We start from the raw sequence: 65,612 nt of genomic DNA on the forward strand, positions 1-65,612 counted from the left end.
AACATGCATTGCGTCACGTGTCTAACGTCAGAAAACTTATACGTCACATAGAAAGAAATTTTGTCGTTCAATATTTATACAAAACAATTTCATAATTTCACATTTGGAATGTTGGCATACAGGTTTAAAAATCACAGTTATGTTAGAATTAGTTTCAGAAATAGACCTAGATTTAAAATTGTACAGAAGTTGTTTAGAATTTCTAAGAATCCACTACTCGATTAAAATAATTTTGTAGTTTGTCGTTCAACGTATTTTCTAATTTATAATAGAACTATAACATAATGACATACTATAGAACAATAACATAATGACATACTATAGAACAATAACATAATGACATACTATAGAACAATAACATAATGACATACTATAGAACAATAACATAATGACATCTTTTAAAGTACAGAGTCACGTTATAAGAAATAAAGAAACACAAAAAGTTGCAAATAAAAAACACACCAGCAAAAATGAAAGATAATACAAACACATTGACGTGATGTATTCAGTACCGAGCCACGTCAAATGGATATCACAGAAAACAATCCAAACAGTAAAAGTAATATTAATAATAGAACAAAGACAAATGAAAGAACAATATAACACGTTGTTAAGATGATAAACAACGTCAGTACGCAGAATCTATTAGTATACATCAAGACCATCATGTATTATTTGTGAAGTTGATACGGAATATTTATCAACAAGGTATTGGTACCTTCCGATGAACTTTTTTAGAAAAAGAACGAGACGTTCTTTGACATACCCCTGGTTCATCAACTTTCTGCTCAGACACTGGTGACGTTTTACAAAGTCTGAGTAGGAGATGCAAGCTCTTGAATATTGAATAAGTAGGGAAATGTATATCCCATATGCAGGTGAACTTGGTATATTGCTACTAAGGTGACGGAAATTTATAATTTCAAAATTTAAATCGTCTCGTTTGTCATAGATTCTCGTACTAAGATGACGGTGTATGTCCAATTCGATGTATAAGTCTAAAATGAGGCGGAGGAAGACGTGTCTGTTGTTTCTTTAATTTCTAGTTCTTAGTGATATATTAATGGTACCCAATCAGAAACGTTCGGATTGTTTACGGAAAGAACATCCTCAATATATCTGAAAGTAAAATTAAATAATCTGGCTTCCTTGGTTGTCTTGTTTTTGACAAGTGTCTGAAGGAACTCCGATTCATCTCACAAAAAGAAGAGGTCGGCAAGGAGAGGCGCATATTTCGTTCCCATATGAATGCAAACAATTTGTTGAAACGTCAGTGACGGTCATGAAGTAGCTAATCATTTTATAGTATGTATGGGCTATACAACTGTTTACACATTCAAAAAGGTGTGATATATGTTTCCAAGTCCCTATTTAAATAAAATACCGAACAATATTTCTTTTTAATTCTAAACATTTAGAAAATCATGATAACATTATTTTTTAATTTTCAAAGTTACTCTCATTCCCATATTTCGTATCATTCCTAGTTCCTGGAGATTTAAACATAGTTCGTGTTTTTTCATTTCCAAATTTCTTGAAGATTGTCCCCCTTTCCATTCCAATTTTAAGATATACTCGTATGTAGCTGTTTACATTAGAACTATTAATCCTTTTTCATACATGTATGCACAAAAAGAAATACCATAAGATGTTAAAACGTTCCCGTGATTAATTCATCACTATATTTTCATAATATGCTATTTGTAGACAGTTTTTAGTGTCAATATCAATCAAACACTATGCAGTAACGATTATCTTCTTATTCTTTATTTATCGAAATTACGATTATCTTTTTTGGAGTTACAATTATCATCCCGAATTTTCGACGGCAATTTTCTAAGCGCTTAGACAATTATAGTGCACCGTTACGATTCAAATATGATGTAATGATATAGAAAAACCTTGAAGTTGAGTAACTATTGACAATAACATGCTACATTTGAGAAAAAAGAAATGAAAAGATTTTACCTATTTCTGCCGTCGCCATATTGGGATCGTCGTAATTCCAGTTACGGTTACCAGTTTAACACCAGTGTATTATACAGCAGGTCATGTGCAGTTATTTATGACTGACAAACATTTTCACCTTGACATAAATACTGATGACATATCAGGTTTCAAACAGGCATAAAATTGCTAAATTGTAAGATATCTGCATAAAGTAACATCGATTCTTCAATGGTTTTTCCCTATTTGTCAATTTCTAATGACAGTTAAATATATTTTATTTTGTTTCAAGCATGTTGAATTGTAAGCATAACTCCATTTGAACACAAATATCGCTTTTACTCACCATTTTCAAGTCTGTGTGCGTATACGGATTTATAACCACGACAAAAATTTGCAATCTTTGGACCAGCATAGGCAAGCAAGTTTTCATTGGTCATGTTTGTTTTGCTTAGTCTGTATACATGCTTTGTTAACTTCGTTGCAAATATTTGGCTAAAATACAAATTTATGTAACATAGCTCATGTTTAGATATTTCTTTCATATTTGTAAATACGTGTATTAACATTGAGAGAGCTCTTGAAAACTAACATATAAACAGGAAAACTATGCAAATTTTATCACAAAACATGATTAACCCGCCTCATTTTTTCGCCTGTCCCTAGTCAGGAGCCTCTTACCTTTTTTAGTTGTTTTTCTTAATTTAAGTTTATTAATATATTTTTGGTATAGCGTCCAATTCCAATGACCTACTATACAATTTGTTTAGGGGCTATCTGAAGCCTCATTGAATTTATCGCTCTTTTGAAGACCCATTGGTAGATATAGCTTTCGGTTTTTTTCGGTTTTTTTGTCAGGTTGTTGTCTCATTGATACATTCACCATTTCCATTCTCAATTTCATGTCCATTTGTCTTTATGTAAATATGAGTTTTGTGTCTTTCATTAAACACTTGCAGTTTTGGCAAACGAGTTGCGTTTACTAGGCTTCTTGAGCAAACTATTATAAACCTCTGCCATATTCCTTTTGTTAAAAGATTATTATTTATATTACCTTGTCATATTATAAAGTCGGGCACTTATTTCAGCAAGATTCTCTGTCATTAGAGTAACATAGCAAATTCCTTCGTCTACTTTCTTTAAGGCTAGTCTGTTCTGAATACAGTTAGAAAAAGAAATACCTTGATTTTAAATATTTTCATCCAATTGTGTAAAATAAAATGAAAAGAAAAATGAAAAATGAAAAGAAACACATTACATCCACTGTTTGATTTTGCACTTTTTAAGCGTATTGTTTGTATTCAAGAGATCCAATTGGTGAAGTTTTAATCATCACTTCTTAAATATTACGGACGCCATCATGATTTGGTTGACCGTTATGGAATATTCGTTATACAGATGATATCGGAGTTCCTTATGTCGTAACAACAACCCCCTTCCCTTTTCACGAATGTGACCTATCGAATTAGACTATTACCTGGCTTTGTAACAACATAAGCAGCACGACGGGTGCCACATGTGGAGTAGGGTCTGCTTACCCTTCCAGAGCACCTGAAATCACACCTAGTTTTTTGTGGGGTCTGTGTTGTTTTTGTACCCCTATTTGTGATATTTTGTTCAAGCATCATTGTCAATATAATGGAAATTGATGCGACTATCGTACAAGTGAGAGGTTTAGTGATGTAAAAGCAGGTTCAATCCATCATTTTCTACATTTTAGAATGCCTGTACTAAGTCAGGAATATGACAGTTGTTGTCCATTCGTTTAATGTGTTTTATGATTTGTTATAAAATTTGATTAAGGACTTTCTGTTTTGCATTTCCCTTGGAGTTCAGTATTTTTTTGTTATTTTACTCTTTGCAATTCATTTTGAGATGAAAAGACTGCAAATTTTAAGGAAATCACTTGCAAAATATGCAATTACAACTAATACGTGTACACTCCAGATGCTCACATTTTACATAAACTTTGCCAAGATGAGGTTCTATAAACGTGCGGATGTTATAACTGGAATTTAGAAGAAATAATTACATGTAAAAATTGAGCATCCATATTTATTATGTTGTTATATATTAAAATTAATGATGTCATGATTAACTAATTATGGACATCGGATAGACTGTACAAGATATTTTGTGAAATGTACATATTGTCTTGTTTAAATAAAAAGTAGCATTGAAGCTATATTATTGGTTTAAACTTTCACTTTAAAAATATGTCGATGAAAAGAACATAATTATTGGTAAGAGTAATATTAGACTTGTTTTCTTCTGTAAACTATTCAGTATTGTATATTTATCAAATTTGTTTTATGTGTATCAAATATTGCAGTAAATTCATAAAGCTTACTTGTATATTTGTCAAAACTAGATATATATTTCTCAAATTTAGTCGATACATTTGTATATTTATTCTTGATTTATTTTATATCTATTTTATATTTATCTTATATCTATTTCATATTTATCTCATATCTATTATATATTTATTTCCTATTTATTTTATATGTATTTCATATTTATTTAATTTTTATTTAATGTTTATTTTATTTTTATTTAAAATTTATTTCATTTTTATTTCATATTTACTCAATCTTTCTGTTGTATTCATAACATTAGTTTTTATTTTTGTAATTCGGTTTTGATATATTTGTTTAGTTTTCAAATATAATTTTTACTAGAATGTAGAACGAAATGCTACAGTTTTATGTGTATACATACCATATTGAAATCATGAAGATTTATGGTCCTTGACCAGTTTGGTCCAAGATGGTTCACCTCACCGATATTGACAAGAAATGTTTTCCTTTCAATGTCAAGAACTAAATCTTCATTCACTGGTTTACCGTCCACTTTAATAATAACTCTAAAGTTCTTGAAATAAAAATGAAAGTTTGTTTTAGTGATATTTGACGTTACCTAGCATTTATATATCTCTCTCTATTCACTGGTGTTAAACTGGTCATCGTAATTGCAGTTAAGATACAACTGGCATATAAGGATCGTAATGGTGCTATCTGGATAAATTTATCGGTTTTTAAGAGACAAATTGGCAGCGCGTCATCCCTACAATGGCTTCCATTTCTACGGTTGTAAACATGAACTGGTGTAATGCCTAATGGGGACATAGTTTTGTCGAAGTAGAATCCTGACGGTTAAATAATGTGTGAACATGGAAAATGTTTGCCTTTCTTTGTGTTCATGATGAACATTTACTGTAAATTATGACTTGTAAAATATAAATACTATATCTACAAAGCATACAGTATATTAGTAAATTATTTACTATTTCATTTTCTAGGCACACTATCAAACATTCAAACACGAATTATATATAGAGAAAGTTAGGATCATCACTAACAAGTTACTAGGATCATCACTAACAAGTTAATATGATCATGGCCAAGTTACGACCTTCTTATAATCACGTTACGGCTATCATAACAAACAAAATTCTTGGAGTTACAATGATATTCCGTAAATTTTCAATGGCTTTTTTTTCGGTAACAAGGTCACATATGATATTAAGAACACATACATTCAACAATACCGTACACATCAACCTAGCGGCTGAGTAGTTCTGTAAAAAACGCTTGTACACGGAGAAATTACAAAAAGACGATGTTTTTCCTATTTTGGGCTCCGCCATGTTGGTATCACCGTAACTGCAATTATGGTCATCAGTTTAACACCAGTTGCTATTGGGTTTTGTCCTGTGGTGCAATCGGAAAGAAATAGTATTTCCAATTACGCTTGAATTATACTAAAATTTTACCTTAACGACAAAGTGTATACTAGATAGAGTATGTACTATCAAAACAAATATTTTGTTACCGACTTTATTGCCAAATTAAAAACAATATGGAACTATAAACAAATGTCACACCAGTGGGCTTTTATCCACTATTATCATCAAAAATTGCTTGTTCCAAGTCAGGAATGTGGCAGTTGTTTTTGGACTATACTCGTTAATTTGTAACGTTTCCATTTTTACATAGTCTTTGATAAAAACAGGCTTTGTAAACATACATTGGTAACGTTTTTCCTTACATTTCTTTCGTAGAATAGGCTATACATGTATAAGCATACTATATATGACAATAACTTTCTTGCTACCTGTGTCTGACAATCACTTTCTTGCTACCTGTGTCTGACAATAACTCAAAGACTAAATATACCAATTTTCATGACACTTTGGTGGTTTTTTTTATTTCTATCAATTTTCGATTTTTATACATTTTGTATTTAACGTTTTAGAAGTATTGCATTTTATTCGTAAAAAAGAAGACGATTTTTTTCAGTTTTCGGACAATAACTCAAAAACGATTTAGTAGTTTTTATGACACTTTGGTGACTGGTTTATGTACACTAAGTCTTAAATGTAATCATTATAACACGGTACTTATACCTTTGGGTATTGTCTATATTGGTACAACCATTGATTTTGTTTGCAATTAAATGCCGCATACCTAATAATATCTAAGACAGGATTTACAAAATAGAGAATAATTAGTCACAGAAATAAAGAATATAAACAAATATGATGCTACAATATTACAGAATAATAGACAACAACTTATAGAAATTAAACCTTCCTAATCCACATCCGCATGCATTACTATACAGGTATGATCACATACAGTTCTATATCTCCTGTTGATACTTAAAACTTTTGCATTGTAAAGGTCAATCCTTTTTCAGATTTTTTTATTAAATCTTAAAAGTAAATGAATTTTGTAAGAAGTTTTTATAAATATATATATCATCATCATGACAAGAGGATATAGTATTTCAATTCTAAATATGCATATATTAATGTAATTCCATTTATAACGTGAAGACAGTTGTTGTTGGTGGCTGTTTGTCTTGTTTGTTTCTCATTTATTATTTCAATTATATGTTAATCGGTCTGATTTACATGGGTTTTTGTCTGAATCGATTGTCGGACCGTTTATTGCTACAATCTATTGATTTTGCTCATTGTAAGAGATCACACGATGAACACCAGTTGCTTACATTCACATCAGTTGTTATTTAGTGAACAGTTATACCTATAGGTATTTGGTTTCAGTTATGTTCAAATTACGTATGTAATGTATTTCGGATATAACTGTATTGTATTTAAAGCTCGGACGTCATTAATTGGTGATTTGATTGTCACAAATGAATTTTACTGGCGACGCGTTAGCAGAGCCAGTAAACGGGTATTTGCGACCTTCAAATCACTAATTGATGCCGTTGGAGCTTAAAATGCAATATTGTTATCTCCCTACTAATGAAACTGACAGAAAACAACCTCAAATCATATATTTAGAATCTGCTATCTGTCGTCTGCGCCTGCGCGTACATTTCCATAGCATCAATTGTCAATTGATGCCATGAAAATTTATGACGTTAAATAAAATTGAACGTTACAAGCGATGTTGCATTAGAATTATTTATATACTAGAAAACAGTAATATACTGAACTCCGTAATATGAGTGATTCAAAGATAGATTACATAAAAATATATGTCTACACATAATGTATCATATTAGACCATCACGTTTCAGTTCATATGCATCATCGATTTTTAAATATTTTTTGACTTTTGGACGTTCCTTGTGAAGGTGAATTTATGAACGCTTCGGAGGCTAGATAACGTATTAACTGTTTTCATCTTTTAATTAAGTAACATTTTTCACAGTGTAGAAAATAAAACGGAAATCAATTAAGGTGCAAAAGACAGAAAATCTTTTAGTTTCGTTATTTATCGCCTTGGTCTAATATCTGATTCATAATACAATTGATGTATTCATTTTGGGACCGCTTGCATTTTAAAAGGTCCTGTATTTCATGAACTTTTTTTTTTATTTTTTGATGTTGCATTGTCAAAATAAAGGAACCAATACTATGATAAAAAGAAAATCCGTGTAACACACTTGTCTGAAGCTGGGGTCACACATTCACGATTTTTACTGCCGTCCTTGACAGGACCATTCCCGATTAAAATTTATCAAAAGTCTGATCAAGATCCTATGAATCGTGGATGTAAATTCAAACTTTAAAAATTTAATCACGACAACAATCAGATATTGTTCAGGAAGCGCCGATATTCAACCGTTTCCAAGCGAATTTATCCCGATAATCCCGTTCTAAATCCGCTTCTAATCCGATTTTTATCTTTCGCCAGGTAAAATTCGACCGAGTCTGTCACGACTGCGTCCCGATTCTACCGAATGTAATCCGACAGAGATCAGATAGTGACAAGACAGTGAACCGACGCTGACGGAAGTTATCCGTTCGAACAAATTTCTCCAGATCATTCCCGTTCCACAGGACACCGTCCCGAATACACAGAACATTGTTAGGAATTCGATCCGATACAGCAGAATCTGTCACGACATAGGCACGATTGTAATACGACTAGACAAAATCGGCTGAGTTTCCCCGAATGTTACGGGACGCACCTAACTGTCGGGGTGCTTTGCCGAACTATTCGGACCCTTCCCGACCAGTAGGAATCTGTTACGAACTTAAACGACTGCGTTCAGACAATAATAGGACATTCCAGATAATTGAGGATACTAATCCGACTTTTTAACTTTTCGTGTCGTATCGCTGTCTGATCTCAAACGGGAGTAATAATCGGCAATGTGTGAACCCCGCATTAGCCGTTTGAATTAGTTTAATAACATTCCGACTGTTTAAATCCCAATATATCTGTTAGAACATTTACCTCTGGAGAACAGGACACACTTGCAATCATCAAAATGAATAAAATCATTTTAATCTGTGAAATATAATAAAATAAAATATTTATAATGTGCTTAATTCAAATTCATTTCCAATTTTTAAATTCATGACAAGACAGGGAAAAACATCACCTTCATTCAATTATATTGAACTTTCCGCTTATGATAATTAAAGAATAGAGCATTGAACGATTAAATCAAAAACAGAATTATTATTTCGTATTGAAGGACAGTCGACTAACAGTAGATTTAACATTGGAAACAAGGGTAATTATAATTTCTGTTTATATTTCTGTTTGTAATTTTTTCTATATAAACTATTCCACTGTATTTTCTAACCCTACACAAATAATGAGGTGTGGTTTGAGGTCCAGTAAGACCCCTTTCCACCCATGTCCAAATGTTTTGAAAACAAAATATCAACAATTGTAGCCCAATGCCCTGCATTAACTCCACCAGTAGTGGGATCGTCCAGTTAAAAAAGGGCCCAAATGACTAGACTAACTAAAGTGTAAAACAACTCAAACAGGGAAATCGGTCTAATCTATACAACAAATGAAAACAGAAAACACCTATAAACCACGTCAACAGACATCAACAACTAAGCAGCATGCTCCTGACTGAGAACAGGTGCATAAAAGTGTACAGGGCTTAAACGTTGTAACAGGTACCAACCTTTACACTAACCCGAGACATTAGTGTTAGATGACAACAAAAAAAGACACACTATAAAATGAAATTGACCAAAAAGACATTTGAACAAAACAAGTAAACATACACTTAAAGAATAAGTTTGATATTTGACATAATATAAACGCATATTGAAAAATAGATTTCTATATAACATATAAGTTATAGGTAGTTATAAAATAAAATGTAAAAAGATTGTCAGACAGACAACTCTAACATGAGACATAAATGGCGTGAAATAAAACAACATTCACAGGTAAATCGAAGCGTAATAATTTTGTTGTTAGGAGTACGGAATAAACATTTTTTTACAAAATTAATAAATTTGTTGTTAAGAGTACGACTAAAAGTGAGTTGTCGTCATACTAAATCAAAGGTGATACATATTACAAATGTCGAGACGAGATATAACACAAAATATGCATATACATATTGAATTACAGAAATGTATTACAAATTGCGTAAATAGGTCAATCTAACACGAAAGTACTATTTAGTAGTACTTACAGTTACGGAAAGCTAAAACCAATTAATAATAAGAAATCTTACACCAGAGGCTAACATCAATAAAACCGCTTCTAAAGCTGAGGTCACATATTCACGATTTTTTCTGCCGTCATTCCCAATAATAATTTGTTAAAAGTCTGATCAAGATCTTGTAAATCGGGGCTGAAAATTTAAACTTTTACTAAAATTTGTAATGCAGGGTTCACACATTACCGATCATTGCTCCTGTTTGAGATCAGACGGCGATACGACACGAAAAGTGAAAAAGTCGGATTACTATCCTCAATTTTTCTGGAATGTCCTATCATTGTCTGAACGCAGTCGTTTAAGTTCGTAACAGATTCCTACGGGTCGGGAAGGGTCCGAATAGTTCGGCGAAGCATCCCGACAGGTGCGTCCCGTAACATTCGGGGAAACTCAGCCGATTTTGTCTAGTCGGATTACAATCATGCCTATGGCGTGACAGATTCTGCTGTATCGGATTAAATTCCTAACAATGTTCTGTGTATTCTAGACGTTGTCCTGGGGAACGGGCCTGATCTGGAGACATTTTTCATTGCTGTTTTTCTACCGATTGAGTCCGGATTGCATCCAGATCTTGTCGATTGTGAACCGTTTTTGCCGAAACCGTTCCAAAACGGTCCCGTTATTAATTCGAAATTCGTCAATGATAATCACGTCAGAGTCTCGAAAATTACAGAATACAATACGACTGAGACCAGACAACCGTTTGCAATTCGATAGAGCGGACGGTGATAGGATTACGTTCCGACATTACCTGATCATCCCGAGTATGCCGACAGTTTTCGAACGGATAACTTCCGTCAGCGTCGGTTCACTGTCTATTTACTGTCTGATCTCTGTCGGATTACATTCGGTAGAATCGGAACGCAGTCGTGACAGACTTGGTCGAATTTTACCAGGCGAAAGATAAAAATCGGATTAGAAGCGGATTGAGAACGTGATTATCGGGGTAAATTCGCTTGGAAACGGCTGAATATCGACACTTCCTGAACAATATCTGATTGTTGTCGTGATTAAAAAATTTTTTTTACAAATTTAAATACAAGTTTGAATTTTCATCCACGATTCACAGGATCTTGAAAAGACTTTTGACAAATTTGAATCGGGAATGGTCCTGTGAAGGACGGCAGTAAAAATCGTCAATGTGTGACCCCAGCTTTAAAACATTTATTTAATCACGACAACAATCAGCAGAATCTGTTACGACATAGGCACGATTGTAATCCGACTAGACTAAATCGGCTGAGTTTCCCCGAATGTTATGGGACGCACCTGTCAGGATGGTTTGCCAAACTATTCGGACCCTTCCCGACTCGTAAGAATCTGTTACGAACTTAAACGACTGCGTTCAGACAATGAAAGGACATTCCAGATAATTGAGGATAGTAACCCGACTTTTTCACTTTTCGTGTCGTATCGCTGTCTGATCTCAAACGGGAGCAATAATCGGCAATGTGTGAACCTCGAGGTGCTTGGCCGACCTCTCCGATCCGTAGGAATCTGTTATGAACGTATACTACAGCGTTCAGACAATAATAGGACATTCCAGAATATTAAGGATAAATGTAGTAATCCGACTTTTTAGATTTTCGTGTCTTAGAGGGTATTATCTCAAACAGGAGCAATAATAGGCACTGTGTAAACGCCGCATTTGGGATTTAGTGTTTTAACGGCATGGACAATCAAAGACAACATACATTGTGCATATATGTCCGTGGCTATAATTTGCATAATTCATTATACGATCTGTAACTCTTTTTTATAATACATGTTTGGTTACAACGCTATTCAATTATTTGTTCGACCTCCACTGATAAGTTTAATGAGTCTGTCTTACAAAATTATAAAATATGTATTCCATGTTATATTGGTATATTTCATTTGTTTTGACAAACACTTAGTCGTGGCCACTGCTAGTCGGCGTATAGTCTCTGAGTGTATTATCATCCCCAAATGTATATCATTCAAAACTGAATTAATTGACAATCACTGGATTACAGGCTTCTGACTTTGGACAGGCAAATACATAATGTGGCGAGGTTGAAATATTTGCTGACGCCTAACCCTCCTCTTTTCCTGGGACAATGATGTAATAAAGGCCCTGTAACTTTGACGGGTTTTTTTTTCTTCCTTTTAATCAAAGATCAAAACTATGAAACGTTTACGAGTCAACGGGCGTTAATTTCTAAATTGGTCCATAGTCAATTTTAATCGAAGTATTTGCATGCTTTGATTTTGTACAATTGCATAAAATTATGAACTGCATGGAAATCTACAATCAAAATGTGTCATTCAAAAAATAAAAATACCAAAGCCTTGGATACTGGTGGATTGTTCAACAGCAGCACTACCGATCCAGTGGTGATAAAAATAAAATTGTATGATGTATGATCAATGCACAACACACGTTTCTTGCACACTCTTGGACGGGCATTCGGAAACCAGGAATGTCATATGGAAGAGCCTGTCAACTTAAAGGTATAAACAGAACAGCCAACACCGTCAATTTCAACTTTGTTTTGTGGTAGTGCAAAGAGAAAATATAATATAATATATCAGCAAACTGTCTTGAAATTAGATTAACTAAATGTCATACATACAGTTAGCTTTGAATGTTCAAATGTTGAGACAAATATATACTTATATGCATAAGTTGATCAATGGAAAACATTGACAAGTAATTATAAACCGAAAATCCAATAATGTAAATTTGAATTTTAAAAACAAATCTTACCCTATAGAACTGACAGTTTGCTAACAAACAAAAAAAAGGACACACTGCGATTTTATATTGAACACTTATCTGATCCTTGAACTTAAGTCATTTAAGAAGTTCAGAGTTTTGACCTATTTACCTTATCGTGCATTATTTATAAATCAAGTACCACAATAATGCTGGCATGATCACGTTTTCAGTTAGTGAACTTGGTTGAAAATAATTGTGATTTTTGTTTATGTCTTATGGACGTATTTTGCCATTCACTGACAATGTATTTGACAAGTTAGGAAAATAATTCATTTCCAGTTGAGATCAAAAGGACATTTATAATCATGAGGCGAAGAGAAACTAACAACAATGAACACCATGGCAAAAGCTCAAAACGGCGAAAAGATGAAATGATGAAAAGATGAACAACAGTCCACAAAACACTACATAGAAAACAGTGGCAACATATACTCCCCAACTAATTGGTTTGTAATCGTAGGCACTCTCGGAGGGTATGCATATCCTTAAAACTTTTGATGGAATGACTTCAGCTATACTATTGATCAAATTTAAGGAAATGAAGCACAAATTTCTAAATACTCTTATTACAGATACCTAGTAATTGCAACTGCAAAAACAATATCGCGTAGTACAGAGCACATGATGTTTGGTTTTTTTTAATTGTTACATGGATGGAAATATTGTAGCTCATTGGTATCTTTTTTTTAAGTTCTGATTCCTTTCCTTTAACATTTTAGTTACATGGCTGGTTCTGATTTGAAAATTTTGATTGCTAAAAATATGTTTCAAATTCCATTATTTTTCAATTGTAACAATTTTATACAGAAGTTCACTATATAGATTCCTGATTTGTAAATATTTCGGTTATCATTTTTGTATTTTTATTAAATAACCTTGGAGTTCAAGGAATATCTATTATGAGAGTACATGTAATTCATTGATAAGGCTTACATGCTTGAGATATACGTTATTTGTTTCATTTTTCCTATGATTCCATTAGTATTATTGTTATTATTAAATTTGTGATATTAAATTTTAACGTAACATTATTGTTGTCAATAAACAAATCAAGCCTCTAGTTGATTATAAATTAAGAAGATATGATAGGATTGTCAACGAGACAACAATCCATCAAACACCAAATGACGTAGATTGAACCATAAACAGTAGAGTAAGCTACTATACAAGGTCTCCAAAGGACAAAAGGTAGAATAATTCCGATTGGGTGTTTTAGAGAATTTATTCATTGAAATAGAGTCAAGAAGTCGGAATCTACGTAGGCCGTTCTGTATTTGTTTTATGCAAAGCTGTTATAATTTGGTCAATAAACTTGCTGTAGAATTGCTAGTAAAGGGCTTTATTCGCTTATATAAATATATCAAAGGTAGTTCATAAAAAATCCTTATCTACTACAGAAGGACAACGTTTCACATAGGGAGCTATTTTTGCAGGAACAAAACAATAAAAGAGACTGCGATTTATCAAACAGTTATAATAAAAGCAAAAGCAACAAAACCATCTGCCATATGATTTTAAGAGCATCTGAATTTTATAAGACAATTTTTAATCCTTTTGAAACCAAAAACTAAAATCACAAAAATACTAGTACTCAACTCCGAGAAAAATAAAAATCAAATGATAATACACTTCAAACGAACGGACAACAACTGTCATATTCCAGACATAGACAATCGTGTCTCTATATTGTTTCTGATTTGTTCTTAGGGACACGCTTTGTACAGGAGCTTCTTATGACAATGAAAAGAAGCTAGCATTTATGTTATTCTTTAACCTCACGTTCCGCCCCATAGAGAATGTTATCTCTATAGATAAACCCATCATAGATACCAGGATTGAAATTTTGAATTTGATCCAAACGCGCGTTTTGTCTGCAAAAGACTCAACAATGACGATCAAATAAAAAAAAAACACTCTCTCTCTCTCTCTCTCTCTCTCTCTCTCTCTCTCTCTCTCTCCATCAGATAATCAAGACTTCAAAAAATAAAATTAACATAGAGATCTAATGGGAAACTTTTTTAATTATAGATCCAAAATTATGAAATAAATAGTCAGAGTTCGTATATATCATATATTAACATACATGGAGGAAAAAAATATTAATTGAATTTTTAAGAATTATTTTCTGCAAATATATAGAAGTCAAATGGACAATATGTATTATACATATAGTTTGAAAAGATTTAGCTGACCAATAACAAAGCCATTATCTGCGACAATAAAGGATTACTTTTAGGCAGGACAATAACTGTTGTTAACAGATTGAATCATAAGAGGTATAAGACGAATATTCCTCCAAATATAACAAGATGTTCTAGGTCAATTGTGTGGCATGTTTAAAAATGCTTCATCAACGTCATTATACTCTATTTTTATCATATTGAAATTGTTCACCAACAAATTGCGATGTGTAAGATGAAAGAACAGAGAAGGGAAGGGAAAATAAGTTATAATGTTTTTAATTGTATGGTTCTGATTACTTTAAGAAATTCCCACAGTAAGCTGCACTCAATAAGGTGTTTTAATAACAAACAAAAAAGTTGATAATATCCATTGATCCATTGGGTCCATTTCCTGTGGCTGAGGTAACGGTATAATTGTTTAATGAAATACTTTTGTTCACTTTTTAGTGGAATATAATGCAAACTGAATGATCTTCATCCACATTGAGGGTGTGAAACTATTTACAATTATAAGGTGAATGTCCAAACTTATTTTTAAAATCATATAGGAAAGAAAACAGCTGTACGAATATTATAGCCATATATCAGAAAGAGAGCAAAAAGTATATCATCATGATTTAACAATTAAAGTAATGGAAAATCCGACGTAAAAATTAGATAGAAATGAACCCGAAATAAGGATGAATATTCCGATACAAAGAACCAAATTCAACCGTTCACATATACAAATGAAAAAGAATAAATTCGGAGCAAGGAAACCTAACCCAATGAACAACCATGCTGTAAATGGTTAGACAAATTGTATAACATTTGTCATTGCTCTTTGTTGATCGCGTACGGTGACTTATAGTTGATAACTTTTATGTCATTTCGTCTCTGATGGAAAATCTTATTGGCAATCACACCATATCGTCTTATTTTTGTATATACGCATTACAACCGACAATTTTATTAACTTGTCTTCTTTGTGTAATTAGGTAATTTTTTATTGGACTTGAAAATCACTGGTGGTAAGCGGATGAGTTACGACCATCCGAAGATGTGAGACAACTCTAGGGATACATTTTTCTTTTCCGATTTTCGTGCAGTAAAAAAATGTTTCAGTAAAACCGCTTGTCTCATACATACTAATCGTCAGTGCGTTGATATTGAAACAAAATTTGATACATAAAAACATTCCAATTTTCGTAAAATCATCATTCAATAATTCGAGCATGATGGTCGTAACTAAAAAAACAAAAATGTTCAGGATGGTTGTAACTTAAAATTGTGATGGTCGTAACTCTTTATTAAATAGGACCTAATAAGACAAGTCAATAGTTTTAAACGTGTCTTTTGTTATATGAATATATTATATGATATATTTGTGAAGTTGATTTCACTAAATGATAAAAACTAAAAGAGGTGAAGAGAGGGATACCTGTAAAGTGCGAAAGGAATGAAAATTGGAACGAATCAAAAAAAAACAATGCAAAATGAAATAACCAGTCACTGTTACTTAAAATATAATGTATAAAATCATCCAAGAGGCAACTGATTATAAGCTGTTAAGTTTAATAACAATATAAATTCTCAAAAGTGGAGAATTCATTTTAACACACAGCTCTGGTTATGATCATTCTTAGTTACGAATTAAGAAAAGGCGATTTTAACAAATTTGACATCACATGAAATAAAGTATCCTGATTTATTTTCTTAATATTTTGCATGTATTGAAAAGATAAACTTTTTAAAAACTAGTATGTACCTACTAGTAGGAATTAAACAGAAAAATCTACAATTTAAAATTGATACTTTAAGTCGAAAGAGCATAAGTAAGGAGTCAAAATATCGGATCGTTATCGAGACAAGACAATATCCGCGAATTCGCAGGTCCGTAATCGAATTAAACAACATACATCTTATTCTTAGCCTGGATTTTGAGAAGTCGTATTGTCATTTGGTATATAGTCAAGCTGGTTATTAGGTGCAAATTCGAAGTTCTGGTATAATCATTATCCGTGGTTTTAGAAAATTCTGAATACGCCTATTGGTACCATGCTATCCGTTATAAATCTTTGTCTTTCTTATGGAAAATACCATGAACCCTGGACCACACGTTTTTTCATTCCCAATTCATAAAGGGAATGATGCATCCGATCTTAATAACTATCGAGGAATTACAATTACTGATTCATTGGGGAAGCCATTTTAAAAAGATACTTGATACACGTCTTTGTAAATCCTTAGATAAATATCATATCATTGATGAGAGCCAAATTGGATTTACCAAAAAACAAACAAAAAAAAACGACCATCTGACCATATGTTCATTCTAAAAACTATTATGAATAAGTATTGTAATACAAAAGAAGGTAGAATGTTTGCCTGCTTTGTTGATTTCCAGAAGGCTTTTGATACTGTCATTCTCCCAGGGATAAAACTTAAGCTATTGAATATAGTTAGAGAGTATGATACGAGATCTCTTTAGAACTAAAGTTGGACCAAAACAGGGCGACAATTTGAGTCCAAATTTGTTTAAAATTTTTATAAATGAACTTCCTGATTGTGTTAAAAGTTCCCCTGATCAAGCTGTTGTTTATTCACGACCAGCCTATTCTTTACTATACATATGCTGATGATCTTGCCATTTTTTCAACTTCAGCAAAAGGACTTTAAAGTAAACTTGATGGATTAAGATCGGTGTTTGAAAATTAATCCCAATAAAACCAAGCCATAGTATTTAACAAGACAGGCAGACATATCAAACATGATTTTTATTTTAATAACAGTCGTTAAAAGCCTACTATAAGCTACGCAAGGACTTTCTGTCACTGAATCCAAGTTTACCCCTCCGGGTGCGGGAATTTCTCGCTACATTGAAGACCTGTTGGTGACTTTCTGCTGTTGTTTTTTTTCTATGGTCGGGTTGTTGTCTCTTTGGCACATTCCCCATTTCCATTCTCAATTTTATTAAAAAAACAGCCTTCATGTTTTTGAGCATACAATAAAACCTATTCTCTTATATAGTACTAAAATTTTGGGATATTTCAACCCTTTCGAAAAAAAAAATATGACTACAACTGTAGATCAGGCTTATCCTACGATTCTTTCAGAAATACTACGCATTGAATTTTGTAAACATTTACTTGGTGTTACCAAAAGAGAAACACATTTTGCCAATCTTTCTTAACTCGGTAGATTCACTCTGTATTTTGTCATTGCAAAGTCTATGATCAGATACTGGCACAGGCTTGACAATTTTGGGATCATCTTTCCCCTACTAGAGGAGGCATATTTAGAGTCAAAATTACTACACGAGTTAAAACAATTCCTTCACAGTATGGATCCTTAAACTTTATTCTAAAGAATATTAAAGGGGTCAGCAATTTACATTGTTTACTATATGCTGATGATAGTGTATTTTTTTTTTAATTTCAGCAAAAGGACTTCAGCAAACAGTATTCATACATGATAGCTTGTAGCCAGGATAATATTTAAAAGATAGATCTGTATGCTTCAACTCAGCGTGCTGGTCTTTTAAATCTGAGTACATTCATACAATATAAACATATAACATAAATATTATTTTCAACCTGCATAGGTATGTGATAGTTGCCACAGTACATTTAGTTCTACCTTGTAATATTATCTTAGCTACAAGGCTGGCTATAAACTACTAATATTTGATCTTACTCTTGAATTCAAAGCGTGTATAATTGTAAAATATATACCTGCATATATGTATGTAATATTTGCCGCAGTACATTTAGTTCTACCTAGTAATATTATCCTGGCTACAAGCCTGTCTACAAACTACTGATATTTGATCTTAAACGCGTGTAGCATTGTAAAATATCTCAACCTTATTCATACTTTCTAGGTTAACACAATGTTCATTGCGACACCATGGATTAAGTGCAGTTTTTATAAACCATTGGCTTTCAAATATTCGGCTTTTGGTGAATCATGATTAATGAAAATCCACAAATGCCTGGTGTTTTTATCGTGTTGTCTTTATTTTTTATCGATTGCATGACGATCTTGCGGTATATCATTGATAATTGTTCTAAGTACTGGTTCAGAATAAAAATTGTACTTTTTCTATTAACACCTAAAATATATTTGCAGAATTTAATATGAAGTTTTTCACAAAGTATCCTTGAGTAAATTGTATCCACCGATATGTTTTCTTTTTTTAAACGTGCAGTAAAGGGATTGAAATATCCCCAAATTTCACACCCGTATAAAAGTATAGGCTTTATTGTATGGTCAAAAACATGAATTGCATTTTTAACAGTAGGATTATGCACTAAAAAAGTTTAAAGTATGCTTTTAAGGCTTTTGGTATAAATCATTCTGAGCATATGAAAAAGAACATGATGCATTAAATTGGATACCCAAATATTTATAATTAGATACACACTCCAGCTCATCTTTGTTGAAAATAAATTTTTGAGAGATATGTCTGCCTGCCTTGTTGAATATCAACACTTTAGTTTTCTTAGTATTTATATTCAAGCACCAATCATTGCAAAAATCATGAAGATTATTTAATTTTTCTTGTAGTCCTTCTGCTGAGTTAGATAAAATTACAATGTCATCAGCATACATAAGGCAATGAATGAGTTTGCCATCCAGCATAATTGGATCTCTGGTTTGTGTAAAATAATCTGTAAGGCTATTTATAAATATTTTAAACAAGTTAGGACTCAAGTTATCTCCTTGTTTAACACCAAGCTTTGTTTGAAAGAATTACGTTATTTTATCATGTATTTTTATACAAGATCTAGTTTCAAGATACATATTCTTTATAACGCTATAAAACCTTGAACTAACCCCAATCTCTAACAGCTTAAATCTAATTCCTGTATGTATTACTTTATCAAAAGCTTTATGAAAATCAACAAAGCAAGCAAACACTCTACCATCCTTAATATTACAGTATTTATCAAACATACATTTTAAAACAAACATATGGTCAGATGTTCTTGCCTTTCTTGTGAAACCTATTTGACAATCATTAATTACATTATTTTCTTCTAAAAAACTATCCAACCTTATATTGAGTATACTGTTAAAAAGCTTACCAATTGCATTAGTGATGGTTAGTCCTCTATAATTATTTATGTCAGTGACTTCACCTGACTTATGTAATACTGTGATATAACCTTCGGTCCAATTTCTTGGGTATAAACCATGAGATAGACAAGAATTAAATATTTTCGAAAGAGACGATAGTAAAACATTTTGACTGTGTTTAATCATATTGTTTGAAATGTTATCCAACCCTGGTGATTTGTTACAACGTAGTTTAGAAATGGCAAAAGAAATTTCTTTCTCTGTTATAATTTTATCAAGATTATTAAAACAAACATTTTTTTCAAGATTATCTAGCTTTTTTTCCAACTTAGCCACTCTTTCTTTGAATGAATCATGTAATTGATATAATCCATTGAAATGTGAAACCCACGCAGATGGTGCCACAGCAGAACTATGATCCTTATTATCATTATTTTTTAAATCATTAATTAACTTCCAATATGCTTTCGGATTATCATCATGTAGATTCTGTAATTGCTCAACAAGTGATTTTTTTATATTCTTTATACTTAAATTTTCTAAGTTTAGAATATTGCTTATTCAGCTTATAATAGTGACCTCTCACTATTGGGTCATAAGGAAATTTTGAATATATTTTACCGTAACTTATTAATTTGTTTCGGAGATGGCACAAATCTCCATCAAACCATTTTTTTGTCTTTATTTTCTTATTTCTTAGTTTATTTCTTTTTAAAGAATTAGTAGCAGCAGACAAGAAAATATGAGATAATTCTGCTGCAGCCTCATCGACAGAGGATTGAGACTTTTTGATTATAATTTATTAAATGTATCAATTTGTGTTTGTTTATCTGGTAATAATAAAGCTGTCTGAAAGTTTGTAGGTGATTCATCTGACCATATAAAGTTTGGAGATTTATCAAACATATTAATATTACAATCATTATCATCAACAGTAAATTTACTTGACATTTCCCATTCCAGTATACAATGACAATCTGAAATAGTAGGCATGAAGTTGTGAACATAAAAATATAAAATTTGATCCAGAATACTCTCCGACACCATCAAATAGTCAACCACACTACTGCCGTTTGGCGTATAACATGTGTACTTCCCAAAACATCCCCTAGGACTCGACCATTTAGTATCCTTAACTGGTTTAGAATACAGAGATCTAGTAGACTCTTTCCCCTTGAATCAATTGTTGTATCACTGCTTTGTCTTTATAAGATTTGCTTATCAATTGGGTAGTTATTAAAAAGAGGTAAATAAGATTGATCGTCATTTAAATTATAATCAGGGGAAGTGGCAATTCTTGCATTTAAATCACCACACAGTAAAACATTACCCATTTTCATATATTTTGCAGTTTCCTGTTCTAAACATTCAATAATGTCCCGGTCGAGTCCCTGAGTATATGATGACATTGGGGGTGGGTTATACACTACACACATATACAAGTCTTTTTGAAAACCGAAAAAATCCTTTTCTAACTTTATCCACATAATGTCAGTATAAGTGTTTTTGAGAATGTTTACATAAGGTTTGGTATTTTTTTTTTAACTAAGACTGCCAACCCACCAAAAATCTGTGGTTTGCCATAGTTTTAGGTCTACATACATAATAACAATTGAAAGGACCTATTCTATGAATATTGGACTCATATCCGATGTGTGTTTCAGCAAAACAAGCTAAATCATATTTATCAATTTTGTTTAAAAAAAAAAGGGGATCATCTGTTTTGTTACCTTCCTTGTTCATAAGGCCCCCTAAATTAAGAAATAAAATTGAGAATGGAAATGGGGAATGTGTCAAAGAGACAACAACCCGACCAAATAAAAAACAACAGCAGAGGGTCACCAACAGGTCTTCAATGTAGCGAGAAATTCCCGCACCCGGAGGCGTCCTTCAGCTGGCCCCTAAACAAATATATACTAGTCCAGTGATAATGAACGCCATACTAATTTCCAAATTGTACACAAGAAACTAAAATTAAAATAATAATAAGAAAGCACATTTTCAATCATGTGACTGTTCTTGGTGACATAGTACCTTCCATTCTTGTATTATTTTAAATATCAAAGAAATTTAAAAAAAAAAAAAAACACAAAAAAAAACACAAAAAAAAACACAAACAAAATGAAAAAGAATTATTTAAAATACTTTCCAAGTATCTAAATATTTTATAAACAATATGATAAAAGATTTAAGAAATATGCAAAATGATAAACCTTTTTATAAGGTGCCAATTAAAGATCAGAGTTAAATGGCCGTCAAGTAAAATCAGTTGTTTTTGTCCTTGAATTTTGATTTTGATTTCTTTTTTTTTTTGTTTTCTTTCTTTTTATAAACTTAGTTAAAAGTGTACCAAAGTTCCCTTATGTGCAATTTACACATTCAATTGAAATAAAGGGAATAAAATTAAGGCAATCCTTGCGTTATTTGATATCCACTATGTTAGTTACAAACTAAGTTGAATTTATATATGACTTTTAACTATTCAAAAAATAATGAACAATATTAAAAGTTTTCAATGTAATATTTGTTCATTTATGACATCCTGAATTTTATATGGAAAAAAAATAGAACATGCAAGTTCTACTGCATATACATGTATTTATAATAAAAAGAAAATTATGTTATATGAATATGAACATTATATATGCGTAGAATAAAATCGACATTATTATTATTGTACAAAGTTACTCTGTATCGCCACGGCCACGGCCACGCCCTCTACCTCTTCCTCTTCTGTTGCGAGATTGGCTTCTAGGTCTACGAGTCGGTGGAAGCGGAATGTTGAGGATTTGGTGCACTGCTTGCTTAATATTAGAAGCAAGATATTACACACCCTTATCGTTTAGGTGATACAAGTCATTTTGCAGTAATTCATCATTTGCCTGACCCTCATAATACATGTTGTTATGTTCAATGAGTTGGACTTTTGGACCCCTTACAAATATAGATTTATTTCGTCTTCAAGCCATTGTTCAACTACTAAATTGTCTATTCTTCTTACCAGCACACTTAGTACAATTAAAAACCTGATAATAAATTGTTCAAATAAGGCCTTCGAAAATAGTGGAATAAATTACTTTTGGAGTGTCAAAGAAATCAAAATCAAAAGTCAAGGACAAAAACAACTGATTTTACTTGACCGCCATTTAACTCTGATCTTTAATTGGCACCTTGTAAAAAGGTTTATCATTTTGCATATTTCTTAAATCTTTTATCATATTGTTTATAAAATATTTAGATACTTGGAAAGTATTTTAAATAATTCTTTTTCATTTTGTTTGTGGTTTTTTTGTTTTTTTTTTTTTTAATTTCTTTGATATTTAAAATAATACAAGAATAGAAGGTACTATGTCACCAAGAACAGTCACATCATTGAAAATGTGCTTTCTTATTATTATTTTAATTTTAGTTTCTTGTGTACAATTTGGAAATTAGTATGGCGTTCATTATCACTGGACTAGTATATATTTGTTTAAAATAATTCAGTATTTAATTCTTGTCTTTCTCATGGTTTATACCCAAGAAATTGGACCGAAGGTTATATCACAGTATTACATAAGTCAGGTGAAGTCACTGACCCAAATAATTATAGAGGACTAACCATCACTAATGCAATTGGTAAGCTTTTTAACAGTATACTCAATATAAGGTTGGATAGTTTTTTAGAAGAAAATAATGTAATTAATGATTGTCAAATAGGTTTCACAAGAAAGGCAAGAACATCTGACCATATGTTTGTTTTAAAATGTATGTTTGCTAAATACTGTAATACTAAGGATGGTAGAGTGTTTGCTTGCTTTGTTGATTTTCATAAAGCTTTTGATAAAGTAATACATACAGGAATTAGATTTAAGCTGTTAGAGATTGGGGTTAGTTCAAGGTTTTATAGCGTTATAAAGAATATGTATCTTGAAACTAGATCTTGTATAAAAATACATGATAAAATAACGTAATTCTTTCAAACAAAGCTTGGTGTTAAACAAGGAGAGTCCTAACTTGTTTAAAATATTTATAAATAGCCTTACAGATTATTTTACACAAACCAGAGATCCAATTATGCTGGATGGAAAACTCATTCATTGCCTTATGTATGCTGATGACATTGTAATGTTATCTAACTCAGCAGAAGGACTACAAGAAAAATTAAATAAACTTCATGATTTTTGCAATGATTGGTGCTTGAATATAAATACTAAGAAAACTAAAGTGTTGATATTCAACAAGGCAGGCAGACATATCTCTCAAAAATTTATTTTCAACAAAGATGAGCTGGAGTGTGTATCTAATTATAAATATTTGGGTATCCAATTTAATGCATCATGTTCTTTTTCATATGCTCAGAATGATTTATACCAAAAGCCTTAAAAGCATACTTTAAACTTTTTTAGTGCATAATCCTACTGTTAAAAATGCAATTCATGTTTTTGACCATACAATAAAGCCTATACTTTTATACGGGTGTGAAATTTGGGGATATTTCAATCCCTTTACTGCACGTTTAAAAAAAGAAAACATATCGGTGGATACAATTTACTCAAGGATACTTTGTGAAAAACTTCATATTAAATTCTGCAAATATATTTTAGGTGTTAATAGAAAAAGTACAAACTTTGCAGTTTTGTCTGAATTAGGCAGTTTTCCACTTCACTATGATATAGTCAAACATGTTTTAGGATATTGGCATCATTTAGAAAATATTGGCTCATCATTTCCCTTGTTAAAAGCTGCATATAATTGTTCTAAAAATCTATTTGAAACAAAAAAAAAACTCTTGGTATGGATCAATTAATATTTTAAGGGAAAAAATGTCAGGCATAGAAAAGCATATTCCTGAAAAATATTCAACATTTAAACTACACTGTGGTCAGATTGTAAAGGGATACTATACTGCATTGTGGAAAAAACAGCTAGATATTCATAAAGATGGTAAACTACGAACTTATGTAACATTCAAGTGCAACTTCGGTTTTGAAAATTATTTGTCAATAATTCAACATTTTGAGCAAAGGAAATGTATTACTAGATTAAGAATATCTGCTCACAAATTACAAATTGAATCTGGTAGATACCAGGGTACTCTTCGACAAAACCGAATTTGTCTCAGGTGCACCTCAGGTGAGGTTGAAGATGAAGTTCATTTTTTATTTAAATGTGACACTCATTTATTAAAAAGAGAGGAAATTGATGCAAATATATTAAAATCATGTCCAAAATTTAAATAATGATAACAAATTAATTTGGATAATGAATAATGAGGATCCCAATGTACTATTTGCATTTTATAAATATATAGAAGATACTAAGAATTGAAGGACAACTTAATCTGCAATAACTAATTCATTATAACTCTTTAATATGAATTTGGATACCCTGTTTAGCCTGCACAGATCATAAGAAGAATTTCAAATTCTCTGGCACCGTCCCTTGAAGATCCTTGCTGGCTGGACACAGAATCTTTAATCTTAAAATATGTTTTTAAAATATCTGCATTAAGTACAAGTAGGGACTTCCCTTTAAGCACCGACTCTTGTTGCTTTCTGCAGATAAGTCATATTAAATATCCTTTATTAAATATACTTGTTATTTGCAGTATACCTCATAGTCAAATGTGCGAGTGCTTAATTGGTTTTTTTTTGTTGTTATATTTTTTGTGTTTTTTATATTGAGATTTCTCCGCACAAACTACTAATGCCTCATGTTTGTCTTTTCAAAGTGAAAATACACTTACCGGGTGCACTTGAGTCAATGTCAACATAGTATTCATTGAATAATAATACATTGCTACTATTTTGTTGAGTGTATTTTCTGTGGTTTATTATTTTATTTTATTATTTTTATAACACTTGTTACATATCTTTTATTGTTTGTGTATTGCATATGTTATTGTTTATAATAATATTGTCTGTATGCTATATGCCCTCCTGGGGCCCTAATTTGGTGAATAAAAATATTCTTTTCTATTCTATTCTATAACAACTGAGTTTATTAACATGATTATGCATGTGCACAGTACTTTTAAAATAGCTTGATAAAAGTTTGTCTAAAACTTGAGTTACGGTCATCTTTCAAAGTTACGACCATCTTGTGTCGGTTACGACCATCATCCAAAATACTATAGTTGACATTACGACCATCACAAGTTAAAGTTACGACCATCATGCTCGAATTTTTGAATGACTATTTTACGAAATTGGAATGATTTTATGTGTCAAATTTGGTTTCAATAAGAATGCACTCACGATATAAAATTGAGAATGGAAATGGGGAATGTGTCAAAGAGACAACAACCCGCCCAAATAAAAAACAACAGCAGAGGGTCACCAACAGGTCTTCAATGTAGCAAGAAATTCCCGCACCCGGAGGCGCCCCTCAGCCGGCCCCCAAACAAATATACACCAGTCCAGTGATAATGAACGCCATACTAATTTCCAAATTGTACACAACAAACTAAAATTAAAATAATACAAGACTAACAAAGGCCAGAGGCTCCTGACTTGGGACAGGCGCAAAAATGCGGCGGGGTTAAACATGTTTGTGAGATCTCAACCCTCCCCCTATACCTCTAACCAATGTAGTAAAGTAAACGCATAACAATACGCACATTAAAATTCAGTTCAAGAGAAATCCGAGTCTGATGTCAGAAGATGTAACCAAAGAAAATAAACAAAATGACAATAATACATAAATAACAACAGACTACTAGCAGTTAACTGACATGCCAGCTCCAGACTTCAACTAAACTGACTGAAAGATTATGATTTCATCATATGAACATCAGGCACAATCCTTCCCGTTAGGGGTTTAGTATCATACCATCATAACATATATGAGAAGAACATAACCCGTGTCATGCCAACAACTGTTTTTAGAATAAATGTGTTTAGTTCCGATGCAAAGACCTTATCAGTGACTCAATATTAACGCCAAAATATGCAATCTTTAATGACTTGACAACAGTATCGTAATTATATCCCTTCTTAATAAGTCTATTCAAAGGTTTTGTAAGTTTCTGAGGTGAATACTGACACCTTTGTGCTTTATAAAGAATATTACCATAAAAAATTGGATGTGAGATACCTGAACGTATTAGAAGTCTGCATGTTGACCTATATTTACGAATGATGTCTTTATACCGATGATAAAATTTAGTAAATGTTTTGACTAGTTTGTGATATCGAAAACCCTGGTGTAATAATTTTTCAGTAATACATAAATTTCTCTCGTTAAAATCTAAAACATTGTTACATACACGAGCGAATCGTACAAGTTGAGATATATAAACACCGTAAGATGGTGACAAGGGAACGTCACCATCTAAAAACGGATAATTAACGATAGGAAATGAAAAATCATCCCTTTTATCATAAATTTTAGTATTCAGCTTTCCATTAGTGATATAGATATCAAGATCGAGAAAAGGGCAGTGGTCATTGTTAGTATTAGCTTTATTTAAAGTAAGTTCAACAGGATAAATTTCATTAATATACATACTGAAGTCGTCATGTATATGAGACAAGTGGTTTGACTCAAATGAACCTTTTACTGCACGAAAATCGGAAAAGAAAAACTTATCCCTAGAGTTCAACTTGTCTCCCATATTCAGATGGTCGTAACTTTAGTTACGACCATCCGCTTACCACCAGTGAGAATGTTTAAAACCATATATACATTATTATATGTGAAAAAACGTAGTATATCTTAATGAAACAGTACTTTTAAGTATGCCAGACGCACATTATTTCTCCAAAAGATTCATCAGAGACGATCGAAGGACGAAAGTTGATAAGCAGTAAACATGGTAAATTGTTACTTCGTATATAGTTCGTATATATACACAGCTACTTTTAGTATAGGTACTATTTCTGAATATTAAAAGTAGATTTCCAGTACTTCAAATTTTTAGTACAGAAATAGTACCTATGCAAAAGTAGCTGTGTAAAGACCTACCGAATTAAACTATTTACCGGAATTGTAATAACATAAGCAACACGATGTGTGCCATACGAGGAGCAGGATCTGCTTACCTTTCAGGAGCACCTGAGACCACCCCTAGTTTTTTGGTGGGGTTCGTGTTGCTTAGTCTTTAGTTTTCTTTGTTGTGTCTTCTGTGTTATTATTTGTTTGTTTTTTCCTTTTTCTTTTTAGCCATGGCGTTGTCAGTTTATTTTCGATGTATGAGTTTGGCTCTCCCTCTGGTATCTTTCGTCCCTTTTCTATGACAAATTTAAAAAATCCTGGTGAATACTTTTTTAAAGACAGCGTAATGTTTTCAAAATATTTTAAATACAAACTTGTACTTCGATATATCAGTTTCACATGGTCAATTCGTTCCTTAATTTCGACTTGTTTGAGACCGGGGTGTACTTATAAACCATGAAGTGACATCTTAGTTTCAATTTCGTCAAGGGATCAACAGTCCAGTAGTCAGCACTGCTGTGTTGACATGAATTATTATTGAATCATATATGGTCATAACTATAAATCACTGTTTACAAGACTGCGATTTTTTTTAATCCTCAATGCTCTTCAACCTCGTACTTTTTTGGGGCCATTTTAAAATGCTTTGTATTCGAGCGTCACTGATGAACCTTTTGTTGACGAAACGTACGTCTGGCGCAAATACAAAATTTCAATCCTGGTATCTTTGATAAGTTTATTTATTACATTATAGTGAATTAAAAGAGGGGCGAAAGATACCAGAGGCACAGTCAAACTCATAAACTGACAACGTCATGGCTAAAAGATAAAAAGACAAACAAACAAAAATAGTACAGAAGACACAACATAAAAAACTAAAGACTAATCAACACGAACCCCACCAAAATCTGGGGGTGATAGAAAAGTAGAACAACATGATTACTACAGGACATATTTAGATAGTCGTATTTACACAGTTATAACTTTGTAATTTTAATTGATAATAAGGACAGTCATGAAAGTGAAAAACAATTTTAAAGGAAATATCACAAACTATGATTTCAAAAGAAATGATTAATCTAACATTTTCTAAAAGTATTTAAATTGGCCTTTTTTTGGATGGAAATTTTAAAAAATACACCAGTGTTATTGAATAAAAATGTAAAGTTGAACTATTTCATATAACGTTAGACACTATTACAATGTATGTTTATTTTGTCTTAAAGAGCACGCAAATGCTACTAAAGCTTGTCTCAGATTTAGTGAACGAAGACCAATCTTTAATATATTTGAAATCAACAAAAATAGATCCAGCCGTTATTTCTTATTAGGACATGATATCAGAAATCTGAGAGACCATTTTGGATCTGGTATTATGTGCCTATTATTATGAATAGAGCAAACAGTGCCGTTTGAAAACTGAAAGTGCTAATTCCGAAAACAAGTAAATTATATTTTTTTTCTCCAAATATGGAATTTTATTTTGTGTTTTCCTGTTTTATGTTAAGCTGTGTGTTAATTATATTACACAATGATTATAATTATAGTATATCATATGTCTGTTTGTCTCATTACATGAGATGACGCATTCAACAACAAAAAACAGTATGTTGTTCTACAAGTGAAAGATATCGTTTCGATAGGTAATTTTTTATTAAATTCCGTCGTTGATGCAATAAAAATATATCAAAACTCTGAAGATGAACTCATCTGATCCTGAGAATCAGATGTCACACTTTATTTTGCTAATAAAACATCTTGATAAGAGTAATTTTGTTACAAGAGTTCATTTTGCAACAACCTGATATGAACAGTAAAATAGTTCTTTAATTGCTAAATTTATAAATAACAACAATGTGTCCATAGTATACGGATGATCCAATTACACTTCCATTTTTTCTATGTTCATTGGACCGTGAAATTGGGGTAAAAACTCTAATTTGGCATTAAAATTATAAAGATTATATCATAGGGAACATGTGTTCTATGCTTCAAATTGATTGGACTTCAACTTCATCAACAACTACCTTGACCAAGAACTTTAGCCAAATACTTCAACCTGAAGCGGGACAGGACAAACGAACAAACAAACGGAAGGACGGACGACCGAACGAACGAACAGATGGACGGACGGACGAACTGACGAACTGACGAACTGACGCACAGACGAGAAAACATAATGCCCATAAATGGGTCATAATAGATGGGGCATAAAAAAAAACACCGGTTGAACAGGACAAGACAAATAAGCAAATCCTTTCAGATTCAAATTAAACTTCAATCAGTATTTATCTAAAAATTCTTTGCGACTTATCATCATTTACTCAAGTGTTTGACCCAAATCAAATCATGCTACCATGACGTGGTTTATGATCGGATTTTTGTTTAGTCAAAAATACAGCCTTTAACTGATTTAGCAATAGATGTTTCTGAAATTATAACAATGCATAAGAAATCAGATGTTTATAGATTAGCAATGCATATCTACTCACAAATCAAACCGTTTATTCTAAAATTCTAAAAATACGACAATTTTTATATACATTTCCTATTTACTATATGACAGGCAGAGGGTATGAGAAAGGATAAACAAGTATCAAAAAGATGGCTAGATGTTAATAGAACATGTACAGCAGAGAATACCGATATTACATAAATTAAAAGTATATACTTGAAACCTAACTTGTACTATATTAACAAGCTGAGTCCGATTTTAAACGTGCTATTTCAGAAGGTTATTCAACAGTATTAAATATTACCCTACCAAGATTTTTTTCTCATAAATGAAAATGTTTCCCTTCTGGAATATTCTAAATCTTGGAAGCTATTGATGACATATTGATGCATGAACTACACAATTTATTTATTTATTTATTTGGGAGGATTCGTGTTGCTCAAACAATGGTCTGTTGTGTATAGTTCAGTGCACTGTTGTTTTTCATTTTTAACTTTTTTTCTTTTATAAAACTGAGAATGGAAATGGGGAATGTGTCAAAGCGACAACAACTCGGTCATAGAGCAGACAACTTTTATGCATGTTCTTCATTTCCCCGTCACTTTACATTTTTGCAAGTTGATTTTAATTCATAAGCAATGTTTTATTAGGTAAATTTCATCGTTGCTCTGTGACTTTATATTCTAATGTTTCCATGAAAGGTTTTTTTGACATGAACGTTAATATTTGTGATCATAAACTATAAACGACAATAAAACCAAACCCTTCTTGGCAAAGAAAAAGGAAAATTGTTCCCACATTTTACGTTGTCATTTCATTCACAAAAACAAATCTCCATATGAATATACAGTACATTAAAACGTGTTTTGTTCTATTTATAGATCGAGTTCTAACCTACTGGGGAATCCCAAATGAAGTTTATTTAAATCGCCAACGATATATACTTTAAATCATATACAAAATAGGCTATAGTCATACGGTGAAGTGGATACTATTAACTATGTACTTTGTGATATCAAACGAGATCACTTCCTTGTTAGAGTTTTAAACAGTAAATGCGCATTTTTGTGAAAGTTATGTAGGAAGGGGATACACAAATTAACAGAGACAATACACAACTACCTTGAGGAATAAAAGTGACTTTATTAATAAGAAAATATGTTATTTTTTGTGATTTATATGGTGTTTACTGTAGTAGCAGTCAGTTCACAGGTAAGTGAAGTTTGTGTGTATATCTAAATATGTATATAATTAAATCTTCTATGTGTGATCTTAAAACTTATATTTATACACTTATCAGATTGACATTCCTAACGAGGGCAGGCATGTAAAATATGATTAAACTAATACAATACAATAAGTTCAACATGTTCAATAGAGTGTTAATTGGTGGAATTTTAAACAATTAGACAGGTTCTCAATCCGATTTTTTTTTATCGGGGACGGGTTTTTAATTTTGCGAACTCTTAATTCATTTCAAACAAAATGTCAGCCTAAGAATTTGGTCACGGTCATGTCAAATCTTCACTAAAATACACGATCAGAAGCTGTAATTGTATGTGTCTGACCTTTTCATGGACCCCTCTTAATGGAATTTGTATAAGTCAATATCTGGGATGTTTTTAAAAGACATACTATTAAGATCTTGTAATATGTCAAAATATAATAACATTCCGACTGCCAAAACCATTTGTAGTTTAATGATTACAGACATTAAACCTAATTGAATCAGAAATACATCCATCTATGTCCGTCATATCATACAATTATATTTATAAAGTAAGTTGCATGTTAATGTGTACATGAAGCTTTATAACGATCTCAGAAAATATTTGGAAAAGGTCACTATCAATGAGACATCAAGGCAAGTTGCAAAGACATAAATAATGTAAAGGATAATATGTATTCTTAAGATGGTGATGAGTAGCTGATCAACGTCCAGTGACAAATCAATATTCATATTCAGGACAATAATATGTTAATGTAACATAATTATAATCTTCCCTTGTATTAGTTTGACACGGTGAGCTGAATTGTTCATAAATAATGTAGAGGATAGTAGTTATTATTCAGTTGATGATGGGTAACTTTTTAACATTCAGCGGCAAACTGATCTTCATATTCAGGACCAAAAAAACATTTTAATGTAACATGATTATAAAACCTCAAAGAGCGACACGCTGAGTCGGATTGTTAACGTTCTAGTTCACAAGTCCGCATGGAGACATGTCACCTTACCCAGGCACGTCATTCTGGTTTCGTGCCGACCAGGCCGAGTGCTTAGCGGAGAAGCAGCGCACGCCAATTTTAAAGTCTTTGGTTTTACCAGGTCGGGATTCGACCCACAATTCCCTACATTCGATGCAAACACACTACCACGATACCAGCTATGCAGTTGCATTCTTTATCAATAGATAGGTATCTATATACAAGCTTAATCACAAATTGGTAAACAAAATTAATCACTAAAGATAAAACAAAAACTTTAAAGTGATAAACGTTACATGTATGTGTTTGCTTGCAAATTATGCAGATGAAGCAAAAACAAAAAAATGCCGAAACATGTTATTACACTGTGCACTGATGCATGACGTATGATGTAAAAGTCACAAGACGAGTTTATTAAAGTTACGATGGTATACAAATTGTATGCATTTCTTTTTAAAACTATTGTAAGCGGTTAATTAATCATTTCGAAGTGAAAGTGATATACATGTATTTAAATGTTAACAAGGAAAGTACAGTTTCATGCAAAACTAACAGACCATTGCATTTGCATATTCTTTAAATAGTAAAGATTGTCGGTTAATTGATGACTTGTTTGAAATTAGATAATACAAAACAAAATTACAACACATCTATATAAGGAACACTAAAAAAAAGTTGGAAATTTTCTTTTAAATAATAGAAAGTTGAAACTTTGTGGTTGAAAAAATAGAAAAATGTAAACTTCCTTACTCAGTATTTTAAATTAAACAGAAAGATTACGAGCCTTTGTTATAGATAGCATAAGTGTTAACAATTCATAATTAACTGATACATGTAAATCGGTTGAAGAACACGCTTCCGCTGGTACAAATGACATGTGTTGAACATTGTTAAGTGGTATTTTTCCGTTTATGAAATACATGTAGTTTGTAGATCTTGTAAAATTTGAATTGACATAGTGCATTTTTGTTTTAAACTAATGTCAGGCGCGTAGCTCCCTATACGCTAACACGCAGTTGCGTGCACATCGATTCGGCATGCAAAAAAAAAAAATGGCAAAATCAAAATTTATAGATTGAATGTTAAAGAAAACACCTATGTTGTCACTTTTTTAATTGATGAAATATCATTAAATAACGGCATTTGGTTTCAAAATAAAAGTGTTATTGGAGATTATGACAAAATCGGACAGTAAGTTGTATCTTTTACAAGATTTGAATTTGTAATACTCAGTCTAAGACATGTAGTTTTTGGAGCACATTTTACAGTGTACGGTTCATCAGTTTGGAATGAGATGAACCAATCGGCATTAGAAATATCAGAACCCTTCGATATCGTTGAAAATATGCCGAGGCGATGTGGTCGACAGACTACCAGAGCCAATCACCCTGCAAACACGCCAAAACAGTATTGGAAAGTCTCATTATTTTTTGCGTATGTTGAAAACAAATGTACGATCAACAATGAACGACGACAGTTACTAGCATTACTGCATATTCATCGGCATTTCAGTGTGAATATTGACCACTAAAGTAATAGAGAAGTTTGTTTCTGCCCAGACCCGAAGAGCAGATTTTGGACAATTTTGAGTAAATTCTGTATCACAGATGTGTTGTTTATGTATTACTCTATTCAGAAGATTTATTAATAGTTTTACATTCATAATTTTTTTATAAGTCCTATCTACATGATATAGCTCCTCTTTAACCGTTTATGACCGAAAACTGGAAAAGAAAACTGCATAAAAGGGTCCCAAAAAAATAGTTTAATAGTTGCTTGCACATTGATTCTTTCTAGCTACGCCCCTGAATGTTAACTATAATCGGAAAGTTTGGATGGGGAGAGATGGGTCTATATGTCTGTAATATTTTACTTTGTTAAATACCTTTCCATAACCTTAAAGTAAACTAATGTTAACTATTATCGAAAGGTTGGGATGGGAGGGAGTCTATTTCTCTGTAATGGTTTTTTTATAACCATGTTCCACTATTCGTAATATAACCTTAACCCCAATTACTTTTTTTTTATTAATTTTCCTATTATTCTCTATGTATTGCCCATTATTCCTTAATGTAATCTGTAAATACTCTTCCATACCCTCTTGTATTTAGTTGTATGGGCGAGGTTATGGTCTTCAGGCGCGGATCCAGAGGGGGGGTTCCGGGGGTTGGAACCCTCCCTTTTTTTTTGGCCGATCAATGCATTTGAATGGGAGCATATAGCTGGAACCCCCCCCCCCTTTTACTCTGGGTTGGGACCCCCCCCCCCCCTTTTTAAAATGGCTGGATCCGCCCCTGGTCTTAGACCAAAATAAAACTGATTTCGTGCTGCTCAGTCTTTAGTGGTCCATGTTGTGTTTTGTGTGTTGGTCTTTTTTACCCATGGTGTTGTCAGTTTTTTTTCGACTTATGCGTTTGAATGTCCCTTGGTATCTTTCGCTTCTCTTCTGTAACTATTGCACAATTGTATGTGTTCAGATATATGGTACATTGTAATACATGTATTAGTTTAAACAGATTTATGAAAAACTATGATTTGGTGTGTTAACTTTTTTATCAAAATATAATATACAAAAGAAAATATATAATATTGATATCAACGCCCTTTGTATGCTGAAATGACAACTAAGCAATAAGTTGGGTGTTTACGTAAGGGGGTCCATATATAAAGAATATACTGCTTTATTATTCGAATAAATCTTCCAACAAGGGTTCTACAGTGATCCCAAGTTCCAAACATTCCATTTGATACCACAACTTACCAAATATACCCGCTATTGACAAAGATGCAGCTATTTGTTTAAAATATGTATAACTTTCTTGTATGTTCTTTCCGACCGGGCCTGAATTAGTGGTTCTATACCTAAATCAATTAACTTAAAGGATCAGTTTTCACCCGAGGTAGTTTTTTTGCCTTAGTTTATTAAGAATTTCTAAATTTATCAAAAACGGTACCTTTAAGATATTTACTGTTTTATGGCCTACTAAGTTATCTTCAAGTTCACGTCATACATTTTTCAAATTGTTTACTTTGCATCGGATAACTTTTTAAACTTTTCATGTGTATAGCCCAAATCTCAAATTATGACTATTTTGTATCTATCAATGTAAATATAGATAATGAGAAATTTATCAGTGTCCATTGTTTTATATCTTGTGCCCGTTTTATTTTAGGAGTACAATGATCTATTTATGGCATGATATTCTTTATTACCCATTCGTATATATTATTGTATCCCAAAAACTATTTTCGTATCAAAGGTATTTTGAATTGTTGTGACGCAACACCAATAGATATATTTTTTTAACTTTTACTTGACATGCATTATTCACCAAATTCATTGGTAATATAAAATGATATGGATGTGCATTTATACTTTGACACACAATAATTCCTTGGTTTGTAAATAAATACAGTCAAGCAATATAGTGGAGTGACCAAGCCAACAATTTTTCAACTTTAATGCACGCTAAATTGTGACTTTTTTTGGAAACAGAAATGTTTATTCTTTAATTACGACCGGGGAAAAAGTTAGCTCAAGGTATTGACTTTGCAAACAAATCGTTTTTAGCCTGCCGTTCCATTAAAGTCGTAAAATAAGCACCATTTTCTTGATCTGTCACTCTGCTAATATAGGTGTATGGTAATGATCAGCTTTGAAATTCTTACATAATGCCTTGTCTATTTGTTTCATTCTTTTCTATCTGATTATTCAATGGCATTAAACGTATTAATTATTTGAAATAAAAGGTTTGCAATTTGAATTTTTGAAGGGTAAGCTAGCACAGTGAAGAGCCGTAATTCATTTCTATAGATATCATAATTTCATGTAATCTCTGCGGCGAATCCTTTTTGACTTATGCTTTAAAACTCTTTTCTAAAAAGAATGTTTGAGGCTGGTTGACTTATTGATGTATGTATGCTTTACATCAGAGCAAAGGGACTTCAACGCGGCGAGAGCTATTTCAAATATGTTTTAAGGCAAAAGGTAGTTTTACAAATTGGACACAAGGTCGTTCAATATACTTTAACTTCAGTCCATAGCAAACTTGATTATTTGAAAATAAAAGATAATTTGACAAAATTGAAATCATTATAAATTTTCACACCAAGTAGTCGTTAACTGAAATTAGAAACCGTGATTTATCATGCTTTTCAATAACATGGTCAAATCGCTGAAAGACCCCCTCCTAGATTATTATTACAATGTACTAACATTCAGCATCAACAATGATATATTGGTGTTAAATAAATACATCCATTCGGGCTTACGACCTCAGGGTGTATCTAATACGTATAGGGTAGAGGGAAGACTCCTTACTGCCAATCACGTTATTTTATATGCACAGTAAGCGGGTGCGTAATTTGAAAATACCATAAAGCTGAGCGATAAATTCTTATACGTTTGCAAATGAATATATGCACTGTTTAAACTTTAGGTACAATGTGCAAGTACATGTATGTAGGAAGTCATCTAAAATGTTGAGTCTGTCTTGCTATTGTATACTTAGGCCAAGGATATGTTTTTTTTTAAGTTTTTTGTTCTTTCTTGTAGGCTTTGATGGTCTGAAACCACCAAAAAAACAACACTAAAGATGTTTTGGAAAATATACTGAGACTAAAATCTATATTTTTAAGGGGGCCTATGAATTTTCTCTTAATAAACTCATAAAAGGGCGAGTTCAAAGGTTAAAATTAAAACCACTGCATAGGACAAATATGTAGTTTGATAATTAAAAAAATAAGAAAAATGTAATTCTAATATTTAGAATATGGTTTAATCTGTGTGTGTTAGTGTCTGGCTATTGCTTATTTTATACGTAGATACAAATATGTGCGCTTTTATATTTTGGTTTAAATATTTAAATCAATACAACACACAAAAAACTGACACGGCCTTGTCAAACAAAATGTAATTACTGCAAGGGTGTATCCCATTTTAACTTCAACAACAAAAGAATTAAAACTATTATCAAAGTTTTTGGTCACTGACTACTTTGATATAAATAATTCTTTACTGGACATACATTTAAATGGGATAAGCGTGAACTGAATCCGGATCTAATCTTTTCTTTACTATACATATATAGATATAGGAAGATGTGGTATGAGTGCATTTTATATTGTATTGTGACCAAGGTAAAAGTGTTTGTTTAGGGTTTTTCCATGTATTTAATTTCATCAAATCCGAAAAGTGATATAAAAAATGCAGAACTCCTAGGTTAATTCTGGAAAGGGAAGTCCATAAACTGATAAACTCACACGGTCGACTAGAACCTCCATCGAAACAACTGAAAATGGACTTTGAACTTTTCTGTTTAAAACACTCCTCACAAATACCAGGTTTTAATTTGGTACGATTGATGTGTTAAGTGTACATAACAGATCCTGCACCACATGTGGCACCCGTCGTGTTGCCGTTATGTTATTACAAATCCGGTAAATAGTCTAATTTGGTAGGTCAAATTCGTGAAAAGGGAAAGGGGTTGTAGTAACGACATAAGGAACATATCCGATATCATCTGTGAATGTGAAACAACGGTCAACCAACTCATGATGGCGTCCGTAAAATTTACGAATGGATGATTTCAACTGGACCATTTGGAACTCTTGGTTTAATAGATTCCCAGTGTATAACCCTTTTTCGTTTATCAGTTATTGTATTAAACGGAATACGACTATGATTTTTCTTTATTAAACAAGAGATACAATTTATGTTTTTATTTATGACATTTCGTTTGTATTTCCAAGAAATTCTTTTGCTTAAAAAACATTTATTCACATTTAACATGTATGTATAATGGCTAAACCTATGAGTTTACAAGTATAATGTTGTAGTAGTCCTTTACATTTGTAAACAATGACAGCTAATTACATCTGCGTTCTTGGGTTTTTTTTTTTTATTTGTAAAGGATTTATAGTGCGGTTTTACGCAAATTAAGTCTGAATTACAATATACATATCTCAACGAACAACATTGGTTTTTATTACATAATAAGTCACAAATAGGAAAGCACAAATCATCAAATTTATTCGACATTTTAACAGATCACATGTTAAATGGGGGATTCAGAGGAAGTCATAGGACTCAGTGGCTGGTTCAAAAAAAAGTCCCACTATTTAGGTCAGGTTGATTGAGTGATTAATTATTGTTCGCTTAATGCCCAGTTGCAAATATTTCATGCATGTTTTGAACGGCAGGTCATATTAATATATTTCCTCAACTTTAGCACTCAAAACATTATTTACTTTCTGTAATCTGTGGAAATTGTTGATTAGAATAAGGGTTTATATGATTAAAAAATAAAGCACTGCTCAAATCTTCTTATCTTCTCTTTTTCTGGTAAAATTTTTCATTTAACACTACATTATTTTAAGTGGAGGGATCTGCTACAACTTAAAATATGCACGCAACATACACTAGATTCAGCTGCATGTGAGATAGGGATTAAGAGATTTATAAAAAAAAAAAAAAAAAAAACCTTGTATGGTTCGTTGTGATGTCATACTGTTACACCACTATCCCAGGTTAGGAGGAGGGTTGGAATCCCGCTGTCATGTCCAATCCCGCTACATTCTGTATATATGTGCCTGTCCTAAAGAGGAGCCTGTAATTCAGGTGATGTCGTTTAATTGTTGATGTGTTACACAATCGTTGTTCGTTCATTTTTTTGTGCATAACTTAGTCCGTTAGTTTTCTCGTTAGAATTGTTTAACATTTGTCATTTCGGGGCCTTTCATAGCTGATTATGCGGTATGACCTTTGCTCATTGTTGAAAGCCGTATGGTGGCCTATATTTGTTAATTTCTGTGTCATTTGGTTTCTTTTGGAAAGTTGTCTCATTGGCAATCATACCACATCTTATTTTGTTTATATATTTATGTTTTTGTATTAAATACAATCAAATGGATGCATAAATTCAGTGATAAGCAATGAATAATGTAGATTTTGATTGCGTACATTTGAAGTAATTGTCAAGACGTTAAAAAACAAAAATAAATCAATTTAATGTCCTGCGGATTTATGTAGTACAAAGTTAAAAAAAAAGTTGTTATTCGCGACTTATTAACATGTTGCACGTGAGTGTTACTTTTGATGTTTGGTCATGCGGTTGTTTTGAAAAGTGTTTTCATTCTAATGATGTATTATGTGGTTTTCTTGACTGACTAATAAATTTGTTATACACACAACATGTGACTGTAACAGTTTACTTTTCTTGTAATTACATCACTGAATGCACATGTACTAAGTAATTTTAATTTGTTGTCTGTCAGCGATGGAATAAATTCATCTTCCAGGACAACTAAGTTCAAACCTTTTTCGTAATTGGTTACGACTGTTTATAGCCTGTTTTTTTACCTTTTGGCTGTTTTAGTCTTGTTTGGTTCTTTGACATACTAGTAGTTTTGTTATCTCTACCTTAGTACATGTATCTATGCCATGAATTGTTTTACATTGTCATATCGGGGCCTTTTATGGCTCACTATGCGGTATGGGCTTTGGTCATTGTTGAAGGCCGTACGGTGACCTATAGAACTTTGTTAATGTCTGTGTCATTTTGGTTTTTTTTTGGATAGTTGTCTCATTGGCATTTATTATATTTTCATAGCATAATGTTATAAGTTTTAGAGAGGAAGTATGCTACTTTTCAATCACGTGCATACCATCGAAAAAAAAATCAGTAAAACGTCACTATTTTACCTTTAACATTTAAACATTATTGCTTCGACCAATTTATCAATATCGACCCCCGAAAACAAATGCCTTGATTTGTGTTTTTGATATAAAATGAGGGAATATGGTATGATTGCCAATGAGACAACTATCCACCAAATATCCAATGGAGTGGATGTAAACAATCATAGGCAATATATAATAGATTTGTTTCAGTTTTTTTAGTACTTAAATGTGTGTTATTTCTTTGATCATTTGTTGAACTAGTGATCTTAAGTTTCTTTTTAAATCAGTATTCTTAGAACCAAGGATGAATTAAACTTTGAGTTGAAAATGCTTAACAAATCATAATTAATTATATATCCTGTCATTGATTTAAATATAAAAAAGAAGATGTGGTATGATTGCAATTGATACAACTGTTCACAAGAGACCAAAATGACACACAAAAAAACAATTATAGGTCACCGTACGGCCTTCAATAATGAGCAAGCCCCATACCACATAGTCAGCTATAAAAGGCCCCGAAATGACAATGTAAAACCATTCAAACAAGAAAACTAAAGGCCTTATTTGTGTATAAAAAAAGAAGAGAATTGACCCGCTGACTACAATGACACAACAGTCACGTTGAAGTGACAACAGTCATATCAGATTAATCATGCAAAAAAAAATAACTTTGTGAATAAAATGGACACTATTTTCAGGGTGATTTCTCAGTCAGGAAATGTGTCATGATAGAAAGTCGCAAACGATTCCAATTTTTTGGAATTGCTTGAAAAACAATGAAATGAAAGATGATTAATTTTGATCATGATAATGAAATTTATTGTAATTTAGCACGTGTCCATAAATGGACCGACATTAGTAATTGACATTTTGTTTCCTGGATATTATGTTATTATACAATAACAAAAATAGTACTCCATGCAACTATTTGATAGCCATTCCTTCCTGATACTTTCGAAAACATTCGGCAATCCTCGTTAGAATCCGCTACTCTCCATGAGGGTACGGAATCGGCCGATTTGAGACGAATGTACTGAAAGGTGAACAGAGCACTTAAGGGAATTAACTCTTTAAAAATTAGCTGGACGTTTTAATCACAAACGGGCAGATTTTTAAATATTGATAGATCTGAAAGACATTGTAATCTTTGTAATGCTAATGAACTTGGTGATGAGTTTCATTACTTATTCAAATGTACCTATTTCAACAATGTAAGAGCTAAATTTTTACCTTTAAATATATTTAAAAACCCAAATGTTTTAAAATTTAAAGAATTGATGAATACATCAGATTTATTTACACTTACTGGAATAGCAAAATTTTGCAAAAGTGTTATTAAAACCTTTTAATATATGTGCTTAATCATGTTACTATAATGTGTACTTCCTGTCAAATATTTGTATTAATTATATATATACTATTATTGCACCTTTGTTAACCATGTTGTTCTAATGTAAATATGTTTACACTTTTATTGTTTGTTAAAAAATGTTGTACTAATATACCCCATGTGGGGGCTTTAGTGAAATAAAATGTCTTATGTCTTATGTCTTACAAACTATCTGTAAAGTGAAATCAGGGTTCTCAATGACCAAATAGGATGTTTATAGAAATTAAACGAGCCAAACCGGTTTTAGTCAAATTGCTGGGTACCCCCTTAAATATCATGATGTGTGTCATTAGTAGTGAGGCTAAATTAAACTGCATTTACTTCTACCCACTATTATATATATAAAGTCATGACTTTAAACCGAACTTCTCCTTAAATAATTCTTCCACTGTAACTGTATACCCTTATATACTACTTGCTTCGACTAAACCAATGTCCATATTTGGACAAACAGTCTAGATGCGTACATTTGTTCAGATTAACACAATATATCACGAAGCAATAAAGGTGCTAGAAATTGTGTGAAACGAAAGATGTGGTGAAACTCATTTTGTTAAATGCAAACCATGCAAAAATTAAACCTAAATAGGCAAAAAATATACAGCTTTAACAATTAATATTTAAACAATGGAAGAACTGATTCTTTTACCAAAATAAAGAGATTTCAGTAACTGCATGGCGATCCTGCAAGTACCTCTGTGCTACACGTGACTTAGTTTGAAAATATTGTTAGATGTTATAAAATTATATATATAACCCTACTGAAAGATAAAAGGAGGTTGTGATAAATATTAGCAGTAGTAATACATACATTTTTTGTACTTGAAAGCATTGTACAAGTCTATAAAATTTCTTGCCAAAAATTAAACTAAGGAAGAAAAATGTGTTTTTCAGTCCTATACCTCAGGGTACATGTATGTTCATGAATATTCGAACACAGATTCTAGCTCATAACAAGTTAGTCTGTACGTTCGTTTGTTCGATAGCTGATTTCGATTCGTTTGATGAGTTAGAGCTTTTATTTTTTCCATATGGTAAAGGACTTTTTGCATTGAATTTGAGTTGGATATTTTTGTTATTCTACTTTTTAAATCGTGTGTAATTGAAGTTTTGAGGGAGAGTGTTAAGATAAAAAAAAAACATGGAATATTGTGAACTCACGTGCATGCATGTGATAAATAAAATTTTGTCATTGAAAAGTAAAAAAATGATAAATTGCAGACGATTTGGAGCTTGGCATGCATTTTTTTTTGTTTGTATTTCATAGGCATTTGTTGAACACTGAATGTTGCCATTAAAATATTGTTTGGTTATTTGTGTTGTTTGATGACTGTCTCATCGACGTATATCTCACATTTCCTTTTAAACTTATCATAAATAAAGATTTTAATAAAAAGATCCATTTAGATTTCATTCAATAAAATGAAGTACTGCCATTAAAAATGACAAGACAAGTACTTATTGAACGATTGAACCGTTTATATACTATAACTTCTTGTGTGTATTAGGACTATGTCATTATTTCGGATCTACGTATCCGGGATCGTAATCCATGTTGCCCGTTAATATAGGGAACTAGCTATTGTAAAGTTTCTCCGTAAGCTCACTTAGCACTGTCTATATAACGAAGTCCATTTAATGTTCACATGTTTAATCATATAAAAATACATGTATATTTATAATATATTTGAAGGTACACAATTATAACTTCCAATACAAAACGTTATTAAATTCCAGCTCTATAAAACAACATGTTACTTCAAGCTACTACTCCAATATCTGACCAATACATAAAGTTTCTCAAAAGATCCAGCTATAAACATGTTCTTAATTTATGTAAGGCATTGATTAATGGTCTTAGATTATTTGGATAAACTATTGCAGTTCAACTGTGCAACTAATGTATCGTATAAAGTGTCACATTAAACAAGATGAAAGATCATTAAACTGATTAAGAACTGACCATCAAATCTTAGATGTAAATGACCACGCCACAATACACCTTTTATCTAGATTATTTTCCCGGAAGATTGTTCTCATCTTACGAAACATCTAAGTTGACATTTAAGTTCCTGGAAAAGACATGACATCTTGTATAAATTAAAGGCTGGCTTATTAATGAGAAAAAAATACTATTTTGGTAGAAATCATTTTACTTATGGGTTAGGGTTATTGTTGTATTGCCATATTCGTACTATGTCAAAAAAACATGTTTAACCTAGCCGCATGTTTGCGCCTGTCCCAAGTCAGGAGACTCTAGCCTTTATTAGTCTTGTATCGTCTTTAATTTTAGTTTCTTGTGTATAATTCGGAGTTTAGTATGACGTCCTTTTTTACTGAACTAGTATACATGTATATGTGTTTAGGGGCCAACATAAGGACGCCTCCAGGTGCGAGAGTTTTTCGCTGCATCGAAGGTCCATTTGTGGCCTTCGGCTGTTGTATGCTCTATGGTCGGGTTGTTGTCCCTTTAACACATTCCCTATTTCCATTCTCAATTTTATTTGTGAGTATGTCATGTGACCTGGTGTAAAATGAACATCAGTGGTAATCCGGTACTTTTGGCTTGGTCAATTTAAATACTTTAAAATCTTGTTCTTGCATGTACTTCTCAGCGAACCACGCGGCATGTAATAGTATAAGAACAAAAACTGGTTAGTTCTAATTCCGAGAGTTATATGTTCGCCTGGGCTAACACGTTTCCTTTTTGGCTGCTGTCCTGTTAGTTTCGTTTACAGCATGTCGTTAATTTATTGAACAGGAACTATCAAACCAAACATAGAATGAAACAAAAACAAACAGAAAGAGAAAACACTTTAATCTTAAACAGGAGATCACACACAAGGCTCTTGATTGGGGGTCTCATTTGGGGGTTCTGATCCCGGATCCCGCTTACTGTTTTGTTAGATTCCCGTATCCCGCTTACACTATGTACCTAGGCAGTTATCATTTTTTTTTTTTGTATTTTCCCGTGTCCCGCTAGACTTCATTTCCCGTTTTCACGGCACAATAATTTGACGTTCACGTGTCACGCTTATAAAAAATAGGCAATCCCGCGTCACGCTTAGACCCCAATGAGACCCACTTGATTTGTGATGGACACTTAAAGATTTGGTTTTGTTCATTTAAGTTGTTTTAATCTCTAAATGGCAGGCTCTTTACATGCGATAGATTGAAAGTTTCGAGTATAAAAGATAATATTGAAAATGTCCCACTTAACCAACATATTAGTATTCAATATAGCAAATTTTAACATTTGAACCGATGAGCAAGAAGCGTGTTACAATTAGTTTTTATTTTAGTTCCATTTCATTCAATTTACTGAGAATACCTCTTTTCACAACTTCATGATGGCAGTAATTATTCTTTAATATTATTTCACGAAGTTATTTAATTTGTCCTTGATAAAGAAAAGTACATTTCTAAAAATTTCTTAAGAGTGATGAGGAAATTGAAACGGGAAATTTACAAGAATGTCGCTTTTCTTTCAGAAAACTTAAAAATAATTCATTTTTGTCTGTTGTATAATTTACGTAAAATTCATATCATAGAAGTCTTATTTCTGTAAAAAATATTTTCAAGTTACGAAATAAGGTTAAAGTCATATTTTATAAGTCTTTCGTAAAAACTATGCCATGCGAAAGTAGTTTTGTTTTGAAATTCTTATTTTGAAATATGTATTTATCTTAGCTTTGTGTCAAACTTTTCTGCTTATCTAGGTTTTTAAGACTTAAGCATACATTATTCTGACATCAATATTATATATTAAAGTAGTATAAAGTATTTGTCTTAGTAATAACCTTAAACAAACATACTTTTCACTTATATAAAGTGATAAACCAAGATGCTTCAGTTGTCAGTGGTAGTAATACATGTACATATATCGGGGGTTGTGAATGGGGTTTACAGATGATAAAGAATGCTTGACAAAATGTGAAGAATAAAAGGCTATCAGATATTAGGCTAATTTTTGGTATGTGAGTTACTCATGATGAGTTACAGTTCAAGTTTAAGTTTCGTTCAGTTCAGCTAATTTTTGCTGTAATTTAGGGCTTAGGATTTTGATAATTTTTGAAAATCACAGTTATACGGAGCTTTTTTTCTAAATGCTTTCAGATATTGGGCTGATTTTTGGTATGTGAGCTTACCATGATGAGTTACAGATCAAGTTTAAGTTTCGTTTCGCTCCGCTAATTTTTGCCAAAATTAATGGTTTATAACTTTGAAAATTGTTGAAAATCACTTTTTTTTATTTTTTATATGTGAGACTACCATCATGTGTGTGTCCACATGTGTTATTGAAATTGCAGATTTTTCAATTTTTTGAAACGGGACCATTCGTGTCGCTTTGTCACATCTAGTTTTTCTTTATTTCACTTCAGACTTAGCTTAAGCTTAGGTTTATAGAAAACTCATGTCAATTCATCAATCTATGATGTAAGTCATATTTGGGAATGTGTTGATGTATATAGAAAATCACTGTTTAGTATCTTTAAATATCAGCTGTATTTGTACGAGGCTAAGAAACAGGTGTAATGAGAGCTTCAGCGGGCTACTACTCCTGTTTCGAGCCGAGTACAAATACAGCTGATACGTATTTAAAGACACTAAACAGTTTTTATCCTCACTTGTAATTAATTCCGTAAATTGTTTGTGTTTTGAAAGACAGAAAAACTCACATTTTTGCATTTATTTTCTATTCAAAATCCCTAAAAAGGCCCGCGTAGTAATATCAGAATCAAACATTCAGCTAAAACGCTAAAGAAGGGATTGCAAAAAGAATCTCGAATGGTAAATATAATACATCGCTCAAAGTAAATAATTATCTAGTCTAACAGTACAAATAATTTCAACAGTAAAAACAAATACCAGGGAGGTGATTCGGTAAAAAAAAAATTGCATTTTATTAACACGATGTAATCACTTAAATCTTAAATTTTATTTACTGAAAAGGTACCTTTGATCTTTTTTTCCGACTAGTTACATATTTCAAGTTTAACCTACTTCAGTAGCTTCCTAAGTGTACAAGAGTAGTATACAATTTCTATTTAAGATTCGGTGTCACACAAGTAATATTTACAACCACATGTGTAATTATAATCTTTCAATGGGATTTTTAAACGCAGTCTTATTTAAATTAAATGTTCAATTGGTTTTTTGTTATTTTACTGGTCGAAATTTATCTAGTATGACACACATCTGAGACTACTATAACTACTAACTACTACTGTGTTATAGTAGTCTCAGCACACATGCACTAAAACAACCACCAGTGCAATGATAAATTTTTAATCGAATTTTTAACACGATGTTATTCTCTTAGTAATGAAAACATCGTAGACGTTCATTAATTCTTAGTTAATGTTTTTCGCTTCACTTGCCGAAGATTTATCATGTATGACAGACGTCCAATGAAAAACTTTCAATGGAAATTTTAAACACAGTGTTATTGTCTTTGTATTCAGTTGTATAGAATAATATTGTATATGCACATTTAAAGTGTAGATGTATGTCGTTCAATAACCATTAGTGTAATTTAATAGGGTTTTACTAGTTGGAAAAATGCATATTTTTTGTTGAGATTGAAATGAGACTGTATTCATATAAGACAACCACACTGATATTTGATATAAGTGTTCATGCATTTCTTATATCCCTATTGCACGTACAATATGTTTAAATATAAAACTCTTTTTATATTATTATGGTTTTTGTCTGGGGTTTTTGTGAAGAGGACTATAATTCCCGATTCTTATGATACACTAATGTACTGTAAGGTTCTTTGAGCTGTTATATCTAAGGATCTACATTGTGTTTACAGAATAGAGAATAATAGACCAAAAAATTCAGAATAAAAGAGGGGGAAAATTGAATATAGAAAAAAAGCCACAAAAAATAAGAAAAGAGTATAATTGAATTCTAGAATTGAAAACAAAAATAGAAAATGAACAAAGGTAATAAAAAAAAAAGCAGAAAATGGCATTGAAATTGAATACAGAAATTAAAAAAAACTCCTTCATGACCCCAATACATCAAGCATATAGGCGATATAAGTAAACTCTTACGTAACTCCTCCATAAAATTCCTCTCAGTTCGTTCCCTTTAAAGATAAAATGTTATATCTGAACAACCAACCCCCGTCCAAAAAAAGGAAACTAACGAAATAGTAATCAGCGTTCAGATTAACTTTTAAATTAACCATACTCTTGTTGTATGTTACCAGTTACATGTATCTAAGGAAAATATTTATCAAATTTAAAAATTAAACAACAAAGGAATAATTCATCCTGTTTGTCGTTATGTATTGATAGCACATCTGGAACAACCGTTAAACACAAGGCATCGAGACTTTCTTTTTTATAAAAATGCCACTTTTGTTTTAATTAAAATAAATATTAGTTCATTTGTTTTATAACAGGAAGAATCGAAAACGAAACGCTGACAGGAACCCTTTATATGAATAATCTGCACACGGTATAAAATTTGGTCAAAATGAATAGAAAAAAAATACATGTAATGTGACAGTCAACTAGGACTGGTCCTTGCAGGTCAAGAATGCAGCAGGACCTGTCGACCCTTCTATAAAACTAGAATAAACTATTTTCATATTACCGACCTTTCACTCCGGAAAATACATCATTTTTCGATTTTAATAGGTAGGACATTCTTGTACTCGGTCAAAAAAGAGTAGCGGAAAGAAGTAAAATCATGCTTGCTTTAGGTGCAATTTTAAGTGAAAAATGTATTGCTTTATGTGTTCTATACACGCATAATATCATCGCCGGAAAACAGTTATTCCCAATAAATGCCGATTGCAAGCTTGATTTTACGTCTTTTAGTTGCTCTTACTTGATCGAATACCAGAATGCCCTACCCGAACAGAATACATTAACCTGTCTAAAAATTATGTACATCCGGAGTCAGCAGACGGTTACTATATGGTAACAGTCTATTCACGCAGGTTTCCGGTGGGGTTACTTTTGCACAATCCGCCTTCAGTTATAGAGCTTTTTTAACTGTAGTTTGTATGTTCAATTTTCCCTATCTTTCGTTTTTCAATTTTTTACCTGTCTGTCTTCTACTTATCGTTTTGTCATCTCCTTTCTTGGGTTAAGAATACACCTTGAAAAATAGACTTTTTCACGATCAGTTGGTCATAATTTCATGTATTGATACATATAAGATCATATAAAAACGTATACATTGTTTTAGCAAAAAACATAAATTAAAATCGAAAGAAAAAAAATAAAAGTTTAATACCATTGTTCGACAGTATAATTAAGAGGAGTAGCTCTGTCGTTCTGTAATAATCAGAACTTAAACTAAACCGCATTAAACATTTCAATCGCTAATTTCCGCCGATTTCCGACTGATCTCCGATTCAAAGTCGTTTTGTGATAAGCATACTTCAGATAATGTGATTATGATGAAGCAGACGAGACGAGACTATCCAATCAGCGTATATAATCTTTAGATATAAAGATTATGATGATGCAAACAAGCCATGATGTTATTATCCAATCAGCGTGTCTTCCTTCTTGTTGGTGACCTATAAGATAAATTGTTCACTTTCTCGACCTAGTTACAGAACGTCGAAGATAAATGCTTACGTTGTACAGTTTGAAATGTTACAGGAAAAAACAAATATTAACATCAAAAGCTATTGTAAATTAGTTTTGGGATTTCTTTCCCGAAAGAGATGTTCTAATTTTTGCATGAATTATTACTGAAAACAATGGCTTGACGAAAATGATTGTCGTAGACAAGTAAAGCTTACAGTGGCGGATCCTGCTTTTCCTAAAGGGGGCGCTGACTGACCTAAAGGGGCGGGGGGGGGGCTCCAGTCACGCTTCAATGATTCCGATCCGCCTATGGCTTATTATCTTAAATTAACTTGGTGAAATTTGTAATGTAAAAATTCGACAGACCAATCTAAACTGAAATATGTGTTTTATATAGAATGCTAGAGATAAAGATTTTGCTTTAAATGTTTTCTAAATAAAATTTTCATCATTTTGTGTAATTGCCTATCCTATAACTTGATTTCACATCTTGGCCCGGAATCAAGAATGGTATGCACCAAAATGCACATTTCTACATTGCTTCCGTACTTGCGCAATACACGGATATTTCACAAATTATTGTCAAAACAATTTATGTCGAAATTCACCTGTCAAACAATAAGACCACTTTGTCAAAGACAGACTCACCTTTAATGAGTTCTGAAAAAAATATACAATCGATAAAATATAAATTATGAAATCTATATCACGTTTAATCCCATAAAACCTGCATTCATAAATCACCAATAAATATAAGTTACGACATATGAATAGATAAGATGTACATGTTTGTTTGTTTTATACGTAATGTATACATTCTTTTAAAGGTTAAACGTTTCAACAATCGATATAACTTAGTTCCAAAGGTCTTACAATAAATTTATAATATACAATAAAAAAAACATTTTACTTCAGTATTTGTAAATGTATATATGTTGTCGGCTTGTTGTCTCTTTCACACATTCCCCATTTCCATTCTCAATTTTATATAGAACAACTGTTCAAGCCAAGTTATGAAACGAGCCGACTTACTTCACTGACATACTGGGGATCCATTATATATATATGCGTTTAAAGATACAGTATCAGCACATTGGTAGAATGAAATTCTTAACCTGTTAATGTATTTTGGTAACATTTTTTGCAAAATTAGAAATAATTGTGTTACAACCACAAAGTAACACACTAACCTATATAACTGTATATATTAGTGAAGAGTAGAAGACTTTTTGAAAATATTCTTAATCTTAGAATGTCTTTCCGAATTATTTGGTTAGGAACTCCGCCCAAATCAGTGCTAGTGGCCGTATTAACCTGCAATGAGGTTACATTTTTTTTGTTGCTCCGTTTTGAAGGACTGGTTGAGACTTTGAGATTAAGAATAGTAATTAGAGCTCTGTTACTTTTCTTTTTGTGTGTTGTTTGCTGATTTTCGCAAATTCTTACTTTTTCTATTAATAACAAAAACGAAACTAAAGTAAAATAATTCTTGAAAATTTCTGTGAAATTTTTTCGACAAATTGGTCACAAGAATTTTTAATCGTCATACACACAATTAAATGAATTCATAAATGATATAATAGGAAATTGACATTATTATCATTATCAATAAAGTACTTCAAAGGGGCTTAAAAGGGGGTATCTACACGGAAGAACGTGAAATAAAACTACCATTTCACGATGAACGAACAATTAAAATATTCTTGCACGTCGATCTTTTTAGCGATTTAACGAATCACGGTGAATAACGAACCTTTTTCACGGCTGCACGTGAAATAAAAACGGCAAAACACATTGCGCGAAAAAAACCTTTACCACCCTCTGATTCAGATTAATAGACTTTAACCTTGACTACGCAGGAACAATCTAACCAAGTCCACTCAACCAGCTTCCTTCCTTATAAGCTGAAAATCCACAATTTTATCTAGTCATTTACCAGACGACACTCACACTGAGTACTTTAAGGTCACTGAAATCAATAATTGCATGTATGTGAAAATAAGACGATGTGCTATATAATTGCCAATAATATATCTCCCATGCAATCAGAGACCACATATCAAATAAATTAATGACTTTTTAACAGAGCTCGACGAGGTGGGTTTTTAACTACCTGTACTCCCCATGAGGGTCTTGCACAGTCGGTACAAAAATGTATCACAATCTGTGTTTATGAAAATTGGGTCTCTGTAGAGTATTATACATAGTTTAAAAATTTGATTGAAAGTTAATTCTCATTTTGGATCATCACATGCAGTTGTACGTTTTATAATTTGTTCCCAAGGTTTTTAAGTTTCGAGTTTGTATATAGAAATACTTTTGAAAATCTATTGAAAGATAATTATTAGATTATAGATCACTGAATACGGTTGTGCTTTTATTCCTTATTTTTCTGACCGATATTCTTTATATAGCTATCTATCATTTGTATTGTTATTTCAATGCAAATTGTCAACGAAATACCTGTCCTTTTTACTACAAAATCTTCCCTGTAATTAAAATGAAAACATATAAATTGTTTATACGTGTAGTATAAAAAGTCTTGCTTAAATATCGCTATTTAGATTATTAACTTAATCGCTAAATCTCTTGGTTAACATATGTCTCATAACTTAAGACAATTACTCAGTATGTTCCTGAGCTAGACAGATATATGATTATGAGGCGAGATGGGACGAGTGTGTTAAGCTCTCAACTATTTACTTTAATATGACTTCAGTCAGTTTCAATGTACCTCTCTCCCATGCAGAGTTATCGGTCCTTGCTCTCCCTTATTAGAGAGAGCAAGTCATCGGTCCTTGCTCTCCCTTATTAGAGATAGCAAGTTATCGGTCCTTGCTCTCCCTTATTAGAGAGAGCAAGTTATCGGTCCTTGCTCTCCCTTATTAGAGATAGCAAGTTATCGGTCCTTGCTCTCCCTTTTTAGAGAGAGCAAGTTATCGGTCCTTGCTCTCCCTTATTAGAGAGAGCTAGGAATGATGAGTTATCAGTCCGTGCTCTCTCTAATAAGGGAGAGCATGGACTGATAACTCTACTTGGAAGATTGACAATGTAGTAAGTTCATGAGCTATGTATGACAGCCTTATGAATATGAAGCGAGGTTGAACTGGTGTGTTAATCTATTTTCTAGTCATTTCTAACAGTGGACTTACAAAAGATAGATAAAAGAATATGCCGTACATGCCATATCAGTACATAAACAATATTTGAATCTGCAGAAGAATTTCAAGATATCTTCAAATCACTTTGATAATACATTTCAAGCAGGTTTTTTTATGTAAATAAAATAAACTTTGTCTTCACTGTCCTTGTAAAATCTTCCCATTCGTCTGTTCACAGGTACTAGTGACATTTTTTCGATTAATAGTTAATATTGTTGATTCAGATTGATCACAATTTTGACTGACGTCAGATCTTTTACCGAAACTTATCCAGTCTACTTCCTATGAGGTACGATTTTAGTCAAAAATTATTCCTTTTTAGGAGCTGATAGAATAATTCGGTTTCTCCATAATTCAAATTTACAACTTCCGAAGTCAAACCATAGAAAAACTGTTTAACCACAGCAAACTCTGCAAAACCACCTGATTAATATTGATAATTAGATTCCTAAACCTTAAAGGGCATTTAATTTTATTCTTTATTTGTTTAAAGAGGATTGCCAACAGCCAGAGGCTACGCTTGGGTCGCCTCATAAAAAGTCATTGTAATGTATCATCTGGTCGATACGATACCCTGTCCATTGAGACCTCGATAGAATGCCAAATAATGTTATGATCAACATGACCATGAAGCAATGCATGACCATGAAGCAATGCATTTCCTATTCTTTATATTTGAGTAACCCACTTTTCTCTTTTCTTTAATTTTTGGTCCTTTTTCTATATTCTTATATTTTGTGGACCCATTTTTCTATAGTCTTGGTCCAGTATTTCTCTATTCTGTAAACCCAATTCAACTTCATATCAGTATGAATATCTTAACATTTTTTTCAGTAAAAGTGCTTTTCTTGTATTACATCAATTCAAATTCAAATTACTAGTAATCAACTGATCAAATAAACAAAAAACAATTGTCATTTTTAAAACGGTAAATTCATTGTATTTTTTTCTGAACTTTTATCGATCAGATCACGTGGGATATGACATATCTATTTCACTTCCTGGTGAAAGAGGAAATTCCACTGATGGTCCATTCATTAAATTTATAGATAACTTGAAACTCATCCCACATGTTGTTGACGTTATCGTTATATGTAAATTGATTACAGACCCTCCATTACATATATACTTATTTATTACGATAAATGGTGAAATGAATAATTTTAGAACATGATGTTTTTTCCCCTGACAATTCTTATAAATTACAATTGCCTATTGCAAACTGTTCAAATGGTCGCAAATCACGTGTTCATAAGTTAGTGAGTGCATTGTGTACAAAGAAATTGGTGCAAGTTTTGATGTACCTCCCCTCCCCCTCGAAAAAAAGGAAACAAATATAGTCATGTAAAAATAAAAAGATGATGTGGTAAGATTGCCATAGATACAACTCTTCACAAGAGACAAATGACACAGAAATTAACAACTATATGTCCGTGTGGTCTTCAACAATGAGTGGACGTTAAGCAACCAACAATCAATCAATCAATCTTCAACCGTCAACAATGAGTAAAACCTATAACGCAAAATTAGCTATTAACGGCCCCGAAAGACAAAGGTAAAGAAAATAAACAAGAAAACGAACGATCTTATGTAAATATACAAAATCACAAATGAAAAACAAATATGTTACAACAAATCTCTTTCTCAAAATGAAATTAAGATATTTAAAGTTTTCAAATATACGTTTAAATTCAAATGTAACGACATTGTATTAAGACGTATCAAAACAAAATTACATATATAATATAAGAAATGTTTATGAATACAAACGAACAATGGTTAGTCAATATTTAGGGGAAAACGAACCAGGAAGAACGGGTATAGGTCAAATGTCTTTCGTGACACAAACAATAAGTTTTCTAATATATTTGGCAAACTTCCAAATGTATTCACTGAAATGATAGATATAACACCAAACGTTTGATTTTTAAACAGCTTCTTTTTATTTAATAAAAAAAAGTGGACACAAATCAGTGTGGACAGAAATTGATTATTTGTGTTAGTATTCTCCACCGAAGTTTATGAGTGGACACAGATCAGTGTTGATAGAAATTGCTTTGTTTGTAATAGTATTGTCCACCGATGTTTATGAGTTTTAAATAAATTAATATTTGCCATTGTTAACTGTTGTCATTTAATAAAATTATATCATAATAAACCTAGTGTACTAATGTTTCAATACTCGACCTTTTCTAAATTTGTATATTAAGCATTAAGATGAGCCAAATCCGAGGTAGGGTTGAATGTCTTTAATAAAGCAACCTAACAACGAAAGTTAACAAAATACTTAGACATCAAGAGTTTTTGTATTTACTGTGGTTTCAAATTTGCAACGATGGACAACAGGTCAGCTAGGCAAATTTCTGAAAAAAATTAAAGAGATATGTCCCTGCAGTTGTTAAAACCAACATCAAATACCGTTTACAATATTCATGATAACAGAAAGACACCTTACCACCTTGGTCACATTTAACATGTACTTTATACTGAGCTACTCCATTTTTTAAACAACGGTTGAAATATAAATGATATAAATGTTTATTTGAAACATTGGGTTTTTTCTGTCATTTCAGCAGTCAAAAGACAAGTGTATTTGCCAGACACCATGTGACAATGCTTGTCCAGCTGGGTTGTATTTATACATTTCTAATAAATTTGTAAATACATCAGAGTGTGTTTATCCAACAACAACCTCATCATATACCAGTACAGATATGTCTACAGTAGACTCAACGACACAATCGATGAGTACAAGTACAATGAACACTACAACTGAAATTTCTGGAGAACCAAAACCGGAAGTGTTTTATTTATGTTTGTCTTCCTGTCCAGAAGGTTTCTTTGCAAACAGTAGTAATGTCTGTGATGCCTGTGATTTAAAATGCAATAACTGTACCGGAAGTGGGGATACAGTGGACGTTTGTTCATGTCTCCATGGGAGTGAAAATGGTACCTGTCTTGCTGCTAAACAACCAGAAACAGGCTTTGATAAGGCCATTATCATTGGTGCTGCTGCTGGTGGCGGTGCAGTAGTGGTGATCATCCTTATCGTTTCTATAGTGTACATTTGCAAGCGAACAAGAAGAATGAATATTCAGAAATCCTCCCGGATGAGTGTGATTTTAGATGTAAGAACTGAACATTTTGAATACGAATATCATGTTATTATATACACATTACTATACACCGAAGTATAATTCTAAATAATAACTATTATTTGTAGTATCAATCAGACAAATCACTTGAATCAGAAAACTCGCTTAAAAAGCAAAAAAATGGAATATTGTTATATCGGTCGTGGAGTTCGTGAATATCTGATATAATACTTACACAGTGCATACATATTATATAAAATGGCATGTAAATCAATATTCCGTATAACATGAAATTACATTTATATAAATCTTACATAAGCCATGATATGGCCATAGTTTTCTATGTGGTACGGAATTATGTTTCGGCTTGAGTTGTTTTGCTCCTTGGTCGGGTTTTAGTCTCATTTACACGTTTTCTGTTTCCGTTCGGTATTCTATAGAAACTTTAAAATCTACAAAATGATACACATAGTTCTATACGAAACTGGTCAGGATACTACGAAATGTTTTTAGGGTATGAAATTGATTATGATTATCGTGCTGAGACTCACAACTCAACCAATCAAAATGCTGGATATGGTATTTCAATCACACCTTTTGTACCCTTATTACTAAGTTTAAGTTTTATGAACGTAGGTTTTTCTTGTCTCCTGATATTCCGTGATTTCTCTTGAAATGTTCGCTTACATCAAACGATGAACAGTTTAAATATTTACTATGTCAACATCCGATAAAAACTGCAAAATACCTATTGCAAATCATTGCAAGCTTTCAGAAAGAGAAAAACAAATTAAATGAACATTTTCGATATAAAGATAAAAGGATCGGGTGCTCTTATTATTGTTTTTATATTTCGTGTATAATAATATGATACTTTGTAAAAAACACACATATCACGATGATAAATAAATTATTTACTTATATTGAAATATGTTTTTGTAGACTCGAGATGACAGCAAAGATAACACAGTCCATATCATTGAATCAGAAAACGACCAACGACGCGGAAAGAATCCGACACTTCAACGACAAAACTATGAAAATACTAATACAATAGATGATTCTAAAGTAGCTGCCCAAGCACAGCGGAACCAGGATAAAATATTTAGATACGTTAAAGATCCTGCCACAGGCAAAACAACCAAAGTTTTGGAGGTAATGCCACGCATTTTTAGATTTGTCTATAGATATACGAAGATATGGTATGAGTGCTAATGAGACAACTCTCTATCCCAGTCACAATTTCGAATTATTGGTCAAAGTACGGTTTTCAGCACGGAGCCTTCGCTCACACAGACAGCATGCTATAAAGGGCACCAAACAGGATAAGGGTAAAACCATTCAAACGAGAAAACCAACCCTCTAATATATATAAAAAACGAGAAACGAGAAACACTTATAAATCACATCGACAAACGCCAACTACATAACATCAGATTCTTGACTTAGGACAGTTGCAAACAAATGCAACGGGCTTAAACGTTTTAGTAGGTACCAACCTTCAGCCTTACCTGAAACAATAATGTAACATCACAACATATAAAGAAAGACACACTATAAAATATCAATTGAAATGGCTTAACTCAATCAAAAGACATATTAACACAAACAAGCGAACATACACTGCACAATAAATTTGATCTATGACACAATGTAAATATAAAGTCCATAAAATAAGGGGTGAGGTGTTAAACAATTTCAGACCAGAAAGACAACCTTAAACAAAATGTCACTAAATAGAATAATGTACACAGTTAAATGAAATAATGATAATTAGCACGGTAGTGGTGCAACGAACCAACGACAACCACTGATAAAAAAAATAGGAAGATGTGGTGGTATTGCCAATAAGACAATATTTTACAAGAGATCAAACGACACAGAAATTAACAAATATAGGACAATGTACGGCCTTCAACAATGAGTAAAACTCATACGGCATAGTCAGTTCATTTGAAGATTTGTAGGCTAGAAACAACTGTTGCAAATCTTTTTTATCTTTATTTTTCGTATGAGCAAATATCAATGATTAATAATGAACAATACAAAAACTTTCATCTCAGTAATACTCACCATTTTTTAATTAGAAAGCTCTATTAAAGGCTACATTTTGCAAAAACACATAGATGAGAAAGTATGTTTGGGATAAAGTTTAACAAGGTTCAAATAGAGACATAACACTCTACTTTCTCAAATAACTCTAAATTAGAGTAGTTTTTACTAGATGTGCATGAATGAAATGTGTTGGTACTTTTTAAAATCGCCTAGCGACTACCGACTTGTCATTTTAAAGATGAGGAGGTGTAATTAAATATGATTGACAATGGAACATCTAGCCGTCAGAATCCAAATGAAGTGGCGTTTGGTTAACTTGGACCAACTTCCGGCTTGTGATATCAAGACAAGAATTAGAAGATGTGATATGAAAACCAATGAGCTAAGGCAGCAACCATTTGTTTTTCTGGGGGGGGGGGGCTATGTTTTTTTTTTGGAAAAAAAAGTTTGTTTCCAGTTTTTGGAGAAAAAAAATAATTTGTTTATGATTCTGAAAAAAAAATGTTTGTTTCACCCTCAGCTGCCACTAAATGTAATGCTAAAATTAAAAGAAAAAAAATGTTTTCGACTTGCCGCGAAAAAAATAGATGGTTTTTCGCGCAGGCGAAAAAAAAGGTTTGTCCAGAAAAAAAATCCATAGCCCCCCACCCCCAGAAAATCAAATGGTTGCTGCCTAACTATCCACCAGAAACCAAATTAGGTGGATCTAAATGTATGTAATGTTTTAATCTAAAAATTAAAAAAATCAATGATTGGCCTTTTTTTATTATCAGAATTTCTTTTTCAGAATGTGAACCGAGAAAGTGATGTTTATTCGAATGCGTCTGCCATACGCTTACAAAAAAATATTGAAGGTGTGTCGTCTGAAGACGTAGAGTTATCAATGTTAGGGGAAGCACCGAGACCCCCTGCAGCTATCTCCAAAAAGAAGAAAAAATCTATGTTCAAAATTTCTATGAAAAAAATATCATTAAAGAAATCTAAACAACCGGAAGGTGCAATAAATCAGGGAATGGACGATCAAGAGGATTACGAAGATATGTCGGGACAACAACCAGCGCCACCTAGTTCCGCCCAATTAGATGCAACCGCAGAAGATCCTCAAGAGGATTATGCGAATTACCAAAAAGACCAATTTGACAGTGACATGCCACTGGAAGATTATGAAAATTTCGGTAAGACTTCTGCGTTAGTGAATCAGAACCAGACCGTTGAGGACGACGAGGATCTGGAAGACTATGAAAATGTGCAAAATGCTCTTTCTAAAGCTAAAATAGACGATGAAGATGATATGGAGGATTATGAAAATTGTGCTATTATACCCACAATTCCTAATAGAACAAATATGATGATTGCCGATGACGAACCATCGGAAGATTATGAAAATTTTAATAGAGAGAATCCTTATATGAATGTAGGAGAATTAACAAAGTGATTTAGATGTGAATAAACGTGATATAGAGGTTACTAAAAGGTGATTTAGAGGTAACAAAAAGGTGATTTATGGACGAACAAAGAATAACAATCAGAGTTGATCAAAACTGTTACTCGGGGGTAGAATCCAACGTAGCTAAGACGATTGAACGAACAAAGTTTGTATACTCTTTTACGTCTAAGAGTGCAATATATACTAACTTTATCATGAGGCAAAGATCAAAGTTGTCATACCGATGGAATTAACTAAATCCAGGGAGTACTTAATTCCTCATTAGTTTTCATAGACTAAAATAATGGAGGTAATATGACAAAGACAACAAAAACCATGATTGAAGTTTCATGACTCATGTACGTTAAACGTACGTAAATTAAATGAAACTAATTTTAATGTAACAAGGGTTCACCATCTATTGCTTCTATCAGACATAACAAAAGTAACTGTGATATTTTGTTTATATATATATATAACTTTTATAATATATTATTCTTATATTACAAAGCAAGCCAATTGCCACTTGCCATATTTGTCCATTCCATCCTAGTTGAACTCCATGTTTTCATTTTTATGCGCAAAAATATGATAGTTTCGTTATTCAATAATAAGAAATACATACATGCTACAGCTATTACGTTTATGGATAGTCATTGAATTCTGCATATCTAAATGATTCTAGAGTCGAACTTGACTTTCGAATAAATATTCTATTCTTCTCTACGATGTCAGTAGGGCGGGTACGATTAACATAATCATTATTGTTGCTTTATTTTCTAATTTGGTGTAGATTGTGTTCTTTCATTTCTGCGAAAACTATGTGATAGTTTTAAATCATTCAAATTTTCACTGAACTTGTACACATTTATATTAAGTAGCCAGCTGAAGCCAACTTCCAGGTGCGGGATTGTCTCGCTGCATTCAAGACCCATTGGTGGCCTTCCGCTGTTATCTGCTCTTTGGTCGCGTTGTCTTTTTGACATATTCCCCATTTCCATTATCAATTCTGAATAAACAGAACTGCTACCTGAGGGTCTGGATAAGATTTACGCAAAAGAGAATTAACAAAAAAAGATAAAGTTAGAAATAAGGGCAAAAAAAGAAGACAAACTAAAAACAACACAAATAGTATAAAATTCAAAAATGGTACCCCTCCCCCTCCCCACCTTCCCCCTCGTCCAGAAAATTTTATATACCAAAGTAAGTATATAACTTGAACTTATATTCTTATACCACCTGCTCCACAGGAAAGGGGCAAATTACAATTTCAAAGTATTCGTTTTCGCTTAGCTAGGGTTCAAAGTTATCCTTGTATGCTTTTGTTAAGCATTTTTTTTCTTCACGAAACCGCTTTTGGGGTTAGTAACAAAGAAATGTCGTTCAACGTTACCGGCAGAACGAATTTCCAAACCTTTCAAAAGATTTGAACATTTAAGGTTTAATATTTATGGGTTTTTTTTCTGAATGACGTAAATATTTATCAAACCTTTCACTCAAAATTATTATGTGCACATAGACATGTATAAAGTTAATTTCATCAAAGATTTAAAAAAAAAACACTAAACAAGCTTTAAATTTGCATTTTTTTTCCCAGTTACTAGTATTCAATAAAATTTAACATATGATGTTTATATGTTGAGTGTATGTATAATATGTAATGACGTGATACAAATATAAATTGAAGTATTGCAAATTTTTTAAATTTTTAACAAATTTTTATGGATTCAAACAAATTATCTATTGGTACATGGTACATTGTATACACATTGTATAGATTGTTGACTGAATTCTTTTATCATCTTAAAATAGATCATGACTAATGTTCTGAGACAAAAAAATAAATATGAACTACCTTATTCTTTTATCATGTTTATATGAAATAAAAATCAAGGAAATAATTAAAAATGACAATATTTTAAGATGATATCATGTATTTCCTGTTTATGATTTCACTTTTGCCAATGCATGTGTTATAGGCCAATTTATATTAATAATGAATTATTTCAATCATACGAAATACTTTTGATCATTTCTATTAGGAATATAAGAGCAGTGCTATTGTTGGCTTTTTTTAAAACTACCTCTACCCTTTTTTTATTGGGAAAATATGCGTCATTTTCATCAAATTGGGAAATTTAAAATAAACCATGAATTTGACTGAAACTTCAATTTACAGACCACTTTCATGAGTCAAACCCTGCTTTAAAATAAGACCCCATTTTTTCAGTAAGGATACATAAATAGATCCTCAAATGTGCACATATAGTCATTTTAGGCAAGAAAATTGTTTAAATAAAGGTTTTTCAGTTTGTTCACGCACAATTACTACTGAGACTGCACTGTTTGGGGAAAAAGTTGTCTTTTGGGGAATAATTTTAAGCCATTTTTTTCAAATAGGGATTCTTCTTTATTCTCCACTGATTTAAGGCAAACAATATCACTGAAGAGATATTACATCAACAACGTTGTTGATTATCTGTTTTATATTCATTACTGCTTGAATAATACTTTTTAAAACAACAATTGCATATAACTGAAGTTGGTCTTTATATGAATAAGAAGATGTGGTACAATACCAATGAGACAAAATGTCACAAGATACCAAATGTAACAGAAATTACACACAAATATTGATCACCGTATGGCCTTCAACAATGAGCAAAACCAATACTACATAGTCATTTACAAAAGCCTAATTTCAGCTTATGATTCTCAATGTTTAAAGAATGTCAATATATTAAATGTTCTGATTTTCAAGTCCTTTTCAAGTCACTGACATAAATCCTTTTCAAGTAATCTTCAACCTGAATAATCCAGTCGTTATAGCCTGGATTATTTACATGCATAGCTCTGATTCCTTGTCCGTGTATTTTCTTTACTTTTGGTCCGTAGTGAATTTATCTGCTCTTTAACTTGGGTTTTGGACTTTCAAATATGTTGCCTTCGAGCGGGACCGAAGAGTCGTTACTTGTGTAAAAATGCGTCGGTTATTATAAATACTTCACATTGTGACTTGGGTGGAATTGTCTCATTGGCATTCATACCACATCTTCTTATTTATATAAATGCCAACAGATAAGATACACATTTAAGCATTTAATTCGGAATTTACGTTAAAAATCATTAACATAATGGTGGAAAACGATTTTATTTTTATTTTCCATTTTATATATATATGTATGTAAGACTAATCTAATAAGGTATATGATACCAAAATGTTAAGATTCGGGTACTAATGTAAGTGAGAATAAAATGAATGAGAAAAGAACGAAAGAAGGAATAAATGAAGGAATAAATGGAATGATAAGAGGAAAGAGTGGAACCCCGACGTAAAAGAAGAACGGTAGAAAACGATAAAATGAATGAATAATTCAAATGTATAACAAAGAATAATTTATATGTCATAGATTATAGATACATAATTTTATACTTAGTAATGTACTGTTATAATGATTTTTTCATACTTATAAAATAAACTACTGCAAAGATATTTTTATGTTTTGTTCATACAAATTGTGTATCTGCCATACGGAATATAAGCATAGTATCTTTAGGGAGAATTTACAATGCATCAATGATAAACACCAATTATGCTGAATTTTTAGACAATCAAAACAATTACCAAAACTGTTACGTCATTGAAAACAATAAAACCACAAAAATTCTGTACTCCAAGGAAAGTTCAAAACGGGAAGTCCCTATTCAAACTGCAAATTCAAAAACTTAACCACATCAAACATGTCAAACGAATTGAAAACAACTGTCATATTCCTGACTTGGTATATGCATTTTCTTGTTTAAAAAAAGGTGGATTAATCCTGGTGTTATACCTTGCTATACCTCTCACTTGTTTCACAGTCGCATTAAATTCATTTATATTGACAACGATGTATTAAAAACCCTCAGACATAATACTGGGTAAAAATGTCAAACGTAGGGATACAGCCGTCAACATTGTGTTATCATCTAAATCACTATAAAACAAACATATAGTAACAAAAGAGGCACAGAAAGTCAAAGGGATAAAGCACATTAGCAAAAAAGAAAGACAAGAATACTAGAATATACCATAGCACAATGACAAAATGACAGAATGTATAAGTATGGAATCAAATTGATATCACAAAAGTAGTCCAAACAGTAAAAGTAATATTCATAAAGACAAATAATACTATAACTCGTTATTATGATGATAAACATCGCCAGTACCCAGCATCTTAACTTTCAAGACCATTGTTTATCATTTGTGAAGTTGATACGGAATATTTATCAACAAGGTCTTGATACCTTCTAGTGAACTTTTTAGAAAACAGACGGTACGTTCTTTGACATAACCCTTGTTCGTCAACTTTCTCCTCAGACACTGGTGACGTTTTACAAAGTCATAGTAGGAACTGCAAGCTATCGAATAACAAATATGTTGGTAAATGTATATTCCATATGCAGGTGAAGTTAGTTTATTTGATACTAAGTCGTGAAATTGATAATTTCAAAACAAAAATCGTCTCGTTTGTCATAAATTCTGGCACTGAGATGACCATGTATATCAAATTCGAGGTACATGTATAAGTCTCAAAAAATGAGGCAGACGAAGCCTGTTGCATCTTTAAATGTTGGGTTCTGGGGATTATATAAATGAAATCCAATCAGAAATGTTTAGATTGTTAATGAGAAGAGCATTAGCAGTATATCTGAATGTGAAGTTGAATGACCTGGCTTCTTTGATCTTTTTGTTTTGACGAGTGACTGAAGAAACTCCAATTCATATGAAAATAAGAAAAGGACGATATGGAGTTGCGCACAGTTCGTTCCCATAAGAATGCTGACAATTTGTTGAAAAGGTCTACCTCCAAATTCAACAAATATGAAACGTTTCCTTACAGACGATGAAACAAAATGACTCGTGTCATGGAAGCTACTTGCAGAAACATTAGTTGGGAAAATGCTCGTCTGGTGCATTTTAATTGGTATCGTAAATGTTATTACTACCACTGGGTCAATTCCTCTCCTAGTTTAGAGATATCAACAGCCTAGTAAACAATACTTCGGTACTTCCATTAAAATACGGATATTGTTTAATTCAGAGGGACAGTCAAACTCATAGATTGAAAACAAACTGACAACGTCATGGCTAAAAATTAAAAAGACAAACAGACAAATAAAAGTACATAAGACAAAACATAGAAAACTAAAGACTAAGCAACACGAACCCCACCAAAAACCGGGGTGTTCTCAAGTGCCCCGGAATTTAATCAGATCCTGCTCCACATGTGGCACATTTGCTGTTATAAATTTCGGAAATTATCTAACATTATAAAATGTATTTTGCACATGAAAATATCTACTTCACTAGATATAGGAAGATGTGGTGTGAGTGCCAATGAGACAACTCTCCATACAAATAACAATTTAAAAAGTAAACCATTATAGGTTAAAGTATGGCCTTCAACACGGAGCCTTGGCTCACACCGAACAACAAGCTATAACTGTCTGGATCTGGCTATACGTCTAGTCTTTTTTTTGTGTTCTTCAACGTTAGTATTAGACCTTCAGTTTCTAAACTTTCCGCTTCGGGTATATCTGAAAAAACACTTATTGTAGCTGATGCAGTACATTGGTATATTGGATGTTATTGGATATCATATGAGTTTGTTAGAAGATACCGTATAGCGGGTTATTTTCGCGGATTATAAATTTTTGCTTATTTTTCGCAGATTGAAAAAAATCACTAAAATAAATTCCGCAAATTTAAAAGTGTACATGCAAAGGTATTGATAAAAGTTTTGAATCCGCCAAAATAATAACCACTGAAATATTTCGTATACCTTATTGAATGAAAATCGCGAAATTTTACACCCGTGAAAATAACCCGCTATACGGTATTGGTCGAACAGTCCAGTGCCTGTTAAACACATTAACAGGTGTGTGCATGTGATGGTATGAAGCCCCTCATAGTAATCACATAATCACAATTTGTTTGCCAATATTATCACATAATCATTTATTATTTTATTGAACAAGACAACCAAATAATCGAAACTATAGTCCTACATTATCAAATATTAAAAAAATCATAAAATATTTGGTCTGGTCATCAAACAATTACTTAAAATCACATATTCAAAAAACGCATGAGGATCCTCTGGTATAAACTTTCACAGTTGTTTTCCTTTGCTGCTCGTTCATGTTTGAATGGTTTTACACTAGTCATTTCGGGACCCTTTATAGCTTGCTGTTCAGTGTGAGCCAAAGTTACGTGTTGAAGTCCGTACGTAATTATTAACTTTTTATACATTGTGATTTGGACGGACAGTTGTCTCATTGGCACTCATATCACATCTTTTTATTTATATATGAAGTACTATTAGTTTTAGCAGTTTTATAAATTTGTGTGAGTGTTGGCGACAAAGATCTTGTATGGTTTTCCATTTTTTATCAATTGCAGTTGTAAAATATGTTTGTCGTACGAAGCGGAATAATTCATACCTTAATATGCATTTGTTTACCTCTTTGATTTTTACTTTATTTGTTACTTTTTAACCAGTAGAAAAATTATAATACGACCAGACAATAAAACTTTATTGATTTAACAGATTTACTATATTTATTTAAATCTTGAAATAAGATAGAAAAAACATATATTTACAGTAAACGTCTGTCAAAAACTGTTACAATTTGTACTCAAAATTGAGAATGAAAATTGGGAATGTGTCAAAGAGACAACAATCCGACCATAGAACAGACAACACCAAAAGGTCACCAA

At 32.1% G+C, this 65,612-nt stretch overlaps 2 protein-coding genes across 2 annotated transcripts; one reads left to right on the forward strand and one right to left on the reverse strand.

Annotated features, from left to right (window-relative positions):
* Positions 1–2,208: 2,208 nt before the first annotated feature.
* LOC139498964 (uncharacterized) lies at positions 2,209–12,699 on the reverse strand. Its single transcript, XM_071287555.1, has 5 exons — positions 12,638–12,699; positions 8,667–8,720; positions 4,669–4,821; positions 3,002–3,102; positions 2,209–2,442 (listed from the first exon to the last, which is right to left on the reverse strand). The coding sequence occupies exons 2-5, from the start codon at positions 8,712–8,714 to the stop codon at positions 2,286–2,288; spliced, it is 459 nt and encodes a 152-aa protein (XP_071143656.1). The 5' UTR covers positions 8,715–8,720; positions 12,638–12,699; the 3' UTR covers positions 2,209–2,285.
* Positions 12,700–31,070: 18,371 nt separating this feature from the next.
* Positions 31,071–59,966, forward strand: LOC139498967 (uncharacterized). Its single transcript, XM_071287559.1, has 4 exons — positions 31,071–31,477; positions 54,844–55,398; positions 56,308–56,520; positions 58,208–59,966. The coding sequence occupies exons 1-4, from the start codon at positions 31,424–31,426 to the stop codon at positions 58,853–58,855; spliced, it is 1,470 nt and encodes a 489-aa protein (XP_071143660.1). The 5' UTR covers positions 31,071–31,423; the 3' UTR covers positions 58,856–59,966.
* The last annotated feature ends 5,646 nt before the right edge of the window (positions 59,967–65,612 follow it).

This window comes from Mytilus edulis, chromosome 12 (assembly GCF_963676685.1).
Source record: "Mytilus edulis chromosome 12, xbMytEdul2.2, whole genome shotgun sequence".
Classification (NCBI taxonomy): Eukaryota; Metazoa; Mollusca; class Bivalvia; order Mytilida; family Mytilidae; genus Mytilus; species Mytilus edulis.

Coding starts and splice junctions, on each gene's coding strand:
- LOC139498964 (XM_071287555.1), bottom strand. CDS start 8,714: ATGATTTTATTCATTTTGATGATTGCAAGTGTGTCCTGTTCTCCAGAG. Junction 4,822..8,666: donor GTGTGTCCTGTTCTCCAGAG/GTAAATGTTCTA, acceptor TTTTATTTCAAG/AACTTTAGAGTTATTATTAA. Junction 2,443..3,001: donor CGACTTTATAATATGACAAG/GTAATATAAATA, acceptor TTTGTATTTTAG/CCAAATATTTGCAACGAAGT.
- LOC139498967 (XM_071287559.1), top strand. CDS start 31,424: ATGTTATTTTTTGTGATTTATATGGTGTTTACTGTAGTAGCAGTCAGT. Junction 55,399..56,307: donor GGATGAGTGTGATTTTAGAT/GTAAGAACTGAA, acceptor ATGTTTTTGTAG/ACTCGAGATGACAGCAAAGA. Junction 56,521..58,207: donor AAACAACCAAAGTTTTGGAG/GTAATGCCACGC, acceptor TTTCTTTTTCAG/AATGTGAACCGAGAAAGTGA.